The 65483-nt window shown below is 45.4% G+C and overlaps 2 protein-coding genes across 7 annotated transcripts; one reads left to right on the forward strand and one right to left on the reverse strand.

Moving 5' to 3' along the window:
* The first annotated feature begins 16762 nt into the window (after window positions 1–16762).
* On the forward strand, window positions 16763–37010 carry NDUFV1 (NADH:ubiquinone oxidoreductase core subunit V1). 3 transcript variants are annotated; one of them, XM_077250825.1, is made up of 11 exons: window positions 16763–16884; window positions 18295–18402; window positions 18568–18647; window positions 18730–18900; window positions 19205–19388; window positions 20390–20579; window positions 24290–24502; window positions 24681–24847; window positions 24925–25006; window positions 34395–34540; window positions 36819–37010. In XM_077250825.1, exons 2-11 carry the CDS (start codon window positions 18307–18309, stop codon window positions 36900–36902), a joined length of 1413 nt encoding a protein of 470 aa, XP_077106940.1. In that variant the 5' UTR covers window positions 16763–16884; window positions 18295–18306; the 3' UTR covers window positions 36903–37010. The 3 variants fall into 3 exon arrangements, with proteins under 3 accessions (XP_077106940.1, XP_077106941.1, XP_077106942.1); XM_077250826.1 differs by having other exon boundaries at window positions 16860–17022; XM_077250827.1 differs by lacking the exon at window positions 16763–16884 and adding an exon at window positions 16908–17346.
* A 44-nt stretch (window positions 37011–37054) lies between these two features.
* Window positions 37055–48092, reverse strand: NUDT8 (nudix hydrolase 8). Of its 4 annotated transcripts, none has more exons than XM_077250832.1 (5): window positions 47954–48092; window positions 44438–44685; window positions 42360–42492; window positions 41304–41381; window positions 37055–37358 (listed from the first exon to the last, which is right to left on the reverse strand). In XM_077250832.1, exons 2-5 carry the CDS (start codon window positions 44677–44679, stop codon window positions 37137–37139), a joined length of 675 nt encoding a protein of 224 aa, XP_077106947.1. In that variant the 5' UTR covers window positions 44680–44685; window positions 47954–48092; the 3' UTR covers window positions 37055–37136. The 4 variants fall into 4 exon arrangements, with proteins under 4 accessions (XP_077106947.1, XP_077106943.1, XP_077106945.1 ...); XM_077250828.1 differs by having other exon boundaries at window positions 47894–48025; XM_077250830.1 differs by having other exon boundaries at window positions 47661–47977.
* Window positions 48093–65483: the final 17391 nt, after the last annotated feature.

The following is a 65483-nucleotide window of genomic DNA, read 5'->3' on the forward strand; positions in this document are numbered from 1 at the left end:
AATCGAGAGTAGACACCATGTCACGTTTGGAGAGCCCCTGATGTGCCTAATCATCATTGCCCTGTAATGATTTAATTTCCTGTTCTATCCAAATGTCACTGGATCGCCCCCAGAGTAGGGCAATGGGGTACTCGGCACTGGGTCCTGCGGTTCGGGGGATGTCACGGTGGCTGACCTGGTCCGTGGCCCTCAGGGGTGTCCAGTAAAAGAGTTTATATATGGGCAAGGTGCAGTAAAGAACGAGGAGACAGGTTTGCAGTCTTTTACCTTGTTTACTGAAGACTTCAGATGGTATCCTCAGCCCGGAGCGCCAGATGACAGGGCAGGCAGAGTCCGGTCGGTCTGAAGGCAATATCCAGAGTCCCCTTATCCAGGTGGAAATCAGTAGCCTTCCTCTAGCGCCTGTGTGTTGTAGTACCTCCCTTCTGAGCTTCTCGGTAAGGTCCTCACAACTGTTGTAGATGTTCTAGATGTTATGTCTTCCTCTCTGTCCCCCAGATGGTATGGATAGGACAAACCTGTATGACTGATGGCCTGAAGCTTTTTACAGGGACCCTAGAGATGCCCCGGCCCCCCACAGTTGCCACCGTGCCTCCTGGGTATAAGGTCGGGCAGCCAACGTGGAATTGACTGTCCTGCCGGTCTCTGGAGCAAGGCTTAGAGACAGTTGCTCCCTCGGTGTTCCTGGCTACCAGCTTCTGCGCCTCAGAAAGGAGCAGCTTGTTCCTAGCTGATCTCCCTCTGGTATTTCTCTCCTGTGCTCTGCTTTCCTGCACACTCTCTGCAGTATGTTCACCTTTTACTGTCTTTTCCCAGGAGTTGCAGCACTTCATGCTAGCAGAGCTCCTCTCCTGTCTGCCTGACAGGAACTGAACTCCTTTTCCCTCCAGATCAGGATGTTAAATAGGGGAGTTCACCCTAAACAGGCTTAGAGCTCCCCCTTCTGGTCTGGAGTGTGAACATGTTGCATGTGTTTGATACCTGAATGTGGTTGTCTTTCATTGCATTTCATTTCAGACGTGACATCACTTCTCCCCTGAAAGGATAATGACATCACTGCGATGACCAGGACACTGGGGCGCCGAATCAATGTATCTTATTTGACCCAGCCGGGGTGCTGTGTCCTCCAGGTCTGTGGTCCAGCCAGCTCTCAAGCAATTTGGGTGCACTTTCCAGAACCCTCTTTCATATGTCCTTGCCTGGCCATCTCTCTGCACTGGCTTCGCCTCTCCTGGCCTGCGCCTGCCACACAGTGTCCAAAGCCAGCAGCCTCGGATCTTGTCAGACGGCGAGCTCTAAGTCCCCCTGGATCCTATATGGCTGCCTTTTCAGTGAATGTGTGCAGATGTGACTGTGCTTCTTGAAAAAGCCACAGCCTCCGGTTATCTAGCTGAGACCTTAGTTTCTCCACTAGAATGGGGCCGGTCCCCTGACTGCGACCTGGTCCCTCCACCTGACTATGGTACGCGTGAATGCGAGCCCCATGGATGGACTTCTCACTACCCGTGCCTCTAGGACCCCTTCCTTCTCTTCTTTCTTTAGCTTCACTTTCCTTCAGTTCCCTCTCTTTGGGAACTCCTTTCTCTCTGTCTTGTTCCCACAGACTCACTGTCTGTCAGGAGCAGCAGACCCACACATCTGCTCTCCTTCAGTCCTCTCACAATCTAACTTTCCCTCCTAATTAGCTCCTCCCCTACTCTACCTACCCCACCCACTCCTCCAACACCCTTTCCTATATATACTGGGTTGGGGACATCCTCCCTTAGGGTATGCCCAGGTGCCCTGACTGAAGTGTCTAGTGTTGGATGCATGTGTAGGGTTCTGTGCCATGCACCCTCCTTACCTGAGAGCGGCATACCACACCTCTGTATGAGGTGCAGTACTCTGTGGTGACTGTAAACCCAGGGGCGCCACACACACACACACACACACTCTATACGCCGTACACACACACACTCACATACTCACACACTGATACACAGTCACACACTCACGCAGCCTCTTGCATGGTACCACCAGCGGAACACCGTCGTGAACACGCCGCCGCCGGGATCAGCTGAATGATTCACTGACTGCCGCCATCTTTGTACAGGAGGAGCGCATGCGCAGTTTTAATGTGACCACCGCTATCTGTCTGCACAAAGATGGCAGCGGTCTGATTTACTGCGCCTGCTTGAATTACGCGCAGGTGTAGTGAATTATTTGGCTGATTCAGGTGGCAGATGTGCGACGTGTCTACAGGCAGAGGAAGCCGTCACACTAAAGGGGTTTTCCCATGAACGAAAGTTAACTTTAAAAATTGACTGTGTCTGACCGTATATGGTGCATACCACATCTCCTGGGCAGGGGAGGAAGCAAAACACACTACTGACATTGCAGCAGGGGATCACAGTGGATTCATTTTGTGAGGTAAAATACTTCACTGACTGTTTTTTAAAAATATTTTACCTCACAAAATGTAACCTCTGATGTCAGATCGGAATGCATGGCCTGGCCACACATCTCCTGACCCTAGCGTGATAGCTTCATATATTTCTTTGTAGCTGTCATACTCAGGAGATCAGGAGATTTGCGACCAGCCCGTGCATTCCGACTCAACATCAGACAGCTTCGCACACATCTGAAACAGTCCTAAGTGTTTAGGAACAGCCATAAGGTGAGACACCATGTAAAGCTGTAGAGCGGGCTCACTGAGTGCCAGGTGCTTAGTATGTACAAGTCACCTACCCTTTGCTAACCCAATAATGCGCTCCCATCGCTTGCAAACTGAAGTCACCTGCCGGCTTCAAAGGAGGATGCTGCACGGTGGGGGAGCAGAAGGAAGGTGAGTCTGCATGGTGGGGGAGCAGATGGAAGGTGAGTCTGCATGGTGGGGGAGCAGATGGAAGGTGAGTCTGCATGGTGGGGGAGCAGATGGAAGGTGAGTCTGCACAGTGGGGGAGCAGATGGAAGGTGAGCAGAATCATTAAATTTTTTATATGCATTGAAGAACAACAGCAGAATGGGGGACATATACCTGGATGAGAAATTTATATACCAGGATGTGGAGCATACAGTTGTGTGATTTCCTATTCTTTTGCATGTTTGTCACACTTAAATGTTTCAGATCACCAAACAAATTTAAATATTAGACACAGATAACACAAGTAATCACAAAATGCAGTTTATAAATGAAGGTCTTTATTATTAAGGGAAAAAGAAATCCAAACCTACAGGGTCCTGTGTGGGATATATATACCAGGATGGGGCCCAGGATAAGTAACATATATACCAGGATGGGGATACATATATACTGGGATGGGGCCAAGATAAGAGACATATATACCAGGATTGGGGATATAAATACCATGATGGGGCCCAGAATAAGGGCATATAAACCAGATATACCAGGATGGGGGATATATATACTGGAATGTGGCGAAGAAGGGGAACATATATAACAGGATGGAGGGCATACACCTCTGGCAAAAATTAAGAGACCACTGCACAGTTTTATAAAAATCAGCTTTTCTACATGTCTGACAGCCATTCCATTCCAGTCTCAGTTGAATTCCAACCAGCGTATGCCTCATGTCCCCATAAGGCCTATAACTATAAATATAAAATAAAACACAAGACACCTTTAATGTTTGGAATAAATGGCCGTGAGGTTTTATTTTGGGTTACAAAATCCAAATAAATTGAATAAATAACCAATAAATAATATCCAAAAGTTCATAAGTCCAAAATGTCCATAAACTTCCATAAACCAAATCCACTCAAAATTGAGTGATTTTTCCCCACAAATAAAACCAAACGACAGGTGAATGCTAACATAAAGGGAGGGAGGGCGGGATCTTCTTTTCTTCATGCACCGGCGAACTGAGTATCTAGCGCCGGTGCACAGGTATATATAATAATAAAATCTGCCCAGCAACTGATTGGCAACCAATCAACATTTCAAATTTTAGGCGGGCAAAAAGCCAGCCAGAACCAGATCCGGCTGCTTTTACATAAAATAAACGTGAAATGTGCTGACCTTAACTTGACCCTGAAAAACAATGCCAAATTGAATGAATTAGGCCTATGTGGACATGGGACCCCCGCTATATTTTATTGTTTGAGCGGGGGGGCTTGCATGTCCCCATAAGGCCTATAACTATAAATATAAAATAAAACACAAGACACCTTTAATGTTTGGAATAAATGGCCGTGAGGTTTTATTTTGGGTTACAAAATCCAAATAAATTGAATAAATAACCAATAAATAATATCCAAAAGTTCATAAGTCCAAAATGTCCATAAACTTCCATAAACCAAATCCACTCAAAATTGAGTGATTTTTCCCAAAAGGCCAAGGTTCAAAGGACCGAGGCCCCCCCCAAACCACACAGCCATTTTTCGATTATATTGCCCATATTAAGATTAAATATATCAAGTCCAATTTCGGACAAATGAATTAAATCATCTCTGAACATCCCTGGCAAAAAACCTTCTAAATCTGAATGTCTAAATGAAAAGCCAGAGATAAGAGGCAAAAACTTCTTCATAGAAAAATTAACCCTCTTCCTGATCTTATCCAAAAATGAAAGTTCATTACAGTGCCAAGCACGCCTGGGGATGACTTCAGAAAAAACAACACCGGATAGAGGAAAATTTTGCCTTAAATAAGTAAAATCTGACCGCATAATGGCCAGAAGATTCAAAGTGTTGATTCTTCCCAAATCATTCCCAGCGAGGTGCACTATAATTAGATCAGGATAAGGGAAATTCTCTAAACAACCTTCTACTTCAGAAACTAAAGAGGGCCAATTCAGGCCGCGAATACCGTGCCAAAACACTTGTACTTTAGAAGAATGGAACGATAGGTTCTCAGAATATGATCGCAGGCTGGCCCTCTTCTGAGCCCAGAAGACAAATGAATGCCCAACGATCCATACAACTGTAGAATATAAAAGAAATAACAATTAATCAGGATATAAATCCGGACGAACATAAATTTTGAATCTATTAGATTCCCATCTTCCCAATCTTTTTATTCTATTGTCAGATAGGCCAGCCCTCGATGCTTCTGTAGCCGCGCCTATTCTGAAAGAATGGGAAGTGATTTTCAGATGGCTTTTTCCCAAAAATGCCAAACACTTTTTTAAAATAAAATTAAATTGAAAAACCGTCACCGGGGAAGAATCTCTATGAACAAATAGGGAGCCTTCAACAGAAGGCCTGAACAAAATCCACTTGGACAGATTATTCACAGGGCAAATCTTAGACTCAGGAAATGAATTCAATCTTAGCTCAGATCCTCGCCCTAATTGATCTGTTTTAGACTTCCTGATAAACAAGAGAAGAAAATGTTGAAAAATTCTGACGTCCGAAAGCATAAGTCCGGACGAAACAGCCTTCTTAACTGAGACTACCTCGCTAACCCTTAGCGCGCCAAAAAAGGAGATAGAAAATATGGAATTAAACAGAAGCGCTTCCTCCATATTGCTACAAACATGCCTGAGAGCGGAACAAATATCAATCAACAAAGAAATAGAAATAGGGCACCTCAAATCTGGACAAAACCTCTCCCTTTTCAGGCCTTTCAAAAATTGCTTAACCAAAAAGAAATCTGTTAAAGCAGTACCGCCATGCATTTTCAAAAAGAAAGAAACACCCGCAAAGCTTTTAGCTATTGTGGAAAAAGATAAACCTTGCTTGACCAAAGACTCAGCGAAATTCAAAGCTGAATTCGGGTCAGAAACATAGGGATTAAAACCGAAAAGCACAGAAAAATCGACCCATTTCTTCCATGCGACTGAGTAATCAGCCCATGATCTTACTGATAAAGAATTCTGAATAAAATAAGAGATTAAATTGGAATCAGGTCCTGAATTGAAAGGGGGAAATCGTACGCTTCTTTGTCTGCCATAGGGACCTGTAGATAAAAATCAAGCCACTGACGATGTAATATAAGATCAGTCAAATAACTAACTTTACTATCTCCCAAAGCTGCTTTTAACCAAATATTGCATTTTAAGCACTCTAAAACCAATTTTCTAAGAATTTTTGCAGCAATCGTGTTCTTGGAAGATAGAGTATTGATAGAAAAATTCACTGTTGGATTCATGGAATGTACTATGACCCTAAAATTTCTTAACTCATGGCCCCATAGGCAAATACACAGAAGGATTGATAACAATTCAGCAATAAACGGGTTCTTGTTCAAATTCCTAGCAACCCAGTTAGTAGGCCATTCCCGGGCTACCCAATGAGTTTGGAATAGACATGCCAAACCCATATTGGAATCTACCGAAAAAACGAGGGGAATAGAATCAGAAGAAATAAAAGGGGATTGGATTATTGATTTACCATTAAAGCCCTCTAAAAATGCTAGCCAGATTCTGGCGTCCTCCTTCACTTCAGAACATAGTCTGATATGGGAATTGGGAGAAGAATGCCCTTTAGTTGCATCATAAAGTGACCTGGAAAAAACCCTGCCAATCGGAATAACTCTTAAAGAAAAATTCAACAGGCCCAGTAGGGACTGAAGCTCCTTCAGCGTAATCTTGTCCTTTGATATTAAGTTCTCCAGTGAACCACGAAGCTTGACAATTTTCTCACGGGGCAACAAAGTTTCCATTTTAACTGAGTCAATAGTGATACCCAAAAATTCAATACAACTACAAGGGGGTACAGTTTTCTCGTGGGCGATTGGGATTCCAAAATATGTGCACAAATCCAAAAACCTAGAAAGAGCATTTTCACAAGCCAAAGAATGGGAAGGGCCAACAAAAAGGAAATCATCTAAATAGTGTAAAATACCCGCCTCGCAACCACTGTATTCTAACACCCAATGCAAAAAACGAGAAAAATTCTCAAAATAAAAACATGACAGGGAAAAACCCATCGGAAGGCATTTGTCAAAAAAGAAGAAGTTATCAAAATGAAAACCCAAAGAATTAAACCCCTCCGGATGCACTGGAAGAAGTCTGAAGGCAGATTTGATGTCCGATTTGGACATAAGGCAGTTAGGGCCGAATTTCCTAAGCAAATCCAGAGCGATATCAAAGGATGAGTAGGTGACAGAACACAATGACTTGTCCACCTCATCATTCAGTGATTGACCGACCGGATAAGATAGGTGATGAATCATCCGGAAAGAACCCGACTCCTTTTTGGGAACGATACCCAAAGGGGATAACCGAAAATTTAAAAATGGGGGAGACAAAAAGGGGCCCGCAACCCTGCCTAGCTCTAATTCCGAAAAAAATTTTTCCCTAGCAACATCAGGGAAGTCGCTAATGGATGGTAGGTTTTTAACTAAAACACACCCAGAGCCTTTGAAGTGAGGAACACGAAAACCTAGAGAAAAGCCATTATATAATAAACTACTGATCTCCCTGTCTGGGTATTTGTTTAGCCAGTGGGCCATTCTTTCCAGCTTCACTGGAGATTGAGCCCTTAGAAATTGCTTCTTTAGAGGATTGCTGGGCAGCCTGCTTTTTAAAGCATTTGGACATTGGGTGGGGGTTCCCACAAAAGGATCATTCGTGCCGAAAACGGCAGCTATTGTTCCATTTGCAGGATGAATCATTATAAGCAAAACAAACGCCTTTTTTGGTAGCAGAAAAAGAAGACTGCCTAGCAACATTAGTCCTCATAGGAAGCATGAGATTGATCCATAATCCAATGTCTTTGGATCCCCATTTAAGTTCGGGATGAACTGACAGCTTGTGTCTAAAGGCCTCATCATAGCTGAGCCAAGCGGAGCCGCCAAAATTTCTATAAGCTTCCAAAATGATATCAACGTGTTGGAAGAGACTACTACAAAGGTTAGGAGATTTCTCTCCCAACACGGAAGCATAGATGGCGAACGCTTGGACCCAGCTATTAAAAGACCTAATATTACGCTTAGCATCATCATTATCAGATTTGTCATCTTTTTTCTCAGATTTATGGGGGTGATCCCTACTGGGTAATAATGAAAATAGATCAACAAATTGATTGTTCCAAATGAGCTCCTTAACTGAGGGGCTCAAATGGAATCCCAGCGGGGACAGTTCACAAGTTAAAGCCTCCTTGAACGGATTCAAAGGAGGTACAACAGGGGCAGCAGATTCTGAGCGAAAAATAGCAGGAGAAGCTGCTGCCCGGGAAGAATTACTAGCCTCACATAATGCTTCGGCTACCACTGATTTAATCAAATCCCTTAAATGGTTCTGAGGGACAGACAAGGGGGCATTATAAATCTCACCCCTCGCTGATCGGTCGTCCGGTCTTCCTCCTTCTTCACAGCCTGAGCTCCAGCCCACGGGACGGGGCGAGCTCAGCTGCCTGGCAGATCCTGGATCACGATCCTCTTCTTCCTCAGATGATAAGGGGGGTGGAGCGGGCCTTGAGCTCCGTACGGCCGTTGCAGGAGCAGACCGGGCGCCAGCTGAGAGGGGCACCGTGGCGCTTTTACGGCCGGTGCCCTTCCTGGCTCTTCCGGCCGCTCCTGATGACGTGGACGGCTCACCCGGATGACGGCTCCCGAAGTCTCGCGGAGGGCTGCGGGACTTTGACGTGCAGCGTCGGCCGGACTTCCTGGTCACCGCCGACACTCCGAGCCTGGATGCCGCGGGCGACGGAGCCGCTGAAGAAACCTTCTTCTGTCTTCTGGTCCTCGATGGAGAGCTCACAGCGGCCGGAGCTCCCACTTCCTGCCCTGCATCTGGCGTCGGAATCTCCGAAACAGCCGGAGGAGCGATGGCTTCGGAGGCTGCTAACGTAGGTTTTACAGCTAAGCAGCTCCTCAGCCAATCCTCCCCGTCTTTCTCGCCGGCTCTTGATAGCAGTTCCTGCAGGAGCTTTTCCATCTTCAACGAGGTATCTTCTTTTCTTCATGCACCGGCGAACTGAGTATCTAGCGCCGGTGCACAGGTATATATAATAATAAAATCTGCCCAGCAACTGATTGGCAACCAATCAACATTTCAAATTTTAGGCGGGCAAAAAGCCAGCCAGAACCAGATCCGGCTGCTTTTACATAAAATAAACGTGAAATGTGCTGACCTTAACTTGACCCTGAAAAACAATGCCAAATTGAATGAATTAGGCCTATGTGGACATGGGACCCCCGCTATATTTTATTGTTTGAGCGGGGGGGCTTGCATTCTACTTCTGAATAGGTGATCACCTGAACCAAATCTTATTTAACGAAGGAAAGCATAATAAAACACTGCTGTAGTGTTCACAATCCTCTTGCAATAGGACAAGCTGCATAGCAAAACAAGTGCTAGTAATAATAGGAATGAAAAAATAACTTTTAACCATGCCAACGGAGTTGAAAAGTCTTGAGTGAGGAACAGAAGGGCTCAATTCTGGCTTTACTAGCAGAGGGACACAGTGAGCATCATGTTGCCTCCATCCTTAAAATGGAAAGCAGACATTGGGGACAACAAAGCTACAGACCGGCAGAGGGCGAAAACGACTCTTCACTGACTGGGATGACCGTCATCCTATTTGAATGTCACTCAGCAACTGCAGGATGACATCAAGTGACCTACAAAAGGAATGGCAAATGGCAGCTGGGGTGAATTGCACGGCAAGAATAGTTCAGAACAGGCTCCTAGAGGCAGGATTCAAGTCATGTAACGCTAGAAAAAAGCCTTTCATCAATGAGAAGCAAAGGAGAGCCAGGCTGAAGCTTGCCAAAGACCATAAGGATTGGAACATAGAGGACTGGAGTAAGGTAATCTTCTCTGACGAGTCTAATTTTCAGCTTTGGCCAACACCTCGTCATCTAGTGGTTAGGCGGAGACCTGGAGAGGCATACAAGCCACAGTGTCTTGCACCCACTGTGAAATTTGGTGGAGGATCGGTGATGGACTGGGGATGTTTTAGCAAGGCTGGAATTGGGCAGGTTAATCTTTGCGAAGGACGTATGAATCAAGCCGCATACAAGGTTATCCTGGAAAAACAGTTGATTCCTTATGCTCAGGCAATGTTCCCCAACTTTGAGGACTGGTTTTTCCCGCAGGACAATGCACCATGCCACACAGCTAGGTCAATCAAGGTGTGGATGAAGGACCACCACATCAAATACCTGCCATGGCCAGCCCAATCTCCACACCTGAACCGCATTGAAAACCTCTGGAATGTAATCAAGAGGACGATGGATAGTCACAAGCCATCAAACAAAGAAGAACTGCTTACATTTTTGTACCAGGAGTGGCATAAGGTCACCCAAAAGCAGTGTGAAAGACTGGTGGAAAGCATGCCAAGACGCATGAAAGCTGTGATTAAAAATCATGGTTATTCCACAAAATATTGATTTCTGTAAATGATTATGAGCTTGTTTTTTTGCATTATTTGAGGTTTGCAAGCAATGCATTTTTTTGTTATTTTGACCATTTCTCATTTTCAGAAAATAAATACAATATGTATTGCTTGGAACTTCGGAGACGTGTTGTCAGTAGTTTATACAGTAAAAGAACAATTTACATTTTACTCAAAAATATACCTATAAAGAGAAAAATCAGACAAACTGAAATTTTTGCAGTGGTCTCTTAATTTTTGCCAGAGCTGTATATGCATAGTAGGATGAGGGACATATATATATAGCAGGATGTGAAGGGGGGGTGGGGGCCCGGTCCAAATCTTGCACTGGGGCCCATCTTACTCTAGTAACTCCACTGGCTATATAGTACAGCAAGATCCTGCTGCGGATGGCCTGGGCTCAGTTATTGAGCCTTATACTGCTCACCCTTAGGCCGGGGTCACACTTGCGAGTGCAATGCGAGAAACTTCCACAAGTCTCTCGCATCAATACCCGGCACTGCTACCGGCACTCGGGACTGGAGCGTGCATGTATTTCTATGCAGCTGAACACTCCGGTCCCGAGTGTCTGCGGCAATGTCGGGCATTGATGCAAGAGACTCGTGTGAGTTTCTTGCATTGAACTCGCAAGTATGACCCTGGCCTTATGTGGCATTTTGTGAGAAGTTCTTCCTGAAAGCTGCTATCAATAACTTTGGCCACAAGTTTGTCAAAGTGATGTGTGCTGTATTTCTCGGTTATGATCTTGGAGGACAGTGATCCTGATAGTCCTTGAAAGGACTGGGATATTGATACATGGAAAATTCCAAGCTACAGTATAATCCATAAAGACAAATGACCAAATTAATCAAGAATGGAGATTTTTACACCTGTCTTGATGAGCGGGGTGAAGGAGTCAGACGCTCCTGATTTATTAAGAGGTGAGAACTGTGCGTCACACTAAAAATCCTACTCCAATCAGGTACTGGAGTAAGATTTGTGATGTAAGGAACACAACAGCTGGTTGTGAATTAGATTAATTGTAGCATGACATTCCTAATCCGCCCGATTTGGCAGAGTGGGGCTAAACTGTTGTTGATACTCAAAAAGTCATACAATCTTTGCACAACTACACATTGATAAAAAATATTGCTACTTTTCAGGTGGTTTACAACAGAATTATCGCATAATCGCTTTGATGAATCAGGGCCATAGCATTCTCATTAGAGCACCAATAGTTGGCCAGTTACATAAAATTATTAGTCAACTGTACGTCCAGCCAGATCAGTCTCAGCTGATTGGGCATATTCATTTCTATAATGAAAAGTAGAGCAGCAGCTGTCCCTGAAATATGAATGCTGTTACTACTCCTCATTGACAGCTAGACAATCTCTGGCTGCCCCTTCAACAACATTGACAGCAGATCCTACCAAATATTGAACCTCTGCATCTGCAGAAATGAATATACAGTGTCCAGCTGATAGTTGCTGACTTTTTGAGGGTCTACAATCACCCCTCAAACCAGAGAAGTCTAGGTCAGAGTCTGCTCCACAATGCCACCTCATAAAGTTCTTGGCCAGAGGTTTATCTCCAGCCATTGTCTTGAGGTCAGGAAGGGTACACTGGAGTCAGATGGAGTCTGATTGAGATACCATCTGTGAGTCAAAGAGCTTTCCTGTAAATGAGTTGAATATCTGCAGAGCGGTGGAGGTCCCATGTGTCACATAAACCAACATTTATGAAGAGACAATAAGTAATGAAAGAAAGGAATGTGAAAATCTATTTGGATATAAAATATTCTTATTTGTTCAGGTCCATCTTGTCTATAGAGAGCAGAAGTATAGTAATTATACCTAGCCATAGACGATATAATGGTATAATACTATTATTTGCAGTAAAGTAATTGGATCGTTGTAGTACGTCCTTGTGAAAGCAACGTGACAGAATAAGAAGTGCACTATCAATCTGTTTCCTGCAAATCTGTGTATTCAGCTTTAGCCAAACACTTAGGGTACCATCACACAGCACAGCAATTTTGATCGCTACGACGGCACGATTCGTGACGTTCTAGCGATATCGTTACGATCTCGCAGTGTCTGATACGCTACTGCGATCAGGGACCCTGCTGAGAATCGTACGTCGTAGCAGATCGTTTGAAACTTTCTTTCATCGCTGGATCTCCCGCTGTCATCGCTGGATCGGTGTGTGTGACGCTTGTAACCAGGGTAAACATCGGGTTACTAAGCGCAGGGCCGCGCTTAGTAACCCGATGTTTACCGTGGTTACCAGCGTAAAAGTAAAAAAAAAAAAAACGTACATACTCACCATCTGATGTCCGTCAGGTCCCTTGCCATCCGCTTCCCGCTCTGACTGACTGCCGGCCGGAAAGTGAGAGCAGATCACAGCGGTGACGTCACCGCTGTGATCTGCTCTCACTGTACGGCGGCACTCAGTCAGAGCAGGAAGCAGACGGCAAGGGACCTGACGGACATCAGATGGTGAGTATGTAAGTTTTTTTTTTTTTTACTTTTACGCTGGTAACCACGGTAAACATCGGGTTACTAAGCGCGGCCCTGCGCTTAGTAACCCGATGTTTACCCTGGTTACCCGGGGACTTCGGCATCGCTCCAGCGCCGTGATTGCACAGTGTGACCGCAGTCTACGACGCTGGAGCGATAATCATACGACGCTGCAACGTCACGAATCGTGCCGTCGTAGCGATCAAAATTGCACTGTGTGACGGTACCCTTAGGCCGGCGTCACCCTCAGCGTATATAAATACGGTCCGTTTATTACGGCCGTAATACGCAGAAATGTTCCCAAAATAGTGATCCGTATGTCCTCCGTAGGCAGGGTGTGACAGCGTATTTTGCGCATGACATCCTCCATATGTAATCCGTATGGCATCCGTACTGCGATATTTTCTCGCAGGCTTGCAAAACTGACATCTAATGGATTTATGTGCTCAAATGTTCGTTAAAACATATATACAGTATGTATATATATATATATATATATGTCATTGAGACACACACATATATATATACACTGTATTTATATTTAATTCAGCGCGAGATATGTGAAAAGCCGGTAATTTAATTGCCGGCTTTTCATTTCTCCTTCCCAAACCCGACAGGATATGAGACATGGTTTACATACAGTAAACCATCTCATATCCCTTTTTTTTTGCATATTCCACACTACTAATGTTAGTAGTGTGTATGTGCAAAATTTGGGCGCTGTAGCTTGTAAAATAAAGGGTTAAATCACGGAAAAAAATGGCGGGGGCTCCCGCGCAATTTTCTCTGCCAGAGTGGTAAAGCCAGTGACTGAGGACAGATATTAATAGCCTAGAGAGGGTCCATGGTTATTGGCCCCCCCTGGCTACAAACATCTGCCCCCAGCCACCCCAGAAAAGGCACATCTGTAAGATGCACCTATTCTGGCACTTGGCCACTCTCTTCCCACTCCCGTGTAGCGGTGGGATATGGGGTAATGAAGGGTTAATGTCACCTTGCTATTGTAAGGTGACATTAAGCCAGGTTAATAATGGAGAGGCGTCTCTGCTGGATGTCCTCATATGAACTCGAGCGTGGGAACTTTTCCAAGGCTCCAGTTCATGAGGACATCCAGCAGAGGGCGCCTCACCGCGACTCAAGGTAACTACAGGTCACCCTGCTTTCCATTCAGTCCCCAGGGTTACAGGCAGGAGCGTGTGCATTAGCAGAGCTCCTGGCTGTAGAATGATTTAACCCCTTCAGATGGATTTACATTGTGGGACATAACGACGGAAGGTATAGAATATTGTTGTTTGTTTTTTTAACTTTGTTTCAGGAAGATGGTCATCAGGTGGATTAAGAGTCTAATAAAATATTACAACATGTGTCTTTATTTCATTAAAATGCTTTGTAATCATGTGTGTGTGTTTTATTAACCATTTAGTACTATTGGATTAATAATGGATAGGTGTCATAATTGACGCCTCTCCATTATTAACCTGGCTTAATGTCACCTTATAATAGCAAGGTGACATTAACACTTCATTACCCCATTTCCCACTGCTACACGGGAATGGGAAGAGAGTGGCCAAGTGCCAGAATAGGCGCATCTTACAGATGTGCCTTTTCTGGGGTGGCTGGGGGCAGATGTTTGTAGCCAGGGGGGCCAATAACCATGGACCCTCTCTAGGCTATTAATATCTGCCCTCAGTCACTGGCTTTACCACTCTGGCGGAGAAAATTGCGCGGGAGCCCACGCCAATTTTTTCCGTGATTTAACCCTTTATTTTACAAGCTACAGCGCCCAAATTTAGCACATACACACTACTAACATTAGTAGTGTGGAATATGCAAAAAAAAAAGGGATATGAGATGGTTTACTGTATGTAAACCATGTCTCATATCCTGTCGGGTTTGGGAAGGAGATAGCAAAAGACGGCAATTGAATTACCGGCTTTTCACTAACACCGCTGCATATTTCTCGCAAGTCACACTGCTGGTCCGTGTGGAATCCGTATTTTTCTCGCCCCCATAGACTTTCATTGGCGATTTTTTGCGCAATACGGTGACAAACGCACCATGCTGCAATTTTCTACGGCCGTACAAGACCGTATATTACGGATGCGTAATATACGGCAGATAGGAGCTGGGCCATAGAGATTCATTGGGCCGTGTGTAATGCGTATTTTACGGACGTAGTTTATGCGCTTATACGTCCGTAAAACTCGCTAGTGTGACGCCGGCCTTACTGTGGAACTTGCTTCTGTATGATATTGCATGACGAGGAATATAGTGTTGTTTGGCTATGCTCTGCCATGACACCCGGGCTTAACAGCACATGATGGTGTGGTTTTCTGAAGCATGGTAGACTTTATAAAAAATAATTAGTATGAGTATTCATGGCACCTTGGCAGGGTTCATGAGCATTATTATTATTATAGCTCCATTTATTCCATGGCACTTTACATGTGAGGAGGGGTATACATAATAAAAACAGGTACAATAATCTTAAACAATACAAGTCACGACTGGTACAGGAGGAGAGAGGACTCTGCCCGCGAGGGCTCACAATCTACATCTACATTATATCACGCACTTGCACCTTACCTTTCCATGTTGTGTATCAAACACTTTATAAATGGATTCTTTTGAACGCTTCCTTGTGTCAGCCTGAATGGCTATGAATTTTCTTCATTCTTGAACATTTAATATCACGATATATGGTTCAAAGTGATTTTGTGAGCTGTCTCATGCCTTGGGCTACTTACTTTATCATTTTCTACCTGTTCCTTAGCTAGGGAATACTGCGGCTCTCATTAAGAGATTGCTTTTAAATTGTTTTCGTTGTCCTTATACATCTCATGTGTTGATTTAAATAAATGTTTACATTTTGAGAGATCCCCAGTTCAGCTTATCTTTTTCTTTGTTTTTATTGAAGTCTTATCTATATGTTTTCAGTTTATCTCCTTATATGATAGTGCTGGTGCCTATTGTTATTGAAGTCTCTTGGGCTTGGTGTAGAAAGGACTAGGCCTCGGCTCTTGACGACGTGGGGTGCAGATCCTGGTCCTGACCAGGCAGAACTCAGAGTCCTCTGGAGCGGAATCAGGCCTTGCCAGGCACTGACCGACTCATGTTGCATTCGGCGGGTACGTCAAAACGCCGCACGGGGACGCATCCGCATACAACGCATGACCACGCATGTCCCTGCGTACACATTAAAGATAGGTACGCAGGATAGATGCAGATGTATGCGCCTCTGAAGGTAAGAAGTACGCAGCCCTATGCTGCGCACACAAACACTAGTGTGAACCCAGCCTAATGCTGCGTGTTTTCAGCAGGTGTCTGCACCACACAATGCAATAACAATCTCCTCTGATTATTGCGTGTTTGCTGTGTTCCTTTTATGAGTTTTCCCCATAGTTAACATGTTTTGGCGCAGATGTGAATGATGCAGATTTAGTAGTGCAGAAAAGCTTTCATTTTGAGCTTAAAAATGCAACAAGGTTTTGTTTTGTTTTCTTGCGTTTTATCCAGGCTCCACATAGAAGTCTCTAGAGGAAAAAAGCAGCAAAACGGCACAATTCACTGTTGTCTTTAGACCACCGAGGGCACAGAGTTCACGGAAGCACAGATCCACTTTGCTTGGACATGTAGCCCGTGTTCACATGTAGCATACATGCAATGTTTTTTCGGTTGCTTTTTTGCACAGAAATTGTCCCGCTTTCTCTCCAGCAAAAGTTGGGAGGCATGCGGATAGGGGTTATCTGCTGCCATAGGCTCAGGTGACAATACAATGCAGGAATAAGGCGGCAATACTTGTATTTATTAGGGCACAGTGGGGATTTGTGGCTGCCTCCTATAGGAGGCGCAGTGGAGTCAGGTGTGGGTACGGTGGGTGTCATAGCATCCAGGATCTTCCATGGCAGCTTCTTTCTGTATATCCTCTCTTCTCTGTATAACATTGCACCTAGTTATTAGAATGAAGTCCTGGAACTTGCCAGCAGTAAAGATGGCCTCCTGCGCCAGTGACGTCATACCGTGCGCCACGGACCTGTCTGAAAGTGACTATTAGAAGTCAGTGCCGGAAGAGGAGGGGTTTGTGTGGCGGCCGCTGCTGAAGGTGACACGATATAAACATATTATAAACTTTGTGGGGGGTGACAGCGTGGAGGTGACCGATGCCCGCGCTGCTGTGTGCGGTGCCCGCTGGGCTCGGGCATAGTCTCGTGTGGCAGGACTGTACGGTCACGTGTCTGAGGTGTGTGTACTCCCTGCAGATTAGAAATGACCTCTCGGGTCACCTATGTGCTGGTGCTGTATAGAGGATGACCAATCAGAGCCCAGCTCTTATGTCGCAGACACCCTTGGGGAGATAAGAGCTGCAGTCTGATTGGTCGCCATTTACTAGTATCCTTTGCTGCGATTCTCCTTCACCTCCCCAATAGATGCATGAGCAGGAAGCCATGATCCAGCTGTGGTGACGCCTGTATGTAAGGCTGGGGCACACAGGGATTCACCGTCCATTTATTCGCTGCTGATTGCGCACCCCTTATTGTCTGGAGAGGCTCGAGGACACAAACATGTAAGCCAGCTGTACTCGCCTCCACTGCTCACTGTTCTCCGCGCTGAGACCGCGGTTATCTTCGTGCTTTATAAGGTCGCGGCACGCCATGACCTCTACTTCTGAGATGTCATGGCCGTAAGTCCCGGCATAGTGTGTGGAGGCCCAGAGTCTCAGCGCAAGGTGGCGAGGACTGTACAGGGGGTTGTGTAGTGGGGGGTGAGGGCTTTTGGTCAATTTTTGCCAACCCCTTAAGGTTCCATGAAATGGCCATCTTGCTCGATTTGCACAGAGCCAATTACAAAGATATCTGCATTCTGGAGAGTATGGATTTTTGTAACAGTAATTCCACATGAATAAACTTGCCCGACTCTAGCCTCGTGTTTCGCAGCCTTTACGGAGAACTCTCTGTCCATCTAGCCATGGATGATGTACGTTTCTGTGGGAAAAGAATGAGAAAACTTGTATTTTATTCATTGTAATCCCTGTTTGTATTCTTAGGAGTCCAGGGGGCGGTGCTATCAGTGATTGACAGGCTCCTGTGTATGACTACATGCAGAGCTGGCTGTCAATCACTAGTATGACCGCCCACTGGACTCTTCCATACAGACACCAGGGATTTCAAGGAAGAAAGTATAAGTTATATCTTTTCCATCAGACCTAAGTATTGTCCTTCTCTACCCCGTGCTGTCCACAGATCAGACTGCATGCACAACACGGCAGGTCCTTTTAGGTGGATGTGGAAGCCTTGTGATCAGCAAATCCACAGGACATTCTGTGACTTGTGTGAGGCGGTCTCAGAACCTTGCTGTTTGCAATGTGACTGCATTCGCTGACACTGTGGTGCCATGTGGCGACCTTAGGCCCGAAACATCGGCCGAGTAGTCAGTGACGTCAGTCATGAGAATGTCAGTAAGGACAGTAAATGCAGCTTTTCTCCTCCATATGCATGTGTTTTCTCTCTTCTAGCCTTCTGCCAGGATGCTGCTGTCTGTCCGACACATCCTGCGCTCATCCCTCCCCTCCCCAGCACCTGCCGTGTGCTTGGTCAGGTTGAACTCCACCGCAGCGGAGCAGGTAAGCGGTGCACTGGTCATGTCCTGGTACATGGCAGGGTCAGCACACTGTAGCTAGAATTGCTGCTATATATGCAGCCTCATATACATGACTTATACAGTTTATGGAATTTAGAGGCTGATTTTATTCTAGATATATATTTTTTGTTATAAATAATGTTGCCAGGCACCTAAAAAGACAAAGTTTGGGCCCCTCAGTGATGAAGATCGAATTTTCACCAATCTGTATGGCCGTCACGATTGGAGGTGAGCTGGGAGGTTCTTTCAGCTTTGTATTGCCGATCTAGTTTTTGTTTTATGGTCTCCACAATCTTCCCTTTTCCTTTAGGTTGAAGGGAGCTCTGAGCCGTGGCGACTGGTACAAGACCAAGGAAATTCTTCTGAAAGGAGTGGATTGGATATTGGGGGAGATCAAAGTGTCAGGCCTGCGTGGAAGAGGGGGTGCTGGTTTCCCAACAGGTCTGAAATGGAGCTTTATGAACAAGCCATCCGATGGACGGTAAGCTGTCGTTCTGCCCACTGATGACTTCCACATTTTGTGACTCATCCCTTTATCCTGAGTAAAATGTAATGAGCAGGCAATATGGCCGTACCAGCAATGTGAGGTGTGCTTGAGCTGTCCTGCTCCACAAGTGTACATGCCTGATGGTGGGCAACTTGCAGTCCACGGTCTGTACGTATGTTGGGCAGGAGTAAGCAGCGATTCATTCCCCTACTTCTCAGAACTTTCTACTTGGTGGTTGAACATGTGAATAAGCATCTTACTTTTAAAACTGTCCAGATTTCTATCTTTTTTTTTATAGCCCTAAGTATCTCGTGGTGAATGCAGATGAGGGGGAGCCAGGGACCTGTAAGGACCGCGAGATTATGAGGCACGATCCCCACAAGTTAGTGGAGGGATGTCTGGTGGCTGGTCGCAGCATGGGGGCGCGAGCTGCCTACATCTACATTCGAGGAGAGTTCTACAACGAGGCCTCAAATCTTCAGGTAACGATCAGCCCCCGAGTGGGGAGAATTACTAGATGCAATGATGGTCCATCAGTTTTCTACCTTAGTTATATTCTGTGGATCCTTTCTGTGTATGGCTGGGCCGAGCTGTACTACCGACACAATGTCGAACAGTGGTCCCTGAGCATCCAGACCTTGCTAGTTGGTCACCATTTTACTGGGTTTTCTTATATCCAGCGAGCCAATGCTCGTCACACTGCAAAGAGTCAAACTGTCTCCAAGTCCACACATGATTTATGTGGTTGTACAGTAATGTCTGAAACAAACTCGTTACATTTGTGTTTAAGAGACAGGAGCATTTATCACCTTTCCATTGGATTGGTGATAAATGCTGGATTGATGAGGGTCCTAATGCAAGGCCCCCCACTGAGCACTAGAACTGGAGACCTGGTCTTTCCTGCTAGGATAAGTTTGAATTGAGCTGTTGAATTGAGTTGAGCTGTTGCCTAGCATATGGTTTCTTGTTATGATGATCTGTGGGGCGTCCCTGTGATCAGACCCCCACTGAGCTAGGCATTTGTCACTTATCCAGTGGATAGGTGATTAAGATGTATTTCTGCCAGAAGCATTTATCACCAACCTTTTGGATAAGTAGGAAATGCCTAGATTAGTGCTGATTGGGTTTAATCACAGGAACCCCCACAGATCGTAAAACAGGGAACTGTAAACTGGATTGCAGCTGTGGGCATTCCTTTGGGAGGAGCCAGGGGGTCAGTGGTGGTGCCTGTATTCAAACCCCCACTGATCTAGTCATTTGTTACTAATCCACTGAATAGGTGATAAATGCTTCTGACTTAAATGCATTTTAATGTTGTTGATAGAGTTGAAAATTCCAGAAGAAAGCGTTAAGAGCACGTCTCATCTGACAGCTTAGATTGCGTGTTGTTTTATTGGCTCGTGTACTTGTATGTTATATGTATAGTGCACAGGAATCAATGGCATGGAATAATGCAAGACTTGTGTATCCCCTGAATTTGCAGGTGGCTATCCGCGAAGCGTATGCTGCTGGTCTAATTGGGCGCAATGCCTGTGGCTCGGGATATGACTTCGATGTGTTTGTGGTGAGAGGAGCTGGCGCCTATATTTGTGGAGAGGAGACGGCTTTGATTGAGAGCATTGAAGGAAAACAAGGAAAGCCTCGCCTCAAGCCTCCATTCCCTGCAGATGTTGGTGGGTCCTGGATTGCTATTTGGGGAACAGTCTTCTCTTTCTTCCTAATTAGCAGACGTGTGGATTTATGGCACCAGCATGCTCCATACAACTCTGCCTCACCATGGCGGGGACTTCTGCTGTGCTCCCTGATTTCACAGGATACGATTACTTTGGACGGTTTTATAGGCTTTGATGCTTGTGTAACTATTAGTGATGAGTGAATATACTCGTTACTCGAGATTTCTCGAGCATGCTCGGGTGTCTTCCGAGTATTTTTTCGTGCTCGGAGATTTAGTTTTCATCACCGCAGCTGAATGATTTACATCTGTTAGCCAGCATAAGTACATGTGGGGGTTGCCTGGTTGCTAGGGAATCCCCACAAGTAATCAAGCTGGCTAACAGATATAAATCACTAGATGGTGGCCCGATTCTAACGCATCGGGTATTCTAGAATATGTATGTATGTATGTATGTATGTATATAGCACAGGCCACGTAGTATATAGGAGCCATGTAGTGTATATATAGCAGACAAATACTACGTGGCCTGTGCTATATACTATGTGGCTCCTATATACATACATATTGTAGAATACCCGATGCGTTAATACAGGCCACGCAATATATAACAGTGGCCACGCAGTATATAACACAGGCCACGCAGTATATAACACAGGCGACGTATATAACACAGGCCATGCAGTATATAACAGTGGCCACGTAATATATAGGACAGGCCACTCAGTAACACAGCCCACATAGTATCTAACACTGGCCACGTAGTATATAGACAGCCACGCGGTATATAACGCAGCCCATGCGGTATATAACGCAGCCCACGCGGTATATAACACTGCCCACGTAGTATATAACGCAGCCCACGCGGTATATAACGCAGCCCACGTGGTATATAACGCAGCCCATGCGGTATATAACGCAGCCCACGCGGTATATAACACTGCCCACGTAGTATATAACGCAGCCCACGCGGTATATAACGCAGCCCACGTGGTATATAACGCAGCCCACGTGGTATATAACGCAGCCCACGCGGTATATAACGCAGCCCACGCGGTATATAACGCAGCCCACGCAGTATATAACGCAGCCCACGCAGTATATAACGCAGCCCACGCGGTATATAACGCAGCCCACGCGGTATATAGCAGTGTGGGCACATATCCGTGTTAAAAAAAAGATAAAACAAAAAATAGTTATATACTCACCCCCTGGGATTCAGCGAAGCTGTCCCTATGCGCGCGGCTGCCGCCATCTTTCGTTCCCAGGATGCATTGCGAAATTACCCAGATGACTTAGCGGTCTCGCGAGACCGCTAAGTCTTCTGGGTAATTTCGCAAAGCATCTCTGGTAACGGAAGATGGCAGCAGCCGCGAGCGCATCGTCGGACTACGGAGGGTGAGTATAGCAGGTTTTTTTTTTTTTATTATTATTTTTAACATTAGATGTTTTTACTATTGACGCTGCATAGGCAGCATCAATACTAAAAAGTTGGGGACACACAGGGTTAATAGCGGTAACGTTACCCGCGGCATAGCGCGGTACGTTACCTCTGGCATTAACCCTGTGTGAGGGGAGTATGGAGCGGGTGCCGGGCACTGACTGCGGGGAGTATGGAGCGGGCGCCGGGCACTGACCGCAGGGGAGTAGGAAGAGACTAATCGGACTGTGCCCGTCGCTGATTGGTCGCGGCAGCCATGACAGGCAACTGGCGAGACCAATCAGCGACTCGGGATTTCCGTGACCGAAGTTGCAGACAGAAAGACGGAAGTACCCCTTATACAATTATATATATAGATTCAGCTGAGGTGAGGAAAACTAAATCTCCGAGCACTAAAAAATACTCGGAGGACACCCGAGTGTGCTCGGGAAATGTTGAGTAACGAGTATATTCGCTCATCACTACTAACTATATCTTCTCCTTGTGAAGGAAGCAATTGGCGATTATTCAGTGCTGCAAAGTTGAAGTACATTTTGCGGTTTATAAGACGCACCGGATTATAAGACTCACCCTAAATTTTGAGGAGAAAAATAGGAAAAAAAAACCTTTTTTTTTAATAAAATGGTGGTGCTTCTTCCAATCCATGCATCTTATTGCTTAACGGGGGTGGTGGCTGCGGTGAATCGGGGTCCCAGGGCCGCTGCTGGCGGAGGCAGGAGTGGGGCGATGTATCCATCTGCAATTGACTGGTAATAGACTATGGAAAATCAAGAAATAGTACACCTTGTCATGTAAGGCTATGTGCACACATTGCGGATTGGGGTGCAGAATTTTCTGCACAAAATCTGCATCTCCTGGCGGAAAACGCAGGTGCAAATTTGACACTTTTTTATGCGGATTTTGGGCGTTTTTGTTGCGGATTTTGTGCGGATTTCATGTGGTTTTTGCCCCTGCGGATTTCTATAATGGAAGGGTGCAGAAACACTGCAGATCCGCACAAAAGAAGTGACATGCTACTTCTTTTGATCTGCAGCATTTCTGCACCATTAGCACAGCGTTTTTTTTTTTTTCCTATTGGTTTACATTGTACTGCAATCACTTTGCGGATCTTGCAGCCTTTCTGCGCGGAAAAAAAACGCTGCGGATCCGCAGTAAATCCGCATCTTGTGCACATAGCCTAAAGCTACATTTAAGGTGCCCGTACACATCTTGCTGCTGAGAGCTACTTCTCTTGATTCCCCCATACACATGAACACTCTGCTGAGCATTCATGTGTTTTCAGTATAGTGAGGGGCATGATCTCCCCTAAAAGCAAAAGAATCAGGCATGTAAATGTAAACTGCTTTGTCCAGTCCTTATCTCCCAACATCATCTTGTACTGGAGTGCTCGCAGGGTGCCATAGTTGATCGTCCGGTCCCAGTCAAATTTTTTTTCTCCACTACTGGACAATTACTTCCAAATGCATAAAGGGAATATGTCAACAGGTTTTTGATACCTCCGTATGAGAGCAGCATGATTTAGGGTCAGAACTCCCAATGTTAGCAATGTATCACTTACTGGGCTGCTTGCTGCAGTTTTGAATTCAATTATTTTCTTTGTTGAAGATCTACCCTGAATGCTGAGCTCTGTATAACCCTGCCACACCACTGATTGGCAGCTTTCTGCCTATGCACAGAAAGCTGCCAATCAGTGGTGGGGATGTGGTTAGACTACCTGGCAGCAGGATTACTAGTCTTCTAGTTAAAATCACTGTTTTATCAACAGGAGATTATATTAAAACCACATCAAGCAGAACAGTAAGTGATACATCACTGGAAATGGGGTCTCTGACCCTACATTATGCTGCTTTCAGATTAGGGTAACAAAAACATGGTGTCAGATTCCTTTTACGTGCCCCATATTCACCAGAATATTTGTTAAAGTAAATTGTATCATTTCAAACTACAGAATGTTAGACAAAAAACGTTCATGGAAAAATAAAAAAGTTATGGTTCTTGTAAGAAGGGGCCGAAAAATAAAAGTGCTAAAACTGAGACTTTCACAAAGTGGGGGGTGCTGACCGCCACTCATACAATTCAAGACAAGCGGCAGCGTTCGCTACGCCATAAATCTTATTCCAGCAGTGTTTAAACTGTAAGCAATACTGTAACAGTTGCCACAAAAAACTTCTTTGGGTAGAGGTAGCTTAGTTTTAGGCATGCAGGACCATTTATGGATGGGTCATCCCTGGTAAGATTGCTTTCCAGTGAAATGGTCTGCTTTCTTGAAGGTGTTTTTGGCTGCCCAACAACAGTTGCTAATGTAGAGACGGTTTCTGTGGCCCCCACTATTTGCCGCCGTGGTGGATCCTGGTTTGCTGGATTTGGCCGGGAAAGAAATTCGGGAACTAAACTGTTCAACATCTCTGGACACGTGAACAATCCGTGCACTGTGGAGGAGGAGATGTCCATCCCTCTGAAAGAGCTCATTGAAAGACATGCAGGTACATACAATGGAAGTGCGGATTCATGTCTATTTTATGGATCTAGCTGTGCAAATAACGGTCTGTTTTTTTCATGTGTGTTGCATGAACAGTGCACCTTCTATAGACTACAGTCTCAGGATGGTGTGCTGCTTGATGCTACTGAATTTGTGAATTTTTTTTTGACCGATTCCTATAGGTGGTGTGATCGGTGGCTGGGACAACTTGCTTGCTGTAATCCCAGGTGGTTCCTCCACACCTCTCATCCCCCGCTCTGTGTGTGACAATGTTCTCATGGACTTTGATGCCTTGATTCAGGCACAGACTGGTCTGGGCACAGCAGCTCTCATCGTGATGGATAAATCGGTGAGTGTGTCGCTGATGGATATGCCTGCACAATGTATGGACCTCCAGGATTTCACTTGTGACTTCTTTTATTGCAGACAGACATTGTTCGAGCTATTGCGCGTCTTATAGAATTCTATAAACATGAGAGTTGTGGTCAGTGCACCCCCTGCAGGGAAGGTAAGTGTCCGGTCACTCTTACTGCTCTGCATATGTAAAGCACACTGTGACACCTACATCTGAGAAGTCATGGAGGATAAGTACCTTCAGAGCTGCATAGAGAGTACATGTTATATACCAAGTTAGCTTACTTTTCAGGCCCCCTCCCTCTTGTGAAATGTTGGTTGTGGGGCAGATTAGTGGACACAGTTATGTCCAGTAGTATACTGTATCATACCAAGACTTTTCTTCTTAGGGTACCGTCTCACAGTGGCACTTTTGTCGCTATGACGGTACAATCCGTGACGTTCCAGCGATACCCATACGATATCGCTGTGTCTGACACGCAGCGGCGATCAGGGACCCTGCTGAGAATCGTACGTCGTAGCAGATCGTTTGAAACTTTATTTCGTCGCTGATCTCCCGCTGTCATCACTGGATCGGTGTGTGTGACACCGATCCAGCGATGCGTTCGCTTGTAACCAGGGTAAACATCGGGTTACTAAGCGCAGGGCCGCGCTTAGTAACCCGATGTTTACCCTGGTTACCATCGTAAATGTAAAAAAAAACCAAACAGTACATACTTACATTCCGGTGTCCGTCAGGTCCCTGGCCGTCTGCTTCCCTGCACTGACTGTGAGCGCCGGCCGTAAAGTGAAAGCAGAGCACAGCGGTGACGTCACCGCTCTGCTTTGGCCGGCGCTTACACAGGATGCAGGAGGAGTGCAGGGAAGCGGACGCAGGCACCGGAATGTGAGTCTGTGTTTTTTTTATTTTACGTTTACGCTGGTAACCAGGGTAAACATCGGGTTACTAAGCGCGGCCCCTGGTTACCCGGGGACCTCGGCATCGTTGGTCGCTGGAGAGCTGTCTGTGTGACAGCTCTCCAGCGACCACACAACGACTTACCAACGATCACGGCCAGGTCGTATCGCTGGTCGTGATCGTTGGTAAATCGTTTTGTGTAACGGTACCCTTACAGAAAGGGATCTGTTTTAGCTCCTCTGTGCCTAGTGATCATAGAGAAGGCACAGCGCATGGATAGTTGCCTCTAGGAGCAGGGACCAGCAACAATCTCAGCAGTGTAACAGTGTCAATAGTGCCCTGGTGGAATAAGCAAAGTGAAACCCCCATCGCATATGACAGGAGCAGTTATTAACACCCCTGGTGTTCTCTAGTCTGCCTATACTTGGTATCCCTAAAATCACGATGATCTGCAAAATAACATTTACAGGAGTTCTAGGTGCAGGGAAAAAATGTTAAATGCTAACGTTTAACTGCACTTTTAGAAAGTATTGATACATAGGGTTCTGTATGCTGAGACCAGGACCATCACTTAAACCTAGCCCAACTTTGAGCAGCACTCCATTTCCTTTTCCTACTCCTCCTTTACAGGGATTGGTGGTGGTCTGGGCACTTGCTAATTTATAAGACCATTCATCTCCAGAGGTGCCTTGCAGTTATGCGCAGTCACAATGCAGGGCGCTCACCCTTCTCTGTGGCTGGCTCTTTGCTGTCACTCATTTTTGAGACTATGTAGAACTGGCTTATTTGTCTTGTGACATGAATGCGAGCTAATATAAGCCATGTGTCATTCAGGTACACAGGACCTTAGTGGGGTTTTCAAGATGGCTTTGGTTCCAATCAAATTCTGAAAGTTTTAATAAGGTTTTTTTCATACAGTGAGTAAATAGTTAACAGATGGGTGTAGGAAAATGGTGTTTGTTTGCTTTTTGGCCAATTCGGAAAGCCGTCTTGTGCTTCAACACAGCATTTTGTTCTAATTTCATACAAACCCTAAATGTTCCTGATGTAAAGGCCCGGTTACACAAGTCGATAATCTGCAAATGATTGTATCGTTCTTGTGGGCTATCAAATCATGGTCAGCAGCACATCACCCTGTGTAATCAGGGACGTGCTGCCGACAACATGCATGCTGCATGGGGACAGTTGTCAGTGGTACGTGTGGACAGGGTATGGAACGTCATCCGTTTTACTGGTTTACCATCGAACGGCACTCCTTTATGGACAGAAATTCACTCATGGAGATAACGAGACCACCAGTACTGAGAATTGGCGAAACATTGAGATTATTTGGCCAGTCCTTGAAAACCATTTTATTATTTGTCATGTGCATAAAAAAGAAAAAGTTTGCAGCACTCACCCCGTTTATTTCTTCAGTTCTTTATTCAAACACAATTATCCATGATAGGATGTGGCACAAAGACGGCTTGGGCTTGTGAGGGGAGCAGGGATGTGCAGGAACGAGACGGACGACGGCCGTTTCGCGCGTTTGCGCTTCTACGGGTCCATGTGAAGTGTGCTTGCAACGTCATTTCCCTTTATGGGATTTAGACAGCTTTGAAATTTACATAAATTAACACAAAAGTGAATTAAAACCAACAACATACTCGAACTGCACCGATCAGACATGCAGCCATTCGGATGAACATTAAAATACCCCATTTAAATAAATACCGACATGTCTAGTTTTTCATTTAGACCCCAAGGACCCTGTGCATTGGTCCTCAGGATCCACCTGGCTTCCCGCTGCAAAAGAAGTCTATTGTGATCCCCTCCGTATTTGGGGAAATTAACCTTTTCTAGCCCGGCGAATCTCAAAACATTTGGATCGCCCGCATGACATTCTTGTATGTGCTTGACCAGACGCACCCTGCCTTTTCCTGTGAGGATTGAATTGTAGTGCTCTCGAAAACGCACCATCAGAGGCCTTATCGTTTTGCCTATGTAAAAACGATTGCAGGGGCAGAAAATAACGTACACAATGAACTTACTTTTACACGTTATGAAATCTTTAACTGTGTGGGAATATGTTCCTACTCTTAACGGATTATCCGTTTTATGAAGAGCACACATATTGCAATTTCCACACTTATGGTTGCCGGGTGAGGCAGCTGTGTCCATCCAGTTTGTATTACGCTTTTCTACGCGATTTTTTACGATTAAATCCCCTATATTTTTCGATCGTTTATATGAAAATAGAGGGGTCGTAGTTGCAAAATCTGTGTCTTTTTGGAGAATGTGCCAATTTTTACGAATTGCTGCGTGTATTTGATTATCTAGGGGCGTATGTTTAAATATAAATGGAAACCTACGATTTTTATTATATTTCTGTGCTCCTTCATTCTTTTTGTTTTTGTTTTTATTTCCCTTCTCTAAGAGATCTACTTGGGAGAGGGCAGCCGCACGTGATTCAGCTGCATGTAACAAATGCTCCGGATACCCTCTTGCTTTAAAGCGCATTTTCAGCTCATCAATTTGTTTTTTGTAGATCTCCTCACAATTGTTTATTTTTCTTAGTCTCACCATCTGGCTGAAAGGGATGCCACATTTAGTGTGACGCGGGTGGGCACTGTTAAAATGTAAGACGCTGTTAGTAGCTGTATTTTTTCTATGGACACTTGTGATTATTGAGCCATCTTTGATTTCCACTTTCACATCTAAAAATTCCAACTCAGTACCCCCATAAGTCGACGTGAACTTCATGTTCTCGTCATTATTATTCAGAAAGCTAATGAAGCCCTGGAAGGTCGCCTCGTCCCCATCCCAGATTATGAAGATGTCATCCGCAAAACGTAAGAAGAGGCGTATATACTTCAAGTAAGGGTTTTGGGGTCCGGTGACATGCTTCTCCTCAAACACTGCAAGGAACAGGTTTGCAAAGACGCATGCCACCGGAGTACCCATCGCGGTGCCCATCTTTTGGCGATACCACTTATCCAAAAACTTAAATGTGTTGTTAGACAAAACAAAATCCAACCCATCTGTCACAAAAGATATAAAATCTTGATCTTTGTCCGTATTTACTAAAACACCGCGAATTGCCTCTATGCCCATATGTTGCGGAATTCTAGTGTACAGGCTGGTGATGTCTATGGAAGCTAAGGCAAACGTGGGTTGCCAAGTGAAGTCTTTCAGGGCCAGGAGGAAATCCCCTGAATCCTTAATGAATGACGGAATTTCGTATAGCAAAGGTTTTAATAACCAATCGAGAAGTTGTGAAAGGGGTTCTGTTATGGAATTGATTCCAGATACGATCGGACGTCCTGGAGGTTTTTTATCATCCTTGTGGATTTTTGGGATACTGTACCAATTTGGGTAACTAGGGGAGTCTGGTATTAGTTTCTCCGCTGCTTTTTTGGAAATAGTCCCTTTTTCCACGTATTTGCGTAATAATGATCTTAGTTTATCTTTAATAGCGCTAGTAGGATTTTTTTCTAGAGGCTGGTATGTGTTTAAGTCATTCAGTTGGGATAAAGCTTCTTCTATATAGTACGACCTGTCTAGAATCACTAGATTACCCCCTTTATCCGCCTTTCTAATTATAACGTCCTCCCACCCTTGTATTTCTTTCAAAGCTTTTTGTTCGGGTGATGACAAATTTTTTTGGGGTTGCGTATACAAAATTGCCTCCATATCTTTTGTAACTAGATCCTCAAATAAATCAATATTATTGCCTGGGGATATGGGGGGCATCCACCGTGATTTAACTCCACCTACAAAGGGGGTAATTTGTGGGAAATCTTCGATTACTTTAATTTGCTTTTGTGAATCCGCCTCATTATTATCGAGGTTGGTTAAGAGATCTATGATCTCTCTATCTTGTGCGTCTGGCTTTGAGTATGCCATGAAGCCTAATTCACCCACCGTAGCTGGTATGTCAGTGGTAACTAATGTGGGGGGAATATCTTTATTTTTACAAAAAAATTTATGAAGGTGCAATTTACGCGTGCTTTTAAATAGATCTATTTTAAACTCTCCCAAATCGAATGGTTCCGGTAAACAGAAATTTAGTCCACGGGAAAGAACTTTATGGTGATCTTCTGTCAATGATTTTTTTGACAAGTTTATAACTTGCAAGGGTTCCTCGTCGTATGAAGCTGGATTGTCCATACTCATTGTCTCCAAGACACTTGTTTTCGTTTCTTGAAAGCACTTTTTTCTTTTTCTCCCCCGACGTATTTTCTTCCTTCTAAAGGGATACTTGAATTAATTTGTGGAGACTGAGTTGTAGTTGTATTTACGGCAACCATCGTTCCCTCCGGGATTTCTTCTGCTGCGCTCGAATCGGAATCTGTTATCCACCCATCACGTATTATGTGTGACTTTCTGCCGGATTTTTTTGGGCGATTCCCTCGAAAAGATTTTTTGGAAATATTTTTATTCCAGGAGAAGATCTGATTAGTTTCAAAATCTCGCTTATCTCTTAGAAATTTTTCTTTTTTCTTTTCTTTAGTTTCCATTTGAACAATCACCAATTTCTTTTCCAATTTTTTCTCAAAGTTTTTAAACGCATTATCACCAATTCGGCTTTTAAGTTCGTACTTGGATTTTTCCAATTGTTCGCATACTAGAATATAATCCTTTTCATTCTGCGAAAGGACCAGTTGGAGTAGATTTTGCGAGCATTGTAGATGAATTTTCTCCCAAGCATTTTGGAAACTGGGATCATCTTTAAATTGAGAGATTTCCTTAAATACTCGCAGACCCCTTGGCACTCTACTGCAGTCGACATAGGATTTCAAAGATTTAACAGTCCAATACAACCGGATTTCTTTTTCTGCCAAGATGTAAATTTTCGACTCTAATGTCTTGGTACTAATTAACTCTAATTCATCCTTATGGTTGCACTCTGAAAAATATTCTCCTGCTCCCTCTCGGCCCGCCAGTAAGCCACCTGAGGCTTCCCCCTCATTAGCTTGGTCCTCCATTCCTTCCATTTGTACGGAGGAGCACGATATCATGCGGAATTACTTGCCTTTCGTGCTCAAGTGCATAAAATAGTTCATAAAGTAAAACGTGAGAAGACAAAGCACTGGCACTGAATGGACATGTAGTTTTTTAAGTTGTGCCCGCAAGAGAAACCCTCTAAAGCTGAGGGGGTATAGCAACTCTTCGGAAGACAGGGGCGGTGCTATGCAAAGAATACAACAATCCAGTGTCATGTGCATAAAAAAGAAAAAGTTTGCAGCACTCACCCCGTTTATTTCTTCAGTTCTTTATTCAAACACAATTATCCATGATAGGATGTGGCACAAAGACGGCTTGGGCTTGTGAGGGGAGCAGGGATGTGCAGGAACGAGACGGACGACGGCCGTTTCGCGCGTTTGCGCTTCTACGGGTCCATGTGAAGTGTGCTTGCAACGTCATTTCCCTTTATGGGATTTAGACAGCTTTGAAATTTACATAAATTAACACAAAAGTGAATTAAAACCAACAACATACTCGAACTGCACCGATCAGACATGCAGCCATTCGGATGAACATTAAAATACCCCATTTAATAGTCTCCACAAATTAATTCAAGTATCCCTTTAGAAGGAAGAAAATACGTCGGGGGAGAAAAAGAAAAAAGTGCTTTCAAGAAACGAAAACAAGTGTCTTGGAGACAATGAGTATGGACAATCCAGCTTCATACGACGAGGAACCCTTGCAAGTTATAAACTTGTCAAAAAAATCATTGACAGAAGATCACCATAAAGTTCTTTCCCGTGGACTAAATTTCTGTTTACCGGAACCATTCGATTTGGGAGAGTTTAAAATAGATCTATTTAAAAGCACGCGTAAATTGCACCTTCATAAATTTTTTTGTAAAAATAAAGATATTCCCCCCACATTAGTTACCACTGACATACCAGCTACGGTGGGTGAATTAGGCTTCATGGCATACTCAAAGCCAGACGCACAAGATAGAGAGATCATAGATCTCTTAACCAACCTCGATAATAATGAGGCGGATTCACAAAAGCAAATTAAAGTAATCGAAGATTTCCCACAAATTACCCCCTTTGTAGGTGGAGTTAAATCACGGTGGATGCCCCCCATATCCCCAGGCAATAATATTGATTTATTTGAGGATCTAGTTACAAAAGATATGGAGGCAATTTTGTATACGCAACCCCAAAAAAATTTGTCATCACCCGAACAAAAAGCTTTGAAAGAAATACAAGGGTGGGAGGACGTTATAATTAGAAAGGCGGATAAAGGGGGTAATCTAGTGATTCTAGACAGGTCGTACTATATAGAAGAAGCTTTATCCCAACTGAATGACTTAAACACATACCAGCCTCTAGAAAAAAATCCTACTAGCGCTATTAAAGATAAACTAAGATCATTATTACGCAAATACGTGGAAAAAGGGACTATTTCCAAAAAAGCAGCGGAGAAACTAATACCAGACTCCCCTAGTTACCCAAATTGGTACAGTATCCCAAAAATCCACAAGGATGATAAAAAACCTCCAGGACGTCCGATCGTATCTGGAATCAATTCCATAACAGAACCCCTTTCACAACTTCTCGATTGGTTATTAAAACCTTTGCTATACGTAATTCCGTCATTCATTAAGGATTCAGGGGATTTCCTCCTGGCCCTGAAAGACTTCACTTGGCAACCCACGTTTGCCTTAGCTTCCATAGACATCACCAGCCTGTACACTAGAATTCCGCAACATATGGGCATAGAGGCAATTCGCGGTGTTTTAGTAAATACGGACAAAGATCAAGATTTTATATCTTTTGTGACAGATGGGTTGGATTTTGTTTTGTCTAACAACACATTTAAGTTTTTGGATAAGTGGTATCGCCAAAAGATGGGCACCGCGATGGGTACTCCGGTGGCATGCGTCTTTGCAAACCTGTTCCTTGCAGTGTTTGAGGAGAAGCATGTCACCGGACCCCAAAACCCTTACTTGAAGTATATACGCCTCTTCTTACGTTTTGCGGATGACATCTTCATAATCTGGGATGGGGACGAGGCGACCTTCCAGGGCTTCATTAGCTTTCTGAATAATAATGACGAGAACATGAAGTTCACGTCGACTTATGGGGGTACTGAGTTGGAATTTTTAGATGTGAAAGTGGAAATCAAAGATGGCTCAATAATCACAAGTGTCCATAGAAAAAATACAGCTACTAACAGCGTCTTACATTTTAACAGTGCCCACCCGCGTCACACTAAATGTGGCATCCCTTTCAGCCAGATGGTGAGACTAAGAAAAATAAACAATTGTGAGGAGATCTACAAAAAACAAATTGATGAGCTGAAAATGCGCTTTAAAGCAAGAGGGTATCCGGAGCATTTGTTACATGCAGCTGAATCACGTGCGGCTGCCCTCTCCCAAGTAGATCTCTTAGAGAAGGGAAATAAAAACAAAAACAAAAAGAATGAAGGAGCACAGAAATATAATAAAAATCGTAGGTTTCCATTTATATTTAAACATACGCCCCTAGATAATCAAATACACGCAGCAATTCGTAAAAATTGGCACATTCTCCAAAAAGACACAGATTTTGCAACTACGACCCCTCTATTTTCATATAAACGATCGAAAAATATAGGGGATTTAATCGTAAAAAATCGCGTAGAAAAGCGTAATACAAACTGGATGGACACAGCTGCCTCACCCGGCAACCATAAGTGTGGAAATTGCAATATGTGTGCTCTTCATAAAACGGATAATCCGTTAAGAGTAGGAACATATTCCCACACAGTTAAAGATTTCATAACGTGTAAAAGTAAGTTCATTGTGTACGTTATTTTCTGCCCCTGCAATCGTTTTTACATAGGCAAAACGATAAGGCCTCTGATGGTGCGTTTTCGAGAGCACTACAATTCAATCCTCACAGGAAAAGGCAGGGTGCGTCTGGTCAAGCACATACAAGAATGTCATGCGGGCGATCCAAATGTTTTGAGATTCGCCGGGCTAGAAAAGGTTAATTTCCCCAAATACGGAGGGGATCACAATAGACTTCTTTTGCAGCGGGAAGCCAGGTGGATCCTGAGGACCAATGCACAGGGTCCTTGGGGTCTAAATGAAAAACTAGACATGTCGGTATTTATTTAAATGGGGTATTTTAATGTTCATCCGAATGGCTGCATGTCTGATCGGTGCAGTTCGAGTATGTTGTTGGTTTTAATTCACTTTTGTGTTAATTTATGTAAATTTCAAAGCTGTCTAAATCCCATAAAGGGAAATGACGTTGCAAGCACACTTCACATGGACCCGTAGAAGCGCGAAACGGCCGTCGGCCGTCTCGTTCCTGCACATCCCTGCTCCCCTCACAAGCCCAAGCCGTCTTTGTGCCACATCCTATCATGGATAATTGTGTTTGAATAAAGAACTGAAGAAATAAACGGGGTGAGTGCTGCAAACTTTTTCTTTTTTATGCACATGACACTGGATTGTTGTATTCTTTGCATAGCACCGCCCCTGTCTTCCGAAGAGTTGCTATACCCCCTCAGCTTTAGAGGGTTTCTCTTGCGGGCACAACTTAAAAAACTACATGTCCATTCAGTGCCAGTGCTTTGTCTTCTCACGTTTTTCATTTTATTATTTGTAAATGGGCATTTGAGCATTTAGTTTTTTTGTCTCTTGAATCGCCACTAGGTGTTGATTGGATGAACAAAGTCATGTGGCGAATGTGTCAAGGAAATGCCCGTTCTGATGAGATCGACATGTTGTGGGAAATCAGCAAGCAGATCGAGGGCCACACTATCTGTGCTTTGGGAGATGGCGCTGCTTGGCCCGTGCAGGTAAGATGCTCTGTGACCTCACCCCTACATAACCATGTATGCCCCCAAATCTTACGTGAAGTAAATGTACCCCTGGACTTGCTCAGATGCCAAACTTATGGTAGGTTATAAAAAATACATTTGCCATTCTTGAAACATCTGGCCTGACGCTAGCGCTGTGCACGCCAGTCTTAACCTAGTTCACAAAGTGGCGCAACTTGCAACTGCATGTGCTAGCACCAGAAAGGTTACTCCACTCAAGACTAAGGCGCGCCACAATTTTTCATAAATTTGTGAGGTTTGTGTTGCCAGGCCCCGTCCTGTCCCATCTTCGTGTTGCACATATTTTAATTGTTTTGTGCCTAGAAAACCCTTTAGGAATAGCCTTGCTTCCATGTGTTCTCTGGCTGCAAAAAAAAAAAACTGATGAAAAAAAAAACAAATTGATGATTTGGGCTGCGCGGTTATTGGACTTTTAAAAATACATTTTGGTACATCTTTGGGATCTCCCATCTATCACAAGCCTCATGTAACTGACATCTTGCTTTGAAGTCTCTTTTTATGCCATTTTCGCTGAAGAAATGATTGTACGCCTGCTGAGCATTGTAGTTCTGTTAGTGTATTTTGTGGTAAACTAGGTATGAATGCTGCAATTTGGGTGCAAACTCCACTCAGGACATACACTACTGTTACTACAAAACAAAGGTGCTGGTGAGTGCAAAGAGCTGGGCAACCACGTGACAATGGAACAAATCTCTTATTTCAATTAACATATATATATATATATTTATATATTTTTTTACATGTGTCAAAAAAGTATATTTATATTGTCATGTCACAGAACAATCTGCATCAAACAACATTGCGGGTTTTCCTTTGGATGTACACACTTGTTGCAGATTTTTTATTTCTCTGTTTAAAGGGAATCTGTCGGCAGACTTTTGCTATGTATTCTGACAGCAGTGTAAGGTACACACAGAGACCCTGATTCCAGCGAGGCATCACTTAAGTTAGCTTCACACTAAGCGACGCTGCAGCGATACAGACAACGATGCCGATCGCTGCAGCGTCGCTGTTTGGTCGCTGGAGAGCTGTCACACAGACACTCCAGCGACCAACGATGCCGAAGTCCCCGGGTAACCAGGGTAAACATCGGGTTGCTAAGCGCAGGGCCGCGCTTAGTAACCCGATGTTTACCCTGGTTACCAGCGTAAAAATGTAAAATAACAAACAGTACATACTCACCTTCGCGTCCCCCGGCGTCCGCTTCCTGCACTGTGTGAGCGCCGGCCCTAACAGCAGAGCGGTGACGTCACCGCTGTGCTGTACTTTCACTTTATGGCCGGCGCTCAGTCAGTGCAGGAAGCGGACAGCGGGGGACGCGAAGGTGAGTATGTAGTGTTTGTTATTTTACATTTTTATGCTGGTAACCAGGGTAAACATCGGGTTACTAAGCGCGGCCCTGCGCTTAGTAACCCAATATTTACCCTGGTTACCATTGTAAAACATCGCTGGTATCGTTGCTTTTGCTGCCAAACACAACGATACACGCCGATCTGACGACCAAATAAAGTTCTGAACTTTAACCAACGACCAGCGACATCACAGCAGGATCCTGATCGCTGCTGCGTGTCAAACACAACGATATCGCTAGCCAGGACGCTGCAACGTCACGGATTGCTAGCGATATCGTTTAGTGTGAAGGTACCTTTAGTTTACTGGGTGCTGCAGTTATGATAGAATCATAGTTTTCTCTGTGGCACAAAGTTAGCTTTCTGTGTACACTGTATAGTGACAGAAAGCGGCCAATCAGTGCTGGGTGCGTGGGTGGACTCAAGCACCCAGGCAGCTAGTCCTGCAGTGATAATCTCCTGTTGATAAAACACTCATTGTATTGAAACAGCAAAACTCAATCAAGTAAGTGACACATTGCTGTAATCAGGATCTCTGATCTTCCATCATGTTTCTCTCAGTTGACATAGCAAAAACCTGCTGACGTTTTTAACTCATTGAAGAAAAAGTGCAATAAGCCCATGACTTTAACATTACTACATGGGAAGAGTCTCCAGTGTAGTGATGAGTTTTGCAGCTACGATACTCTCCTGCCGATTTTCAGTGAGAACATAATGTAACTGGTGATCGGTGGTGCTTTTGACCCAAGTACCAGTACATCACAGTACAAAAGTATTCAGGCCTCCAAATCGTGGAGAAGAAGAGACACTAGCCTATACTGTACAGCAGTGCTGATTCCCTTCATATACCCTGCACACCACTATAACAAGTCACTTATCTCTTGCAGGGCTTGATTCGCCACTTCAGGCCAGAGTTGGAGGAACGTATGAGACAGTATAATGTAGCGAAGAGACAGCAAGTCAGCAGCTGAGGGGGCACAAGACCCTCTGCCAAAAAATGGAATCTGTTTTATTTATAAGAGGAATGAGCATTATTACCCTCAGTATGTGTGCTAATAAACCGGAACTTTCTAAGCCCACTTCTGTTGTCCTGAAGTTTCTTTAAACGCCATAGAAAGTCCAATAATGTAAAACAAATTTTTATTTTATTTTTTTGGGTACTTAGCAGCATTTAGTTTTTTCTTTTAGAAAGAAAAAAAAGACAGTCAACGAATTCGAGAGCCACTGAGGACGCTACGATATGAGCCTGGGAACAGCAGGGAAAGAGCAGAGTCTGTCATCATTGCTGTAAGCCCCCATACTTTGTGTCCTGGGAGCTGGAAGACTGGTAGCGTATAAGCATAGCGCCCACGCTGACGGAAACACGTGTAACCACGACTGGAGCTTGTACAGGCAAGTGATAGTGGAAGTGTGAGGAGCGATTCCACCTAAGAAACACAGAGAAAATCAGGAATTCTTGGGTTAAGAATCCAATGTTGGTGAAATTCTTCAGTGCAGAGTTAAGGCTGTATCTGTGCACCTAGCCTACTGTATAGGAGGCAGCTTTTCCTGATGTATACTGTATTCAACAATCAGAGGCCAAAAGAGTACTCTATCGGCCTCCGGCAGTATATCGTTTAACTGCATATGAAAGCACAGCAGACTGTGCGGTACTATGCAGACGGCCACTGTAAAGAAACTACTCGCCCTGTGGTTATAACAATCCTTTATTAATCAGACCGAAGAGACAGAAGGAAAAAAGAGATGGCCGATTCATGCTGTGAACTGCTTCACCCTGCCTTCCTCAAAGGAGAGCCTGATAAAGTGCTTGCCTGCCAGAAACAGCCGGCGCTTTTTCCTTCTGTCTCTTCGGTCCGGTAATTAACAAAGGATTGTTTTAGTCACTGTTTTTTTCTTACAATCTTTGCAATTTGGAATTCTCTTGAACCTGTTTAGCACAGTGTGTGGCTGTCATAGAGCGGTCTCAGAATTTAAATAGCTGGACATACACTTGGGTCCAGAAATATTTGGACAGTGACCAAACCTCTGTGATTTGGACTCTTCATGCCACTATTTTGTATTTAAAATGAAACAACTGAGATGAAGTTTAGACTTTCAGGTTTAATCAAAGGGGATGAGCAAAAACATCCTGTGAAATGTTTAGGAATTGCATTTTTGTAAATTGTCTCCAGAGAGGAAGAGGACTAGAACTCTAGTGCCACCTATTGGAAGTAGCAATCAAGGAGAAACGATACTTCTTGGAACCATTTTTGTACAAAGCTTCCTTATTTCGTGGGCTCAAAAGTAATTGGACAAATGATCTTTTATTTATGGTAAATGATCATTATTCATAATTTGTAGAGAAACCTATGAAGGCAATGACTGCCTGAAGTCTGGAAGCCACGGATGTCACCAAACGCTGATGCTTTGCAGGCCTTTACTGCAGCTGACTTCAGTTGTTTCTTGTTTATGGATCTTTCTACCTCACGTTTTGTCTTAAAAGGGAACCTGTCACCCCATTTTTTCGATATGAGATAAAAATATGGTTCAATAGGGCCTGAGCTCAGCTTTACATCAGTACCTTTCATATTTCCCGATTCCCCACCTTTGCTGCCAAAGTACCTTTGTAATCTCTCCATTTTCTTATGTCAATCACCCTGGTCCGATGGGCGGGGCCTAATCGCTGATTCTCCCCACCTCCGGCTTTGCTCTACGAATCTTCTTTCCTGCTGTTGCGTATTTTTCTGCGCCTGCACATTCCAGTGGCGTCTCGCGCGTGCGCAGTATGTTTTGCCCAACGGTGGGCAAAGCATTCAACTCATTATTGCGCATGTGCCGGCATTTTCCTTGACGTTCTGTGCCCCGGAAGTCTTTCTATGCTTCCGGGGTACAGAGCATAGGGTCAAAAGCCGGCGCATGTGCAATAATGATTTCATGCTTTTCCCACAGTTGAGCAAAGCATACTGCACAGGCGCTAGAGGCTAATTCAATGCGCAACCTCAGAAACTGACCGGACTCTGTGGTGTTTACAGATCTAGTTACGTCTGACACGCCGAAGAGTGGGGGTAGAGACAGCGATTACTTCACTGCTCCTAGGGATAATAAACATAAGAGCCACCTTCACAGAATGAGCCTTACTGCTGCTGAAGGTGGCTATTTCACTTTAATAGGCCCTGGCGGGGTGACAGGTTCCCTTTAAACTCCTGGGTTGCTTTCGCAGTATGCTTTGGGTCATTGTCCATCTGTACTGTGAAGCACCGTCCAATCAACCTTGCTGCATTTGGTTGAATCTGGGCAGAAAGTATCGCCCTGTACACATCAGAATTCCTCGGCTGCTTCTGTCTTCAGTCACACCATCAATAAATACTAGTGTCCCAGGGCCATTGGTAGCCATACATGCCCATGCCATCACACTGTCTCCACCATGTTTTACAGAGGATGTGATGTGCTTTGGATCATGAGCCGTTCCATGCCTTCTCCATCTTCTTACCATCATTCTGGTACAGGTTGATTTTAGTTTCATTCTTTTGACAGATGATTTTCCAAGAACTGGGCTGGCTTCTGGAGGTTTTTTTTTTTTTTTTGCAAAATCTAATATGCCCCTTTTTTAAGGCTGAATAATGGTTTGCTACTCGCGGTAAGCCCTCTGTATGCGCTCTCATGAAGTCTTCTCTGTATGGTACGCTTAGATACTGAAATACCCACTTCCTGGAGAATGTTCTTCACTTGGGTGGATATTATGAAGGGGCTTATCTTTCTTCACAATGGAAAGGATACTGCAAACATCCACCACTGTTGTCTTCCATGGACATCCAGGCAAATTTTTTTTCTACGCGGAATGTCCCAAACTGTTAATTTGGCTACTCCTAACATTTCTGATATCTCTCTGATGGATTTTTTTTCAGCCTAGCAATGGTCTGTTTCTTTAGTTGAGAGGTCCTTTGACCGCATGTTGTGGATTCACATCAACAGCTTCCAAATGTCACACCTGGAAATAGCTCCAGACCTTTTAACAGCTTAATTGATGTTGAATTAAAGAGGGAATGGCCTCTTAAATAGCTTTTGAGATAACTGTCCAATTACTTTTGGTCCCTTTAAAACGTGGCAGCACATGTGAAAGAGCTGTAATTCTTAAACCCTTACTCCGATTAGTATGTGAATACCCTCAAGTTAAAGGGAACCTGTCACCCCCAAAATCGAACATGAGCTGCGGCCACCGGCATCAGGGGCTTATCTACAGCCCCTGATAAGATAAGCCCCTTATGCCGGTGGCCACAGCTCATCTTCGATTTTGGGGGTGACAGGTTCCCTTTAGGCTGTGTGCGGATTTAGTGCGGATCCGCAGCGTTTTTTTCCACGCAGAAACACTGCAGTTCCGCAAAGTGATTTACAGTACAATGTAACTCAATTGAAAAAAAAAAATGCTGCGCTAATGGTGCGGAAAAATACCCATGAAAACTGCTGCGGATCAAAAGAAGTAGCTTGTCACTTCTTTTGTGCGGAACTGCAGCGTTTCTAAACCCTTCCATTATAGAAAAACGCATAAAATCCGCACACAATCTGCATAAAAAACGTGTCAAATCCACACCTGCGTTTTCTGCCAGGAGATGTGGATTCTGCATCCCAATCTGCAACGTGTGCACATAGCCTTAAAGCTGCAGTTTATGTCACGTTCAGTATTTTAGATCAGTATCTGTAAGCCAAAACCAGGAGTGTGTATAAAAAATACAGAAGTGGTGACGTGTTTCTATTATACTTTTCCTCTGATTGTTCCTCTCCTGATTTTGGCTTACACATACTGATGTAAAATACTGACCAAATACTGAACATGTGAATGTTGCCTAAAGCCCATATTGATTATATCACTGTATCTTGTTTTGGTAAACACCTAAAATGCCCAAACTTGCCACTGTCCAAATATTTCTGGACCTAACTGTATATGCACATGTAACTCATATACTCCTAAGCTTGCTTCATTTAGTAGTGCTGATCCATTTCTTGTATTTGCAAAGAAACTTGTACCATGTCGCGTACGTTTCTCTACAAATAGGCCCCTGTGGTGTAGGGATACTTTGTTATCCCCCTGACAATGAGCAGAGATGCAGTTTAGACCTAGCCTAAGCTACAGCCAGAGATGAGGCCATAGCCTCTTGCTGGTCTCTGTGTTCTTCATCCCAACCTTGTGTTTTCTAGTCCTGTCCTCATGCACCGACTGTGAAATACTCTTACTACAGTACATTACTCATTCAACTAACTAGATTCTTCATGCCTCCTTTACATGTAATTCTGCCTCTGTAGTTTTTACAAAATTGCCACATAACAATGAACACTAGTATGAGTTCTAAACCACCACAAAATATACAAATAAGACTGTGTAATGGTGCGGCACTAACCTCTTCTGGATTGGGATTTGCCGACAGGTCTTCCAGACATCCTATATTAGCTAAGACTGGAACTATGACCATGCCTGTCTGCAAATACAGAAAGAGAAACTTAATAGATGAGGAAGCAGTGGAGTGCAAAAGATCCCACGTGATAAAGTATACAACTCTTTCATGGATTCCCTATGTAACCCTTCTGGACCATGTCATATTCAATTTTTTTGCACATTTACCTTTTCCTCCCCATGCAATGTGGGTAAGCAAATGGAGCCAACTATGGAAACTGTCATCTTTCAATATGGCAGTTTGAGCCCAGCCTAAAAGATGTATGATATCCTGCCCTTCCTTCACGCCACATCTTGTCTATCTGAAATTATGTATAGTAACAGTGTTTCATGGAGAAAAAGAGAGAAAGCCACTGTATACCAATATCTGAAGAGTTTGACTGCTCTACAACAACAAAATCCAGGCCTGCTGAGGATAATTTAGATAGCATATTGTGAAGGAAGAGTTTCTCAGCCCTTCATACAGGTACTCAATTACCAATACAAGAGAACAAAAGCAAGTCTGGAGTCTGTTACATATAAACGGTTTCATAGGAAAGGTGAACAGTCCTGTACTCAAACTTCTAAATTATCATAAAAAATATTTTATAAGTCTATTTAAAATACAGCTGAAAATAGGACCTACTGGCAAATATAAGTGTGTCTTCTACGCGTTTCAAACCATCATGTTTGAAAGAATGGTATATGACGACTAAGAACTGTTCCCATGGGATTACTTGAAACGTGTAGGCGGATCACGTTTATTTTGGCCAGGATGTCTTGTTTTTAACTGCATGAATTTTTAAATGCACTTAATAAAATATCTTTTTACGATCATTTGGAAGTTTCAGTGCAGGACCATCTCCCCTTTCCAGCTGAATTACTTTCATTAGTATCCAATTTCAACCCGGAGTTCCTTTTTGTCTTTACTCCATTTGTGGATCTAAATACCAGGAGGTAATTTCATATGAGGTGAGATGAAGAAACACTGTTTCTTTTTGTGTGTGCATGTTCCTTTTCTTACCCAGTCTGTGATGGGCTTCATTGCTCCCCAGACTGTGTTGCGAGACAGTGTTATTCCGAGTTCCTCCTGTGCTTCCCTTAGTGCTGTGCCGATCGCATCTTCATCTGATGAATCGAACTTGCCACCTGGAAAGCTGGAAACCAATACATGATATAGACCATGGAAACTTGGCATACATGTGACATGTTGTTTTGTGACATTTAAGCAGGATTTACATGGTTTCTGAAATATTATTGAGAAACATATTAGCAGCCTATAGGATACTCTAAATATTAACTTTTCTTATTACCATAAGAAATAAACCTTGGCAGAGCAGCAATGATCCTAAACAAGACCTCTCTTTAGAAGTCAGGATATGTTTAAAAGTCCTTTATCCATCAACAACACAAGAAGGTAAGGCTGTATATAGCATTAATTCGTTCCTGACTATGGATGATAGGGCTAAAGTAACATGTTCGGATGACAGCCTGCACATGAATTGGGCGAGATCCACACTTTTTCAGTGTAATTGCACTAAGACACTTTACATGTTACTTTAGTCTTATCATCCATAGTCAGGAACTAATTAATGCTATATACATACTTACAGTCTTGTGTTGTTGATGGAGAAAGAATTTGTGATTATACATATCCTGACTTCTAAAAAGACGTCTTGTCTAGGATCATTGCTGCTCTGCTAAGGTTTCTTTTTGATGGCATAAAAAAAGTCAATTTTTAGGCTATGTGCACACGTTCAGGATGTCCGGTTTTGCTCGGGAAATTTCTGCAAGAAATCCGCATGCGTTTTTTTGCGCTTTTTTTCAGGAGCTTCCCAATGCATTAAATAGCGGGAAAAACAAGAAAAATCCGCCAAATTAATGAACATGCTGCGTTTTTTACCGCAATGATCTTTTTTCGCGGACAAAAAAAGGCATCGTGCACAAAAATTGCGGAATGCATTCTAAATGATGGGATGCATAATGTATGCGTTTTTATAGCGAAAAATCCGCAACGTGTGCACACAGCCTTAGAGTATCCTTCGGGCCAGACCTAGGTAAAGTGCGGGCTACATCTGGCCTCCTGGCTGTTCCAAGTCTGGCCCGTGGACCGAGAGGCTGAAAACGGTGGCCCACAGGCCGCAATGTGCCCGCTCGCTGCCTCTCTCCATCTGCGCTGACTGCATTGGTGGAATAGAGGCCTCCAGATCCTTCACCACCAATTAGCATGTGAAACAGCAGATGCAATAACATAATGTCAACATGTCAGTTGTGTATTGTAGCGAGTCAGCGCAATGGAGACAGAAGCATAGCAGAGCGCCATGGGAATGGGAGAAAGGTATGTGTGTTTTTTTTAATTTATGTGTATGGGATGTTTCACTGCACATGGGGAGGCTAGGGGGTCTTATGGACATGGGGAGGCTGTTTGGGGCTCATATTGTAGCCAAGGGGCGGCTGTGTGGACCTCAGATGCTGGACATGAGGAGGCTGGGTGGCGCTCATATGCTGGACATGGGGAGGCTGTGTGGGCACCACATGGTGGCCATGGGGAGGCTAGGTGGGCATCACCTGGTGGCCATGGGAAGGCTGGGTGGGCCTCATAGGCTATATCAAAGGGGCAGTATTCAGGTTCAAATGGTATATAGGGGGATGTCCGCATACTTAATTCTGCTCAATATTAAGTGATATAACTATAATTATGTTGATATTAATATTGAGCCTATTTAATTTCAGCCTATTGGTTTGGCCGTCCACAACAGTCACAGTCTTTCATGTGGCCACTCAGGAAAATTAATTGCCCACCCCTGCTCTACGCTGATAATATATTATATGGTTACACCGAGGAGGTGCCCTGTTCTATAGAAAGCAAGGGCTTCTGCTTTATATTGATTACTTATGGAGAAAAACCCTAGAAAAAAGTCATAAAAACACCAGTACTCCGAGAGCACAGCAAGAGATTAGCTGGTTAGGAGACCTTCTTAACAATGGTGGTGGTAACAAAGGAGCCCATTACCAAAGCTACAGACAATAAATGACTTCAGGTTGGTTGAGCCTCAGACACATTGTCACTCTATGCCCCTGCAGAGCAGAAGGCCCACCTACCTTACATCTCCCTTATGTCTCCCTTTAAGCTTAGATGATCTCAGGGTGTACAGAAAGGCAGGAGCACCTCGAGAAGTGCATAACGTCACCAGGACCCCTGCTGACACCTTCTGAGGCAGAGCGTTCTTGCCCAGTATCTGTCGGCACCTCTGCTCTGTTTCCGCAGTCAGGACTTCATTGGGAAGTTGCTGGTAATCCTTTGTGCAGAGACCACGGCTCAAGAAGGCTGGACGCAGAAACATTGGTTTCTAGAAGAGAATAGTGACAAGCATGTGCATCATAAATAGAAATGTTCTTGATGCACTCCTACATACAGTCTATACATAATTGTCCTCTACCTAACTAATCCAATTAAAGGATTTTTAATAACTTCTTTTGCACTGCTTGCCAGGGACACTACGCTTCTGATGATTGACAGTTCATAGAAGCATCATGGTTGCACTGATATCCCAAACTGTGTGCCCTCCCAGGCTGCAAGCAGAGGCAGAGAGCAGAAGTGTCACAAAAGCTGTCCAGATCCAGTGATCTGAGTGGCTTCAGAGCAGCGCTTACAAGCTCCATTTGAAAGACTTTGTAAGTGCGGCAATCCTTGCTTAGTAAACCGGCTAGCACTTTGCAACTCTGACCATTTATGAGGATGAGACTAGCTTAAGGGTGGAGCTCAGTAACAACCAACAAGGCCTCCATTACACCTTCTGCAAAGTTGTTATAGTGTGCAAATTGGAATGGAGAAGGGCAATAATGGCAGTTCTTGTGGTGGTCACAGCTTCCAGAAAAAGAAAATTATATATAACTCTGGAATTAAAATGTCTTCTGCCTAATTATCAAGTCAAGCTGTCATAATATCCAAACTGTACTCAGTCACTGCAAGCACCAAGCTCATCTGGTGTTCCCAGCTCAGGAGCTACGTTCTGCTATGTTTGCTTGCATACCCCAATCGGGTCTTCACTGGATATGCTCTATGTAACCTCTCCTGTCCCTGCAGCTACTGGAGCTGGGATACTGTATTCCAACTGACAGTGCAGACACATCTCAACCTACAGTAAGGGGGCCATAGTCTTAGATCCCTCCAGGTATATGAACTGGCCTCGATCATTATCCTGAATTTCATGATGAATTAAAAATACCCTTAAAATGTTTGTCAGATCAGGTTAATGTGCCTTAATTGGTCCTCTATAGAGATGCGAGTCGATTTGCAGGGCCCATTCCATCAGTCTTGTGAGAAAGCTGTGGCTACTGGAAGAGAGCCCTGAGGACCGCCATGTAGCTGATGGTATCTGAGGCTCTTGTTTGATTAGTTGGCCTTGTGTGACCTCATATGTGTCATGCAGCACTGATGGTGTTGTACCAGGCTGGTTAATCTACAATAGCTGCAGATGCCGTGTCTCCCATCCAATAGCCACATATGGATGTGGCCGCTGGACCGGATCATATGAACCAATTCCCAGCAACTTTAGTCCTCTATAACCCTGCATTCGAATATGCCTTAAATTTCTGAAAAGGGACAACTCCTCTAACTTTAGTGATGTGACTGGTGCCAGGGCAAATAACATTATAGGATGCATTAAAAAAGCTGTTCAGACTGCAGCAACACTAGGCACCAGTCTAAGAAGGCACTACTGAACATGTACCATGTTGGTTGGGCGTAAGTGTATAAGGGCTCAAATGGAGCGAGTACAGAGCAAGTAATTGAGGTTGTACCGAGTTGGGGAGATCACTAGGGGTCTGATCCTGAGAACAAAGCTATGAAGAGCCCCATCTGCATAGCTCCACTGCATGCATCCTCTGGGTGTGCCATCACACTCCGCTAGGGGTAGGGAATGACTCCCCAAAGTGGTGCAACCCATTTATCGGATTACAAAACTAGGCCAGGCTATTGAACTTGAGGTTATTCATGGCTGGGGGTAAATCTAATCTTTTTTGGCAAGTCAATGTAAAAATAAAAAAAGTCGTGGGACTCAGTCCTACAACACGAACCCTAGGGGCACGTCGATAAACACGAAGTACGCAGTCAAATCTACGGTGTGTAAGGGCTCGTGCACACGCATGGATTTCTCAGACGAGGGTTATCTGTGGTTTTCATGGCTAGCACTTGGACCTATGATATTCCATGGGGCTGTGCACGTCCGAAAAAATCAGAGACATCTGATTTAGATGATCAGTCAGCAATGTAAGTCTATAGGTCCATGGAACAAATGGGACCCACAGACGACATGAGAGTGTAGTCAGATTTTCACTGACAGAATGGAGAAGCTTTTCCTTTTCTCTCCGCGTCCGAGAAAAACTGATGCCACTGATCAAACTCTGATTATTATCGGACCGCTGTTTCGGATGTGGAGAAGTCGGTCGTGTGAACTTCCCCTTACAGCGTCGGCATTGTATTCTCATCCACTAGAATGTGAAATACCCAGCACTGCGGATGTGACATCTGCGTGTCTATTCACGCTGCAGGTGTGCATGTGAGTATCTTCAACAGGAGTTTACACTTTGGCATGCCAGGGGTGACGAGCGCTGCAAAACTGGCACACCTTAGTGAGCAAGTCCAGAGGGGCGGTGATGTCCCCCCAGCCCCTGGACTTGGGAACAGCATGAATTGCGGCCAGGTATATTAGTTTATGAAAAGCTCCGGCATTTCAGAGAAAATATGCTATAAAGGTCTGATCTTGGGCTATCCTCCCCAGTACTGCAGCACGTGATTGACAGGTCTGTCCTTCATGTACATAGGGAAACACCTGTCAATCACCTGCAGCTGCGCTGGGGATCTTTACAGTACGCCATCTCTGAAGCTGCAGCTCTTTCTGTTTCATACTGCTCAGATTGGTGGCCACAAATGGCCTGATTAATGCTACTACTAACCTGCCCAGCACTCACACTTAACTGAACGCTGCAGGGAGACAATGAACTTTATTTCCCCCAGCAGTGTCCCGGTCTCAGTTACCGCTGAGTGCGGCGGCAGTAACAGCACCCCGGGGGCCCTGGCGGACAATGCAGAGCAAGGGGAGACCACTGCACGCTCGGCAGTACCAGGCTCCTAGCCAAGGCGCGCAAAGGCCATGGAAACACTGCAGTGCCACCTAGCACATCTGATGGGAAACATGATGCCACCACCTATGGGATGTGGACTGACCCGCTTAAAGGGGTTGGCGATTACTGGGTAACCCCTTAATTACTTCAGAGCCCCACAGACAGTAAACACAATGGCTCCTCGCCTCCGATTGGTCACCTGCAATGCTGGCGAGGCTATTCTCGGTCACCGGGCATCGTTCTAGCCGGATACAGATGCGGCTAAAACCCCTTTAAGCCGAGTTCTCAGAAGACGCCTTTAAATTAGTGGCAGGGTCATTGGTGTCTGATCAAAGTCCAACTTTTCTAAATCACAAAATCATCTGAACCGTCACGTCCTGCTCCCATACAAACACGGTTCTATCCGCCAGTGTCACACGCATAGTCTCTCACAGAGGATGCAGACACCAGCCTCCACTTGTCGGGTAAACACCGGGCTGACATGACACCTACTCCGTCCTTGTACAATGTACAGAACTTTCAGCGCACTCTTGCCAACATCAAAGATGGCCGACACTTGTTCCCGCCCACACTGGAAAGCTTCCGGGATCACAATTACGCTTACTCCAGTCAGTTCAAAATACGAACGCTAGAAGACGCTGTGGGTGCAGGAATAGACTCGAATGCCACTGCGCATGCGGAACTAAAATAGCTGCCGAGGCATCCTTAACAGATAATCTACGCATGCGTCAATTATTTAGCGCCGCTGTGGCTACTGGCTAGGTGGGAGGCTCTGTATCTGTACTAAATGGCTAGCACTTTGACAGGAAAATGTTCACGATAATAAAGCACTACTTTGTCGAGTGTGACCCTGTTATTTTACACACAGCTATATTTCTCGCAATATGAAAAAGCTAGAAAACGTAGTGGAGACGGAGGTTATCAATAGCTCGGTCCTGGATGACCCCTTCATTTCATTTGTGTGTTATTAAATGAACATTTGATAATTGTCCTTAAAAGTCCGATCCATCAACATATAGCGTGGTAAACGAAATAAAAACGGTTGCAGTGCCAAAATCACAAAAGATGCAGCAAAAAGCAATTAAAACGTCCTAAGTGCCCCAAGATGTTAGAAAAAAACACAGCTCAACACAAAAAACAAGCCCTCACAGAGACTTATCAGCGGGAAAAAAAGCAATGTCCGAATTGTGTTTTTTCACCTTACTTGGATCTTTTCCCTATCGTTCAATACGTTATGGTAAAGTTATAAAACAATAAGTCATCTGCAAAATAAATATTCCTGTCACCATATTATTATTTATATAGCACCATTGTTTCCATGGTGAATACATGAGAAGGGGTTAGATACAAATTACAGATATCACTTACAGTAAGCAAACTAACAATTACAGACTGATACAGAGGGGTGACGACCCTGCCCTTGCGGGCTTATATTCTACAGGATGGTGGGGATGGAGACAATAGGATTGAGGGTTGTAAGAGCTCCGGTGTTGGTGAGGTGGTAAGCTTCGGTAGTGGTGAGGCAGCAGGGTCAGTGCAGGCTGTAGGCTTTCCTGAAGAGGTGGGTTTTCAGGTTCAGTCTGAAGGTTCCGAATGTGGTTGATAGTCGGATGTGTTGGGGCAAAGAATTCCAGAGGATGGGGGAAATTCATGAGAAGTCTTGGAGGCGGTTGGGTGAGGAGCAGATAAATGTGGAGGAGAGAAGGAGGTCTTGGGAGGACCGGAGATTACGTGAGGGAAGATATCAGGAGATTAGTTCAGAGATATATGGAGGAGACAGGTTATGAATGGCTTTGTAGGTCAGTATTAGTAATTTGAACTGGATACCTGTTGTGAATTCTGCTTTTGGGCTCCCTCCGGTGGTTGTAGGTGGTAATGCAGTTGTCCCTGAGTTGCAGTCCTGGTCAGGTGTATCTGCTGATTGCAGTTCTGACTGGGGTATTTAGGCGTGCAGGATTCATTAGTCCTTGCCAGTTGTCCATGGTTGTTGGGAGGTTTTGGTCCTGGTTTGGTTCCTTCTGCCTTCTGCCAAATCAGCAAAGATAAGTGTCTGGTTTTGTTTCTGTAGCACTCATGCTGTGTGCTTAATAATTCTGTGCTATTCAGTGTTTTTTTTGTCCAGCTTAGATTGTGTCAGTATTTTCTCAGTCTTGTTGGATTCTCTGGAGTGGCAGATATACATTCCATGTCTTTAGTTAGATTGTGGAACTTTTTGTATTATCTGCTGTGGATATTTTTTGAAGGGTTTTAATACTGACCACTTAGTATTCTGTCCTATCTTTCCCTAATTAGCTAGAGTGGCCTCTTTTGCTGAATCCTGTTTTCTGCCTGCGTGTGTCTTTCCTCTCCTACTCACAGTCAATATTCGTGGGGGGCTGCCTATCCTTTGGGGTTCTGCTCTGAGGCAAGGTAGTATTCCTATTTCCATCTATAGGGGTATTTAGTCCTCCGGCTGTGTCGAGGTGTCTAGGGTTTGTTAGGCACACCCCACGGCTACTTCTAGTTGCGGTGATAGTTCAGGTTTTGCGGTCAGTACTGTTTCCACCTACTCCAGAGAAAGTTCATGCGGCTCCAAAGTCACCGGATCATAACAGTACAACTTGCCCACTATGAGTTAAATGCATCTCAGAAGAAGGGAAGAAAGGTGTTGAGTCATTTTTTTTTCTGCAGTTTGCTTTGCCTTTTCTTCCCTCTTTTTCTCTGGGTGGCTAAGGAGTCTTGTGTTAGCATGGATGTTCAGGAATTAGCTTCTCGTGTAGACCAGCTTGCTGCTAGGGTACAGGGAATTTCTGATTATATTGTTCAGACTCCTGTTTTAGAGCCGAAGATTCCTACTCCTGATTTGTTTTTTGGTGACGGGTCCAAATTTTTGAGTTTTAAAAACAACTGTAAACTGTTTTTTGCTTTGAGACCTCGATCCTCTGGGGATTCTATTCAGCAGGTTAAAATCGTCATTTCCCTGCTGCGTGGTGATCCACAGGATTGGGCATTTTCCCTGGAATCTGGGAAACCGGCTTTGCTTAATGTAGATTCCTTTTTTCAGGCTTTAGGACTATTATATGATGAACCTAATTCTGTATATCAAGCGGAGAAGACCTTGTTGGTCCTATCTCAGGGTCAAGAGGTGGCAGAATTGTATTGTCAGAAATTTAGAAAATGCTCTGTGTTGACTAAATGGAATGATGATGCTTTGGCTGCAATTTTCAGAAAGGGTCTTTCTGAATCCGTTAAAGATGTTATGGTGGGGTTTCCCACGCTTGTCGGTCTGAGTGATTCTATGTCTCTGGCCATTCAGATTGATCGGCGCTTGCGGGAGCGCAGAACTGTGCGCGCTGTGGTGTTGTCCTCAGAGCAGAGTCCTGAGCCAATGCAGTGTGATAGGATTCTGTCTAGGACAGAACGACAAGGACTCAGACGTCAGAATAGGTTGTGTTATTATTGTGGCGACGCTTCTCATGTCATTTCAGTCTGCCCTAAACGGACAAAGAGGATGGCTAGTTCATTTACCATCAGTACTGTACAACCTAAATTTCTGTTATCGATGTCCTTGATCTGCTCATTGTCATCATTTTCTGTCTTGGCGTTTGTGGATTCAGGCGCCGCTTTGAACTTAATGGACCTTGAGTTTCCTAGGCGTTGTGGTTTCCCCTTGCAGCCCTTGCAGAACCTTATTCCTTTAAGGGGCATTGATGCTACACCTTTGGCTAAAAATAAGCCCCAGTTTTGGACACAGGTGACCATGCGCATGGCGCCAGCCCATCAGGAAGATTGTCGATTTCTGGTATTGCATAATTTACATGATGCTATCGTGTTGGGTTTTCCGTGGTTGCAGGTACATAATCCTGTGTTGGATTGGAAGTCTATGTCTGTGACTAGTTGGGGTTGTCAGGGGGTTCATAATGATGTTCCTTTAATGTCCATCTCCTCTTCTTCCTCTTCCGAAATTCCAGAGTTTTTGTCTGATTTTCAGGATGTATTCGATGAGCCCAAGTCCAGTTCTCTTCCACCACACAGGGACTGTGATTGTGCTATTGATTTGATTCCAGGCTGTAAGTTTCCTAAGGGCCGACTCTTCAACCTGTCTGTGCCTGAACATACCGCTATGCGGAGTTATGTTAAGGAGTCTTTGGAGAAAGGGCATATTCGGCCATCTTCTTCACCGATGGGAGCGGGATTTTTTTGTTGCTAAGAAGTATGGCTCCTTGAGACCCTGTATTGATTATCGCCTCTTGAATAAGATCACGGTCAAGTTTCAATACCCTTTACCTTTGCTTTCCGATTTGTTTGCTAGGATTAAGGGGGCTAGTTGGTTTACGAAGATTGACCTTCGGGGGGTATATAATCTTGTTCGTATAAAGCAGGGTGATGAATGGAAAACTGCATTCAATACGCCCGAAGGCCATTTTGAATACCTTGTGATGCCTTTCGGGCTCACTAATGCTCCATCTGTTTTTCAATCTTTCATGCATGATATCTTCCGGACTTATATTGATAAATTCTTGATTGTATATTTGGACGATATTTTGATTTTTTCTGATGATTGGGAGTCTCATGTGGAACAGGTCAGGATGGTATTTCAGATCCTTCGTGACAATGCTTTTGTTTGTGAAGGGGTCTAAGTGTCTCTTTGGGATGCAGAAGGTTTCTTTTTTGGGTTTTATTTTTTCTCCTTCATCTATTGAGATGGATCCGGTTAAGGTTCAGGCCATTCATGATTGGATTCAACCCACGTCCGTAAAGAGCCTTCAGAAATTTTGGGGTTTTGCAAATGTTTAGCGCCGTTTCATTGCTAACTTTTCCAGCGTGGTTAAACCCTTGACCGATTTGACGAAAAAAGGCGCTGATGTGGCGAATTGGTCCTCTGCGACTGTTTCTGCCTTTCAGGAGCTTAAACGTCGATTTACTTCTGCTCCAGTGTTGCGCCAACCGGATGTTTCCCTTCCGTTTCAGGTTGAGATTGACGCTTCTGAGATTGGCGCAGGGGCCGTTTTGTCCCAGAGGGATCATGTTGGTTCCTTGACGAAACCGTGTGCATTCTTTTCCTATAATTTTTCGCCTGCTGAACGCAATTATGATGTCGGCAATCGGGAGTTGTTGGCTATGAAGTGGGCATTTGAGGAGTGGCGACATTGGCTTGAGGGATCTAAGCACCGTATTGTGGTCTTGACCGATCATAAGAATTTGATTTACCTCGAGTCTGCCAAGCGGCTGAATCCTAGACAGGCTCAATGGTCCTTGTTTTTTTCCCGTTTTGATTTTGTGGTCTCGTATCTTCCGGGTTCCAAGAATATTAAGGCTGATGCCCTTTCTAGGAGTTTTTTGCCTGATTCTCCTGAGGTCCTTGAACCGGTCGGCATTCTGAAAGAAGGGGTGGTTCTTTCTGCTATTTCCCCTGATTTATGATGAGTTCTTCAGGAATTTCAGGCTGACAGACCTGATCGTTGTCCAGTGGGGAAACTGTTTGTTCCTGACAGATGGACTAGTAGAGTGATTTCTGAGGTTCACTGTTCTGTGTTGGCTGGTCAGGTCATCCTGGTATTTTTGGTACCAGAGACTTGGTTGGTAGGTCCTTTTGGTGGCCTTCTTTATCACGTGATGTGCGTTCTTTTGTGCAGTCCTGTGGAACTTGTGCGCAGGCCAAGCCTTGTTGTTCCCGTGCTAGTGGGTTGCTTTTGCCATTGCCGGTCCCTGAGAGGCCCTGGACGCATATTTCTATGGATTTTATTTCTGATATTCCGGTTTCCCAGAGGATGTCGGTTATCTGGGTTGTTTGTGACCGGTTTTCTAAGATGGTTCATTTGGTGCCTTTGCCTAAATTGCCTTCCTCTTCAGATTTAGTTTCGTTGTTTTTTCAGCATGTGGTTCGTTTGCATGGTATTCCGGATAATATTGTGTCTGACAGAGGTTCCCAGTTTGTTTCTAGGTTTTGGCGGGCCTTTTGTGCTAGGCTGGGCATTGATTTATCTTTTTCCTCTGCATTTCATCCTCAGACAAATGGCCAAACCGAGCGAACTAATCAGACCTTGGAGACTTATTTGAGATGCTTTGTGTCTGCTGACCAGGATGATTGGGTGGCCTTTTTGCCATTGGCCGAGTTTGCCCTTATTAATCGGGCTAGTTCGGCTACTTTGGTTTCACCTTTTTTTTGTAATTTTGGTTTTCATCCTCGTTTTTCTTCTGGGCAGGTTGAGCCTTCTGACTGTCCTGGTGTGGATTCGGTGGTTAACAGGTTGCAGCAGATTTGGGCTCATGTGGTGGACAATTTGGTGTTGTCTCAGGAGGAGGCTCAACGTTTTGCTAACCGTCGTTGGTGTGTTGGTTCCCGGCTTCAGGTTGGGGATCTGGTCTGGTTGTCTTCCCGTCATGTTCCTATGAAGATTTCTTCTCCTAAGTTTAAGCCTCGGTTTATTGGTCCTTATAGGATTTCTGGGATTATTAATCCGGTGTCTTTTCGATTGGCGCTCCCGGCCTCTTTTGCTATCCATAATGTCTTCCATAGATCTTTATTGCGGAAATATGTGGTACCCGTTGTTCCCTCTGTTGATCCTCCGGCCCCTGTGTTGGTTGATGGGGAGTTGGAGTATGTGGTTGAGAAGATTTTGGATTCTCGTTTTTCGAGGCGGAGGCTTCAGTATCTTGTCAAATGGAAGGGTTATGGCCAGGAGGATAATTCTTGGGGTTTTGCCTCTGATGTCCATGCTGCTGATTTGGTTCATGCTTTTCATCTGGCTCGTCCTGATCGGCCTGGGGGCTCTGGTGAGGGTTCGGTGACCCCTCCTCAAGGGGGGGGTACTGTTGTGAATTCTGCTTTTGGGCTCCCTCCGGTGGTTGTAGGTGGTAATGCAGTTGTCCCTGAGTTGCAGTCCTGGTCAGGTGTATCTGCTGATTGCAGTTCTGACTGGGGTATTTAGGCGTGCAGGATTCATTAGTCCTTGCCAGTTGTCCATGGTTGTTGGGAGGTTTTGGTCCTGGTTTGGTTCCTTCTGCCTTCTGCCAAATCAGCAAAGATAAGTGTCTGGTTTTGTTTCTGTGGCACTCATGCTGTGTGCTTAATAATTCTGTGCTATTCGGTGTTTTTTTTGTCCAGCTTACATTGTGTCAGTATTTTCTCAGTCTTGTTGGATTCTCTGGAGTGGCAGATATACATTCCATGTCTTTAGTTAGATTGTGGAACTTTTTGTATTATCTGCTGTGGATATTTTTTGAAGGGTTTTAATACTGACCGCTTAGTATTCTGTCCTATCTTTCCCTATTTAGCTAGAGTGGCCTCTTTTGCTGAATCCTGTTTTCTGCCTGCGTGTGTCTTTCCTCTCCTACTCACAGTCAATATTCGTGGGGGGCTGCCTATCCTTTGGGGTTCTGCTCTGAGGCAAGGTAGTATTCCTATTTCCATCTATAGGGGTATTTAGTCCTCCGGCTGTGTCGAGGTGTCTAGGGTTTGTTAGGCACACCCCACGGCTACTTCTAGTTGCGGTGATAGTTCAGGTTTTGCGGTCAGTACAGTTTCCACCTACTCCAGAGAAAGTTCATGCGGCTCCAAAGTCACCGGATCATAACAGATACCTCTGGGAATGGGAGCCAGTGAAGCGATCTGCAGAGGGGGAAGCGGAGGAGTAGCGAGGAGAGAGATGAATTAGTCGGGCAGCAGAGTTAGGGCTCCTTCTCACTTGCGAGAAATACGTCCGAGTCTCGCAGGTTAAAACCCTACTCTGGCGCCGGCACTCCAGAGCGGAGCGTGCGGCCGCACAGCAACATATGGAGCTGCACGCTCCGCTCTGGAGTGCCGGCGCCAGAGTAGGGTTTTAACCTGCGAGACTCGGACGTTTTTCTGGCAAGTGAAAAGGAACCCTTAAGGATGGACTGGAGAGGTGCAAGGGTGTTAGCAGGGAGGCCATAGAAAATGATGTTGCAGTAGTTAAGGCGGAAGATGATAAGGACATGCACTAGCATTTTAGTAGATTGACGGTTGAGGAAAGGACAGATTCTGGAGATATTTTTGAGCCAGAGGCGACAGGAGGTGGAAAGAGCTTGGATGTGCTGTTTGAAGGACAGGGTAGAGTCAAGGGTTACTCCGAGGCAGTGGACTTCCGGTACGGGGGAAAGCGTGATGTCGTTAATTGCGATAAATAGGTCAGGTATGGAAGATCTATGAGATGGAGAAAAGATGATGAGTTCAGATTTGTCCACATTGAGTTTGAGGAAGCGAGAGGAGAAGAAGGAGGCTATGGCTGATAAACACTCTTGGATTCTTGACAGCAGAGAGGTGACGTCTGGGCCAGAAAGGTAGATCTGAGTGTCATCAGCATAAAGGTGGTACTGGAATCCATGGGACTTTATGAGTTGTCCCAGGCCAAGTGTATAGATTGAGAAGAGTAGGGGTCCTAGAACAGAGCCTTGGGGGACTCCAACAGAGAGGGTGGGATGAGGAGGTAGTGTGGGAATGAGAGATGCTGAATGTGCGGTTGGAAAGGTATGAGGAGATCCAGGATAGGGCGAGGTCTTTGATGCCAAAGGAGGAGAGGATCTGTAGTCAGGCAGTGGTCAACTGTGTCAAAAGCAGAGGACAGGTCTAGAAGGAGGAGTACAGAGTATAGTCCGTTAGCTTTGGCTGTAAGTAGGTCATTAGTGATTTTGGTCAGGGCTGTCTCAGTTGAGTGATGGGGCGGAAACCAGATTGTAGATTGTCAAAGAGCAAGTTAGATGAGAGGTGGGAGGAAAGTTCAGCGTGGACATGCTGCTCCAGGAGTTTGGAAGCGAATGGAAGCAGCGATATTCCCTCTTATGAGTGCAGTCAGATGGCCATATAGTCGAAGTGAGATAGGCCCGCAGGGCATGGACTGGCAATGGCTCTCCTGATACTTGATGTATTGCTATACAGCTGTCCGCTGTCTCAGGTCGGGAGAGCCGTCAGCCGGTCCTTACACCGCGGTTCGATCTATACGGCCGTCTGACTGTGCCCTATTTGTGACTCCCAGCCTGCCCACACAGCTGCAGACCACTTCACAATTAACTTTCTCAGGGTACATGCGCACAGACGGCCATATAATAGGAGCGAGATCAGCCCGCAGGGGACGAACTGGCCGTGGCTCTCCTGGCACTTCATGCATTCCTATGCAGCTGTCCCGCTGTCTTGGGTCGGGAGAGCCGCCAGCCAGTACATGCACCATGGGATCTAAAAGGCCGTCTGACTCTGCCCTATTTGTGACTCGCAGCCTGCCCACACAGCTGCAGACCACTTTACAATTAACTTTCTCAGGGTACATGTGCACAGACGGCCATATAATCAGAGTGAGGTCAGCCCACAGGGGACAAACTGGCCGTGGCTCTCCTGGCACTTCATGTATTCCTATGCAGCTGTCCCGCTGTCTTGGGTCGGGAGAGCCGCCAGCCAGTACCTGCACCATGGGATCTATACGGCCGTCTGACTCTGCCCAATTTGTGACTTCCAGCCTGCCCACACAGCTGCAGACCAACTCACAATGAACTGGTACATTGTGGGTACATGCACACAATTAGGAGGGCAAACCAACCATATATTTCTAGAGAAAGGCGCTTCAGGAAATTCGGGAACAACTTGTTTGGTTGTTTCCTTCATGCTTTTTTATTGTTTTTATCTATAGGTACCAGCTGGTTTAATTTTAGCCTTTTTTGAGTATTTTTGAGGCTTTTTTTGCAAACTCCAATCAACAAGGAAGAATCCGCTTGTGGGTTTTTTGGAGCAAGGCGAGTGGCATCCTATGCATGGGATTATAAAGCATACGCTACAACCCAAAACTTAACCTGCCCAAGTAAATAAATATAGATCCAAATGAATCGGGGGAATTTGGCCATGATCATCTTGATTAACCCATTAATGCTATTTGACATACTGGACTTATCAGTCTTGAGCACAACACTTTGTGCTCCATTACGGACATGTACGTTACGCTGATCACATCTACAGCTTTCATACGAATGTGATCAGCTGCAGTAGCCAGACTTAGGGACTCAGCTGGGTAGCAGCGGTCACTTCTAGGATCATGTTCTTGCCGATCCCAGCAGTTTAACCCCTCAATAGTGACAGAGGCAGATTGGGAGTTTCACAAACATGAGCATTCTGGCAACACATCGGCACTCCTGTAGCGTGATCGCGGAATACCACTGGGTTGCTATCTTAGGCCGGTTTCACACGTCAATGGCTCCGGTACGTGTGGTGACAGTTTCCTCACGTACCGGAGACACTGACTCACGTAGACACATTAAAATAAATGTGTCTCTGCAGATGTCAGCGTGTATTCACGGACCGTGTGTCCGTGTGCAAAACACGGAGACATGTCAGTGTTCGTGGGAGCGCACGGATCCATTAAAGTGAATGGGTGCATGAAAACACGTACCGCACATGGATGCCATCCGTGTGCTGTCCGTGTGCTTTTTTTAAAGTCATAGGGTTAAAATTGAAACAAATTGTTTCAATACATGGACACAGACACACGGGCAGCACACGGACAATAAACACGGACACACGGGTAGCACACGGATGACACACGGATGGTCTACGTGCACACACGGACACACGGATAGCTCCGGGACCGTTTCTTCCGGTACCGGAAATATGTGGACGTGTGAGACTGGCCTTAAACAGAGTCCTGACAGTGGCTTTCATGTCTTTCATGCACTATAGCAGATCAGATTCTGCCAGAGGCTGGGTTTATTATTGTACCTGTCAATCTTACCCTGACAGGATGAGGTAATTGTCTATATGACCATAGTCTCCCTGGGGGACTAAAAACATTGTATAGTAAAAAATTGTTTTTAAATCTTTAAATAAAAAAGTAAATGCAAAAAATGAAATTAAAAATGATAAATATGTTTCTATCCCAAAATGGTATCAATACATTTTTATACGAAAAAAAACAAGCCCATATAGAGCTCTGTAAAAGAAATAATAATGAAAAAGTTATGACTCTCATAATATTTTGCAGAATTTTTTTTTTGCTAAAAGTAGTTTTCTTGTGTGAAAGTAGTAATATGGCAAAAATGAAGAGACCACTGCACAGTTTTATAAAATCAGCTTCTCTACATGTCTGACAGCCATTCCATTCCAGTGTCAGTTGAATTCCAGCCAGAGTACACCTCATTCTATCTAATGTGCTTCTGATTAGGTGATCACCTGAACCAAATCTTATTTAACGAAGGAAAGTATAAAAAACACTGCTGTGGTGTTCACAAAATCCTCTTGCAATAGGACAAGCTGGATGCCAAAACAAATGCTAGTGCAACACCTGCTAGGGCCGTGGGGTACTCGGAACCGGGTTGGACGGCTCTTAAAGGGGTGGTCACGGCAGTAGTGACCCGGTCCATAGCCCTGGGCGTGCAATAAAAGGGATGAGGGAAATGTTTGTAAGGGATTATTTGTGATGCCACCTGTGGTGTTCCGCTAGAGATGTCCGACGCTGCTTAAGGGGACCTCTGGGGCCGGTGGTGTTGCAGCTGAGATGGTTTGACTCCCCACAGGTGGAGTGGGGCCCCAGGGCTACCAGAACAGTTTATAAGGGGTTGTGGACATTGGGGTGTAAGAATAATCGGAGGACACAGGGACTGTAGTTTCTTTACCATTAATTGTAGGTGCAGTCCGGAGCACAGGTAGCAGGTGGCATTGGAGATCCGGGCCACCTGGAAGGAGTTCAGAATTCCCCTAGTCAGGTGGGGTTGGAAGCCTCCCTACTGCGCTGCTCTTTGGGTTCCTGATGCTTGTAGTTCTCCTCAAGTCCCTCCTTCAGTCTGTCCATTTAGTGAAATGCTACCCGCATGGCAGGCAGCTTGAGCCTTTTCCAGGTGTCGCTCCCTCGTGCTGACTTCGGGCTCTGGTATGCGGCTGTGCCTTTAGGTGTCAGTTATGGCCAGGAGACCTGCAATCTCCTGTCCTCTGGATTTGGCTGCAAGGCCTGTAGTTCCCACACAACCACGGGCTTTGGTGTCCGCTCTGTTGCGCTCAAGCCTGGGGTGAGCTCAGTCGCAGCTCCACCCCAGGCTCTCCTCACATGCTTCCTCTCCCTTCACAGTCTCAAACAGAACTCACTAACCCCACCTCCAGGCCAGAACTTATAGGGAAGCTACCCTGAAACTGGGTTTAGAGCTCCCCCTTCTGGTCTGGAGTCAGGAAAGGCGTTGCATGCCAGCGTACCTGCTAAGGGAATCCCTTCTTGCTTCAAGGCATGGCATCACCCCTCTGTGAGGGAGGCAATGCCACTGTGGCAATTAGACTATTGGGGTGCCACATTCCCCCCTAGTGAAATTCAGTACTCCCGGACTGGGGAAACATAAGCAGAATAAACAGGTGAACAAGTATAAAAGTTTACAGGATTTAAAAAATATAAAAATTACAAAAACCAAAAAGAACAATAAGAAATTGCCAATTAAGTTCCTGAGGGCAACACTGGTCCATTTGCGTTACCCTCCGGACTTTTGAGTTTCCTCGGTGGGAACCACCCCAACCCACCTCTGCTTAGTTCCCAGGCGTGGCTATGTGACTCTAGACCTGACTTTATTTGGCTGTTCGGCCATGCCGATGGTTTATATTTACGTCAAGTCGGGGAACTATATGCAATGAAGATCCTGACCACACATAGTCCTGTGGCCCAATTGTCCTTCAACAGGTTATAACAGAGTGCTTTTAAAAGTTCATACAGAGTCTCTGTAAGCTCACACTTAACGATTGCAGTTACACATATTAACTTATTTACATTATTAATACTTTTATACTTTAATCCCTATACCGGGCTGGGATCTGACCTCTGGTACTACGGGTGGATCTACGCAGTACAGGTATTGATAGCGTCCTGACCAGATTCACTATGCTTGCTACCACTGGTGTAGTGCACTTAAAACACCCCAGGTTCCTGGTTGTTAAAGTGGCATTGCTTTCCTCATGGGGAGAGTGATGTCACGCTTGGAAGCGAGGAAGGATATCTCTTATCAGGTATTCACAAGCATGCAACATGTTCATACTCCAGGCCAGAAGGGGGAGCTCTGATCCAGCTTGTGGGTGGCTCCCCTATATATATATTCTGGTCTGGAGGGAAGGTCAGTCAGTCTGTCAGAGAGACAGAAGAGAGGGGCCGTGCAGCCCCGAGAGGAAAAGAGACCGAAAGGAATCAGAACAGATTGTAGTGAGCGTGTGTAACAACCCTGCCGGCATCACTGCATGGCCTTCCGTTCCCCACCTGCCTGTCACTTCAACTCACTCACCCAGTGCCATGCTGTGAGATCTGTCTGCTGCCGGCTCCATGCCATGTGCTTCATGGCGGCTTGCTCTGTGTACACTTCCTGGCTGTGTGCATAGGGGGGCGGCGCCAGCCACTCCGGATTCTTATTGAGACTGTGTGCACCTCCCTGGGGTGTTCCTGGCCAATAGTCTTGAGGCCTCTGATACTTAAGGCATCCTCACCCATTGGAGAATGCCTGAGCAAACTATTCCCCTCAGTTAGCATTCGCTACTGAGCTGCCAGGTCGTGTCTGTTTCCTGTCTCAGAGGGCTGCAATACTTGCGGCCTTCATCTGTGTTCTGTTTGTGTATCCATGTCCGTTCCTGTTCCTTCTTTGTCATTTGTCATTGCCCACTCTGCTGTGTGTACCTCCGCCTTATCTTTCTGCTCTGCTTGCCACTATCAGTGGCTCTGCATCTCTCTGCTCTGTTCTGCCACAACCTGTGGTTCTGTGCCTCTCAGCTTCCCTCGCCACAACCTGTGGTTCTGCACTCTCTGGCTCTTGGCGTTACCTCCTGCAGTTCTGGCTCTTGGCTCCGCCTCCAGCGTCTCCACTCTTGGCTCCTCCTCCAGCGTCTCCGCTCTTGGCTCCGCCTCCAGCGTCTCCGCTCTTGGCTCCGCCTCCTGCGGCTCCATCCTTGGCTCTGCCTTCTCCTCTACTCTTTGCTCTGCCTTCTCCTTCTCTACTCTTTGCTCTGCCTTCTCCTCTGCTCATAGCTCTGCCTTCTCCTTCTCTGCTCATAGCTCTGCCTTCTCCTTCTCTACTCTTTGCTCTGCCTTCTCCTTCTCTGCTCATAGCTCTGCCTTCTCCTTCTCTACTCATAGCTCTGCCTTCTCCTTCTCTACTCTTGGCTCCACCTCCTGCTCTTGCTCCGCCTCCTGTGATGCTGCTTTGCTTCCACTCTTGCTCTACCTTTATTCTGCACTTGCCGTACTGGTCTCAACCTGTTTCTTTATGTTCTCCAGTCTGAACAGGTTCTTACCTGTTTTCATACATCCATCTGAACACCAGTTCCTACCAGAGTATCAGCCCTGTCTGCCAGTGCCAGCCGCGCCCGCCAGATTGCCAGCCGCGCCCGTCTGCCTGCCTGTATCTCCGTCAAGCCAGTCTGCCCGTCAGGGCCTCTGCCATACCCGTCTGTCAGCCAGTGTCACAGCCTTGCCTGCCTGTGTCTTGTCCCCGGTGGGATCAGCATCCACAGTCCGACTCCACCCTGGAGTGGTACCTGGTAGCTTCCTATTGCACAAGTCTGTCCTCACCATCAGAGGCTCCAGCGAACACCTAGGAAGCTACTTAGTTACGCCCCTTCCAGGGAAGTTCGATCTGTGGTCCAGTGGGGCCACACCCCCAGGCGCCCGTGCCAACCAGTCTCGGCGCGAGCCTTACAGATTGCTCAGGCCATGGTCCCCACTGAGTCCCATGAGCCGCTGTTCTCGGAGCAAAATGAACTCTCTTCTAGCCAGTATTAGCCCCCGGAAGGTTTTCCTGCTCGGTTGAAAGATCTGACTACACCCACTCCAGGTGGTCAATTCATAGTCTCTGATGAGTTGTATAATTATCTTGCTTATAAAAAATTCCTTCGGAAGCCTCCGCCAAGATACTATGGGGATCCAGAGGAGTGCATGGAGTTCCTGGAGTGAAGTTTGTTGTATATGGAATTGAATGCTTTTGAATTTCCCTCTGATCAGCACAAGGTGGGATTCCTGATGTCCTACCTAGCAGGAGATGTATTGAATTGGATCAACCCTTTTTGGGAAGCAAGGGATCCTATCCTCTCTGACCTTGATGCCTTCCTGACGGTTTTCCTTAAAGCCTTCAAAGCGCCTAAGCTAGCTCCTCCTGCAAAGTCTTCCCTCGCCAGATCCCAGAGGCGGTCTAGATGAGCGAATCCCCCAAAGAAATCGTCACGTCTGACCAAGCCCGTCCAAAACCCGCCTGTTCCTCTACCTGTTCCTGCAGCTACCCAAGCAAATCCCAAGAAGGTTGGTAAAAGTGGGCTGGCAAAGCAGCAGCCCGAATCCAACCGCAAGACGGGGACGCGGTATCGCTGCGGTTGCAAGGAACATCCAGACGGTCTCTGCTCTGTGGATGTTAAACTCCAAAACCCTGGGCCAGCAGGAGAGGCTGCCCTAGGTGAGAGTACTTCCTCTCCATCTAAATCAAAGACTGTGTCTCTGTTTTCCGGGAGCTTTGGCGAGGTAAAGTCGCCTGCCATTCGGAGTCAGTGTGTGGTCTCCGTTATACAGCTCCAGAACCCAGTGAGGGCATTGTCTGAAGTTGGTCAAGCCCTACTCAAGAGCAGTCTAGTCCTTCAAGGACAATTACAGCTCCAGGTTGGAGTCTTATACTCGAAGAAGTTTGTCTACTGTATGCTGTCTGTTATGCCCATGGGTCATTCTGAGCCTAGGACTCTACCACCCGCCCTGGTCAAGAGTTCCTGCAAAATGCTTTGTTTGAATTTACCCAGTCATGAGAGGTGTCTGGTTCCCATGCGTCAAGGACAGTCAACTGTGTTGTCTTCTTCTTCTGCTGGTCTGCTAGTCGTCGAGTCAAGGTGTGCTGACGTCACCAAAGTTGGGGAAGCGGTGACTATCTCTCCACACGTCTCCAGTGTCTATACCAGTAACCTGTTAGTCATCGAGTCAAGGAGTGCTGATGTTACCAAAGATGGGAAAGCGGTGACAATCTCTCCTCACAACTCTAATGACTATACCGGTAACCGGTTTGTGGAAACATCCCCGCCTTTTGGACGTTTTTTTCTGGATAACGGGCAGAAGATGATTCCTATGTGGGTACCTTCATCGTCCATATGGCCGGTTGGTGAAGATTCCATAACTGAAGTTTTTTCCTCTCAGTTTTTTTCTGATCCGGTGGAATTGTTGTTCTCCACCCTCTGTTCCAATGATTTTTCCTGTGTTCAGTACTCTAGAACATCTCTGCTACCTGAAAGTTTGTCTCTGGATGTCGGGCAGAAGATGTATCCTGTGAGTGTTCCTTCGGTTTCCATTTGGCCGGCTGGTGAAGATATCAAGACATCTCTGCTACCTGAAAGTTTGTCTCTGGATATCGGGCAGAAGATGTATCCTGTGAATGTTCCTTCGGCTTCCATGTGGCCGGCTGGTGAAGATATCAAGTCAGTAGCATCCAAGTCCCTGCTTCTTGTTTACACAGAGGAAATGGTCCAGTCCATTGTAGAAGCCAACCCCATTGGGTACCAAGAGACTTTGCTATCTGAGATTCCGGGTGAAGCTAACCCTGTTGAGCACAAAGAGACTTTGTCTTCTGAGATTCCTGGTGACCTGTTTGCCTTATCCTACTTTGAAGATGTTATGATGATTTGGACTGTGAGTGGTTTCTTTCTTCTTCTACAGATCATTCTGGCGGGTTTGAAGCAGAGGGGGCGTAAAGTAGGGGGTACTGTAATAACCCTGCCGGCATCACTGCATGGCCTTCCGTTCCCCACCTGCCTGTCACTTCAACTCACTAACCCAGTGCCATGCTGTGAGATCTGTCTGCTGCCGGCTCCATGCCATGTGCTTCATGGCGGCTTGCTCTGTGTACACTTCCTGGCTGTGTGCATAGGGGGGCGGCGCCAGCCACTCCGGATTCTTATTGAGACTGTGTGCACCTCCCTGGGGTGTTCCTGGCCAATAGTCTTGAGGCCTCTGATACTTAAGGCATCCTCACCCATTGGAGGATGCCTGAGCAAACTATTCCCCTCAGTTAGCATTTGCTACTGAGCTGCCAGGTCGTGTCTGTTTCCTGTCTCAGAGGGCTGCAATACTGCAGGCCTTCATCTGTGTTCTGTTTGTGTATCCGTGTCCGTTCCTGTTCCTTCTTTGTCATTTGTCATTTCCCACTCTGCTGTGTGTACCTCCGCCTTATCTTTCTGCTCTGCTTGCCACTATCAGTGGCTCTGCATCTCTCTGCTCTGTTCTGCCACAACCTGTGGTTCTGTGCCTCTCAGCTTCCCTCGCCACAACCTGTGGTTCTGCACTCTCTGGCTCTTGGCGTTACCTCCTGCGGTTCTGGCTCTTGGCTTCGTCTCCAGCGTCTCCGCTCTTGGCTCCGCCTCCAGCGTCTACGCTCTTGGCTCCGCCTCCAGCATCTCCGCTCTTGGCTCCGCCTCCTGCAGCTCCGTCCTTGGCTCTGCCTTTTCCTTCTCTACTCTTTGCTCTGCCTTCTCCTTCTCTGCTCATAGCTCTGCCTTCTCTTTCTCTGCTCATAGCTCTGCCTTCTCCTTCTCTACTCTTTGCTCTGCCTTCTAATTCTCTGCTCATAGCTCTGCCTTCTCCTTCTCTACTCTTGGCTCCACCTCCTGCTCTTACTCTGCCTCCTGTGATTCTGCTTTGCTTCCACTCTTGCTCTACCTTTATTCTGCACTTGCCGTACTGGTCTCTACCTGTTTCTTTATGTTCTCCAGTCTGAACAGGTTCTTACCTGTTTTCATACATCCATCTGAAAACCAGTTCCTACCAGAGTATCAGCCCTGTCTGCCAGTGCCAGCCATGCTCGCCAGAGTGCCAGCCACGCCCGAGTGCCTGCCTGTATCTCCGTCAAGCCAGTCTGCCCATCAGGGCCTCTGCCATACCCGTCTGTCAGCCAGTGTCACAGCCGTGCCTGCCTGCCTGTGTCTTGTCCCCGGTGGGATCAGCATCCACAGTCCGACTCCACCCTGGAGTGGTACCTGGTAGCTTCCTATTGCACAAGTCTGTTCTCACCATCAGAGGCTCCAGCGAACACCTAGGAAGCTACTTAGTTACACCCCTTCCAGGGA

Source organism: Ranitomeya variabilis, chromosome 4, assembly GCF_051348905.1.
Source record: "Ranitomeya variabilis isolate aRanVar5 chromosome 4, aRanVar5.hap1, whole genome shotgun sequence".
Lineage (NCBI taxonomy): Eukaryota > Metazoa > Chordata > Amphibia > Anura > Dendrobatidae > Ranitomeya > Ranitomeya variabilis.

What these genes read in the sequence shown, in the direction of transcription:
- NDUFV1 (XM_077250825.1), top strand. Translation starts at nt 18,307, where the DNA reads ATGCTGCTGTCTGTCCGACACATCCTGCGCTCATCCCTCCCCTCCCCA. An exon ending in TCCATTCCCTGCAGATGTTG is followed by an intron (nt 20,580 to 24,289) that starts GTGGGTCCTGGA and finishes GCTTTCTTGAAG; the next exon opens with GTGTTTTTGGCTGCCCAACA. An exon ending in GTGCACCCCCTGCAGGGAAG is followed by an intron (nt 25,007 to 34,394) that starts GTAAGTGTCCGG and finishes AATCGCCACTAG; the next exon opens with GTGTTGATTGGATGAACAAA.
- NUDT8 (XM_077250828.1), bottom strand. Translation starts at nt 47,944, where the DNA reads ATGTCAGCCCGGTGTTTACCCGACAAGTGGAGGCTGGTGTCTGCATCC. An exon ending in GGCTGGTGTCTGCATCCTCT is followed by an intron (nt 44,686 to 47,893) that starts GTGAGAGACTAT and finishes ATTCTCTTCTAG; the next exon opens with AAACCAATGTTTCTGCGTCC. An exon ending in AGACATAAGGGAGATGTAAG is followed by an intron (nt 42,493 to 44,437) that starts GTAGGTGGGCCT and finishes ATTGGTTTCCAG; the next exon opens with CTTTCCAGGTGGCAAGTTCG.